Source organism: Conger conger, chromosome 13, assembly GCF_963514075.1.
Source record: "Conger conger chromosome 13, fConCon1.1, whole genome shotgun sequence".
Classification (NCBI taxonomy): Eukaryota; Metazoa; Chordata; class Actinopteri; order Anguilliformes; family Congridae; genus Conger; species Conger conger.
In genome coordinates this window covers 17,919,058-17,978,269 of record NC_083772.1, presented here as the reverse complement: position 1 = coordinate 17,978,269, position 59,212 = coordinate 17,919,058, and the positions used below count along the sequence as shown (strand labels likewise).

Below are 59,212 nucleotides of genomic sequence, written 5' to 3'. Positions count from 1 at the left end.
ATTACGAGGGAGAACAGGGATTTTAGAAAAGGAGGCACATAGGAAAGGAGATTTGAAGAGAGCGGATCAGAGCCCCGGTGTGGGTAAGGGCTGGCACAGATTTTCTATTCCCTGTGTGATGAAAGTTGTAGGCGCAGTGCTTTGATTTAATTTGCACTGCACTAGGGATATGTGACCAGCTTATCAAGGAGCCTGTCATTCCACTGACTGAGGGGCTCAATGTCATTCCATGTCGGGCGGTGTTACAGCAGAAAAGCCAGCCAGCACTGCTTCCCACACACATACACACGCACCCCCGTGCCTCCACGGTTCTTTTTAGAAAAGTGCTTTCCTTCAATAATTTACCACAGCAGGCAGCCAGTTCCTCTCTTGGCAGGTCCCTCTCTCCGGTTGCTGAGGCCTCCCCCTGTATGGTCTTCCGCAGTCTCCCGGTCTCTCCCGAACCGTTCCGAAATCACAAGCCTCGAGGAAGAACTATTAATGCAGCCATCTTACGTCCATCACAAGCACCAGTGGACCACAGAGCCAATGACAGGATCTCACAGGGATGACTGGAGACTGACCACACTGTTTACTCAGACTGTGTATTTCAAGCCACCATCTGTCCGTCTCCTGATTAAAAATTATGCTGGCTAATATCTAAAAGTGAAATGTATATGTATTTATTAGTAGCTTTATTTATAGTCGTTAGGGGATTTATTACAGTTATTTATAAAATAAACATTTTGGTTGGAAAATGTCTGCCTGTATTTTGTTGGATTGTTTTTATGAAGAAAAGCACCCACTTGAGTCACATGAACAAGGTTTAAATTTGGACTCCATCCAACTGTGTGGGAGTGGTGAAACTTAACAAGAGGCATCCATCTTCCCTGCTCTTCCCCTCAGCACTGCCAGGACTGAAAATCAATAAGCGTGCTATATTTGAAACGGGGGGTCTGTTTGTGCGTCTTAGACCGTGGGTGGTGTGTGACGGGGATGCTGTTGTAAGATGCCCGCCTCCGAACGATCTGCGTCAGTCAACTTCCAGCGTTCATCCCCGTCAGGTTGTTTCTCTCGTTCTGTCGCCCGGTTCTCCCTCCCACGCCGCTTTGTCCTCTGTCTTCCCCTGTTCTTTTTCCCAAAACCTTTACATGTAGCTAATATGTTATTTAGCTCTCGCTTTTATCCAAAGTGACTTACAGTTGATTAGACTAAGCAGGGAACAATTCCCCTTGGTTCAGGGCCTTGCGTAACAGCATTGAAGTTTGTCTCCGAATAAACATTATCCCGTTCTTACATCCGTCTTCTCCTCTTTCTCACTCTCGTTCTCTCTCCTACCCCATCTCACTGCACCATCTCCCCAGCAAATTTATGGAGATTTGGGGGCGACCATGCTTGACAAGTGAAATCCTTTCTGACATTTTCCACCTTCTATAATGTGTTCCAGGCTGGTTTTCCTCCAGCATTGTAAATACTGCCCCCCCCCCCCACCCGCTCAATAACACAGGGGGTTATTTTGGCATCGAGAGCACAGTTCATTTCCAGTGTTCAGAAACCAGGCCTGCTGTCTTTCCACTCCACACCTGGCTTCAATTGTGACCTGCTTTCGATGTTCACCTTGGGGCTTTGCAGGCGTGTGTCTGTATATGCCATACTAACTGTCAGTATACCGGTGTCTGGAATGCACCAGAAGGAATATGACTCCACTCTTTCAGATTCTGTGCCTGGCCTCCTTCAAGAATATCCCGTAACATTGGTTCTGATCTGGTGGCTGACATGACCAGGAATACGGGCGCTGCTAGTGTCATTATCCTCAGACTACTCATTCTCTGTCGACAGTGGCAGTGCGATCTTGAAAGGCACCAGTCTGCAGTAAAGAAAGGGTTTAACGTGGGGTGAAGATGATGAACACTCACTGTGAAGTAGCGACTTGCTATCGCAGGATGAGTGTACACGCAGCATTAGAGAAAGCACCGGAACCTTGCACTGCTCAAAACATTGTTGGTTCTGCTGTGGAAGGTGGGCGAAATCACGTCCGTGGATGGCCAATACAGGGCGTGTCTTTGAAGATGCATCATTTCCGGTGAAACTTTCATCTGGGCGCCTGGCGGCGCACTTGGGCACGTTGAATCACTTCAGTGAAGACAGAGAGGGCAGGCTTCTGTAGCGGCGCTCTGCAACCTCCGGCACGCACGCACTGTTTTCAGCTGCGCTCTATTGATAGCTCCGGGAGCCAACAGCGCAAACAAACGGTTTCTGTAAGCTCGTTAGCTGGTTGCACGAAATCGAGAGGCTCGTCTCGGACCATTGTCCAGTTACTTCACCTTGTGGACCACTACTTTCCAAATACCTCGGGGGGTAATTTTGACTAAGCTTACGAGCAAATAACGGGGAGGTTTTCCTGAAAAAGATGGGTTCCGTCCCGGCGATATCTGTCCTCATTCTGGGGATTGCAGTCCCAGCTCTTGCTGGCTATATTGAGGTAAGAATGCTGATGCACTGATTTATTTTAAGACGGTTTTGTGTGACTTGCTCCCTGGCTAATAACGCATGCCTTTTCGCATTATAAATGAGTTACATTACATTTCGTAGTGTTTGTATTAATTGTACGAACATTGCGGTTCTTGGGCATGCCTAACCACGACTTGAATTCCAACCTAACGAGGCACTGTTGTGCTTCATCTTTGCGAAATGTAATTGTGTTGTTTTCCTCAGTTTTCAGACTCTGCTGCATGGTAGACTTTGCGAATAATTATGTATACGCTATCCCACAGCAAGCACCATGATACATATTTATCAAGGGCTCCAGGAACACAATGATACTTTATTGGCTTATTATAAATAGCTAACGTAGTCTACATTGCAATCCACCATGTTTCTTACCAACAGCGTATCTTGGACAGTTAAATGAGTGCTTGTTTCTCGCCAAAGTTTCTCCTCTTTCCTACTTTCCAGATTTTTTACATAAAGCAACATATTATAACTCTTAAATAATTGCTGCTTTGGTAAGCCATGAATAGAGGGAAACGTGGAGAGTGAATTCGGTTCGTTGAAAAGATCGCGCAGACTAATTGGAACCTAGGGGTGCCGGATGTGGCCATTGTGCGGGTAACTTGTGTTTTGTTCCTGTACAGTAGGATTGGGGACTATTGTGGAATGGAGAAATAGTAGGGCTGCTGCCTGTTTATTAATTTTATTTTTATATATATATATATATATATATATATATATATATATATATATATATATATTTTTTTTTTTTTAAAGGGCCACTACGGGATAATGAAATTAATCTGTTATATATTTTCAGTTGTCTATTGTCAATATTGTTTTATGTAGTCTTAGGATAGCTGCTCACAAATCACAAATGAACACGTTTTACTAACGTTAGTTTAATTGTTTAGAACACTCGGCTCCATGTTGATCAACCAGTGTCACTGACTGTGCATATTCCATCCAGTCCTTGAAATAATTTGATCGCATGAAGGTTAAATTGGCAACACGTGTAAATAGGCTACAGGATATTTCCCGAAGCTACGAGTTCCACGCATGGTGTCTCGTCCCCGGATTTTTCCTACTCTGTGGTAGACTAGCTAAATTCAAAAGGCCAGATCGCTATTTATTGCCTCTCGGCTCATTGCCTTCCATTAACTTCTCCCGATTATTGAAATTAAACCAAGCAGAATAATTACGAACATTTTTTTAAACTTTTAATGCAAATTCAGTCGTTTTGTTCGGCAAATGTTAAAGGGGGATGTTCATTGACATTTGTTTAATCATTCATTTAATCATGCGGTCAAATGAGATTAAAACCTGTTTGGAAAAGGCTGGTGGGGAAGATTTTCGTGCAAAATCAGACTGCGGCGAAGTGACTTGCATTTCGCCCTGCATGACTGATTTCTCGATTAGGCATTCCTTCAAGCGATAATTGGATCCTACCAGATAGGCTATTGTATAAGGCAATTGGTATGAAATCGATATGAAGATATTGGATTGGCAGTACATTTGTGTCCCGTTTTTTTTTTCATTTTTATTTTTATTTTTTTCTTCAACTACAAAGACTTGCAAGCAAGGATTCCCTTTAGATCCCGGTAAAACACAAGTAATGCGCGTGTGCCTGGCCCATTTAAGGCATAGGCTTTTTATTTCTTAAGATAATGAAAATAGATATGCACTAGAAAGTGCAGTTATGTTGTGACTGGGTATTTGATGATTATGGATTGGAGTGGTTAATTACCTCTGTTGCTGTGAAGTAGTAGGCAATAGTTACATTTTATGACGAGTCAAACGCGAAGGTCTTGGTTAATAATTACGCTTACAGTCACGTGTATCACGACAGAATCTTTTAAGTTGTGAGGTCGCAAACGTGTGATTTAAGAACAGTCTAATGCTGATGTAACAATCACTACTGGTAATTGAAAACAATGAAATTCTCGAACACTGAAAATAGCATGTATCTTAATGCCATGGTGCACTGCACATAAGCATGTGTATTTTATTTTTGTGTCAGTTGTACTGCGAAAGGTCAACATTTTTATTATCCTCTGGTGTCAAGGCAAAGTATCTTTTCCAAGTAGAGCATTGCTGCTATGAGGCTGGGTACAGTAGGGCAGTGATTTAGTCATCAACTTCTCCTGAATTCTCCTGTGGGCATGATAATGGAATGGATGTTGGAAGCCTGTCAGATTCACACTGTAAGACAGGCAGGCATCAATGATCACGGATACCCTTCAGGCACGGATGTAATGCAGTATTCTGTGTGTATGCTGTGAAGGGAAATTATTCTAAATGGATTTTCACATTTTTGGGAGTGTGGGGATACAGGCCGGTCTCAGAATAACTTTGTTATCTTTGAGTAGGGGCCCTGGTCTAGGATTGGGTTTCCACTATCCATAGCCTAACCCCATTAATCCTCAGCTCACCATGTCATTTGTTGATCAGCAGGGCTGATCTTTTGCCTATATGGACCTTGAACCAAATGCACATAACATAATATAACAACGATGAGAACAGGCCACTCAGCCCAGCAATGCTTGCCACTTCCCTACCACAAAAGTCTGTCCAATACTTAGTTTACCTAAAAACTAACTGACCTGTTGTCATCCCTCCTGTGATTGTCTTGAGAAGACCACTCTGCTTTTGTGCTCGTGGGAATTGGACTCTTGACTCTTGTTTATTCTGGATTTGTCATCATAAGGACCATTTTAATTTAATTTGGTTTATTGTCTATGTTCAAGTTTTTATATTGTCTTTTTTTCTGCTCATGAAACAATGGCACAACCCTTTTTTTCTGCGCCAATTAGATCTCCTTCTGTGGTATTGGTGATAAACGATCGTGAATAGACAGGAAATCCCTACTTGGTACCGACAGGATGCCCTACTTGGTACGTCTCCTTCCTGTCCAGTGGCTATTACTTTCTTTTTTGTTCCGTCGTGAGGCGGATTTAAGGGGTGCCTCTTTCTGAATCTGCTGGGTCAGCCTTCGCACTGCTGCGTCAGGAACACGATGTCTCGCGCACTGTTCAACGCATCGTCACACTTCACAGAAACCGCTCGACGACCTTCACAATTAATTACAAACCCTCCTTTCTTTTTCCTTTTTTTTCTTGGAAGAATGAGTTTTCGTCCTTTTGCACGGCGGGCTCGAGGCCTGTTGTCTGACTTCTTGGAGGCCAGGCGGTTGAAGGACTGGTACTTCCTGATACAGCTGGCCGTAGATTAGTGCTAAATGGGATAGCTGAGATTCTTTTACTCTCCAGTGCTTTCCACACTGTTCTCCCACAAGCTTCGGGAATACCAATGTATCCAGCACTGTACTTCGTACTTTAGGCACTAAGTGTGTATGCCACTGCTGTGGAGTTTAAACCCATTTTCATTCATTTGATGGTATTCATTTAACTCTTATCTTATTTAACTGTAATTTTTTTCTTCCATTACAGAGCACTTTAGGCTGCTCATTTCTTTTCCAGAAATGTGCTACACAAATTCTCCATTTATGATAGATTTGCTGGAATCTACAGTATGTTGTCATGTATAATTTGGTGACTTAGTAAGGACTGCAACTAACATTATTTAGCACTGCATATGTAGGTCATTCCATAACAAAACCTCACCGAAGGCTCTTTCCCTGTGGAGAAATACGAACGAAGACTGCAGCAAATGCAGTTATGTCTCTAATGCCTTTTGCATCCCTCGCTTGTGTACGCCAGGGCTCAGAATGTGCCACGCCACTGACTTTTATTTGGTCTTAGTGCAGATGTTTTCCAAATGATTGTGTTTAATTTTCCCTGCTGGACAGAGTTCTATTCTCATTCAGACCGGAGGGCAAATTATGGTAAGCGTTTGTGATTATCCACCCTGGCAGTTCTTGGCATCCCCGGAATTCCTGTTCTTTTTGTTCAGTAAACAAACATGGCTCGGTCGGCATATCGTTGGATGCATGCCACGGGAGCACTGGGGCTGGTCTTGACCTTGCACAGTTGATGCGAACCGTGTCCAAGCTGATACAGCCATCTCCAAACCTCCCTGGTATTCAAAAAAAGCTTGTCTATTTGCTAGTCCTCAAAACTTTTCTGTGTTTTCAGAGCACTCTGGCTTTCAATATCTCTGCTTAGTTTGGTAACCTTAGCAGGAATCGGCTAGAATTGGTAGCACAGCTGGGAAAATAGTAGGCAGACAGTTGACCTGTAAAACTCGGTAGTACACAGGAAGATTCTGTAAACTATAGTAAATGACACCAGTCACCGCCTCCAAAGCAAGTTTGAGTTGCTTCCCTCTGGCCAATGTTCCATAGAACTCATAGCCAAGGAGAGACGTGTATAAATAATCCTTTGTCCCAGCTGCAGTCAGTAAATTGGGAAACAAAAACAGACAAAGAGCTATTATAGTGATGAGTTATTATATGTGATTGTACTGTATGTTCTTTCATGTATTTATTTTTTTCATTTCTGGATTGAGACCAAAGAGAAATTTCCGGCCTTTGCTGCACAATAAAGTTGTGTTCTGGTCTATTGTTTGGCCTGTGTCTGTTCTGGCAGGTCAGACTCCTTATCACTTTTCAGCTCATGGGGCTCTTGTGTAATAGGGGTGGATCTGCTGTGGGATTTGAGTTTCAGCCACGCCACACAATGTGAGATATGACTAACCCACTGGGTTAAGGACTAGTGGTCACCGGTGCCCAGCAAAGGCAACTAACCACACTGTTATTGCTTCACAACCGGGGTGACATCGCACTCCGCAACGGATGTTCACGCGCTTAATGCAGCTGCAGATACCGCTCCCTTTGAATGAAGCTTTGTTGGGCCCCAGCGGTGTCCACTGAATTTGAATGGCGGTCCGTTGTTTTGAGACGGATCAGTGGCCATAGGTGAGTTCAGCGGCTGGAGGAATGTGCGCATGTCAATGGGACGCCTGTTGTGTGAGGCTGATGAGCAGTGAGAAGCCGGGGCTCCATTGGGACGTTTGTGAAATGGCTGGAGGCGAAGACTGTTTGTAGACCGATGTGAACTACCCCGCTGTTCACACCTGCAGATTCGCTATCGAATGGTGCCCGGCTGCATGTAAAATGGCGTCGGTGTGAATGCGTCCCCCCCCCCCCGATTAATCTGTGATTCTTCAGACCCATGAATGTCTCTGGGGCTGGTGAACCATCTCTTCTGCTGTCAGGGAGCAATGCGAGTGCCCTTATGACCAAACCAAGTCCCTGTGCCTCAAGTTGAGACAAGTAAGATCTAGACAAGAGTATTTCCTGATTAATATGGAAGAATCTGGTGTCACATCTGTGAAAAGAGGCCTTTCGTCAGTCCCTTTTCAATTTTATTTACGTTCTGTCACAGGGCAACCTAGCAACAGTCGGTGCTGGAAAGAACTCCCCCCTTAGAGAAGGGCAAAAAGGAAAACTTTCAATGCTAAGGCCTTGGAAGTGGAGAGGACAGCCACACACAAGCAAGTCATAAGTTGACAACTGACTTAACTTGTATTTTCCTCCTTATTCGAGTGCCACTTTTCGGGTCACTGGTGGTTTTGAACGTCTCCCTTGGGTCCTCATTGTCCTCTAAGATTGATGAGAGCCTCTTTGGCCCCTTCGTGGTACAGTGAGAGAGGGACCTCTTCACTGGCCTCTCGGCTGGAATGATGGGTATTTTCTCGAGTCCGAGTGAATGGGAAAGTGGCTAAAGATGAGGTCAAATGCACTGTCACTCACTGTAGGCAACTGACAGAAAAGCACAGTGTGAACCACGCAATATGGTTTTAGCCTCGGCCTCTGCTGGTAAATTGCACTCATCGAATGACTCTCAGGGCCGTCTTACGGCCTGTTTTGTGACGGGGCCAAGCTTAGCCAAACTGAACTGGAACCTCGCCAGGTCCAGCTCACAGTGCGGTCCTTGTTCTTCATGTCACGTGACTTTGAATAGTTTGCGATGGATTCACCATCGTTGACATCTAAGGAATAGAGTAAAAACATAGTTAATGGGTTTCAAGCGTTCATTAAATAAAATATGTAGTTAGACTCTTGGCTTGCTTCCGAAAAGACTGAAGAAAATTGATGCTTTTGGCTCGAATTTATGTTACAGATTTTATTTAAAGAGGTAAATTGGACACGGACACCATTTCTTTTTTTCAATGCTGGGAAAAATTTGCATTGCTGTCAAGTTGAGGTATATCACTTTCTCTCACCTGTACTCCCATCAAAGAACAAGCATGCGGCGGCAAAATTTGTAATTCCATTTTGTGCAATATCGATCAAAGCCTCTTGCCCTGTCTCCTTTCAGCAGCTAGCTAGCACAGTTTCAGTATGATGTTCACAGACCCAGCTTTGTCATCTTGCCACCAGATAAATTGTGGGCTGTGGGTTTGGAGCTTTACTCTGTGATATATGGCATTGTGAAACTGGACAGAGCCAAAATGGAGTTCGGTTCGGAGCTTTACTCCGTGATATACGGCATTGTGAAACTGTACAGAGCCAAAATGGAGTCTGGAGGCCGAGCTCTGAAACTGCAGAGCACAGAGACTCCTAAAGAATAGTCCCCACTGAACATTCGTGTGTGTGTGTGTGTGTGTGTGTGTGTGTGTGTGTGTGTGTGTGTGTGTGTGTGTGTGGCTTTTAGGTGAAGTGCTGAGGTACTCAACCTCCAGTAATCCAACCACCACAAATGTATAAACCATTGATGATTATTTAATTTAATAGTTAAACCACCAATCCAGTCCAACAGATACACCCAAAAACAACCTTTGGTTGCTTCACAACCTGAAGCCTTTGTCATGACACATCCGTGTATATCTAAGGAAAATTCCTTTCCGATCCTGCTCTGAAAGGGCTATGGAGTGACCCCAGTTTCCCGTGCCCATCCCTCTCCATCCCCTGCTGCAGAGATGCACTTCAAAGCAGGGTTTGAAGCTCGCTCGGCCGCCGTGGCAGTTTGGGAAACGGGCAAGCAGATAACGGCGCACTCTGCGCTTTCATGTTTACTTTAATACTGGCTTAAACGCTAATGCTGATTTTAATCAGACTTTTCCCACGTTCCAAGTTTAGTCTGCCTTCCTGGTGTCATGGAGCAGGGGGACCTCCCTCTCTCTCCACCCTCTTTCCTCTCCTCAATCTCTTTTCTCCTCCCTCCCTTTCCTCTCTTCAGTCTATCCTCTCTCACCCCCCCTCTCCCCTCTCACCCCCCCTCTCCCCTCTCACCCCCTCTCTCTTCCCTCTCACCCCCTCTCTCTTCCCTCTCACCCCCCTCTCTTCCCTCTCACTCCTCTTCCTCTCTCTCTCTCCCCTCTCTCCATCTCTCTCCTCGCTCTCCTCTCCTCTCCCCCTCTCTCCTCTCTCTCTCTCCCTCTCTCCCCCCCTCTGCTTTCTTCCCCAGCCTTTGCGTGTTTGCTGCTGGAGGCGCTCCATCTTAAGCAGCGCTCCGTGTGCCTCCCGCTGGTTTAAATATAGATGTGCTCCCGTCAGGCGGACACCATTTGCATGGCGAGAGAGCCCTGGTCCTGCCGGCGGTGAGATCGCTGTGATTACCTCCCGTCTCCGTTCTCCATCAGCCGGCTCCGCCCGCCCCCCCACGTCCTTAAGTTTTCATTTTATTTTTTTAAGGAGTGAATTTTGGGTGGTGTGTTTTCAAAGAAGCTTATATGTGGCAGAGACGTTAGGACTCTGGGCCCAGTCTCGGCCTACTTTATTAAAAGCTTTACTTTTCCTTTTCTGGGCTTCTCAAGCCTAAGATCTCAACCCCTGTCTGTCATGTTCACCTAGAGGTCTGTTCACTCCATCTCGCCTCGAGATGAAGGTTGACATTAATCTGTGCGCTCAGTCTCGCTGATAAGAAAGCAGGCCAGTTTAGCATATTCTAATTACCTTTTGATGAGCAAAGATTTAAGCAAATTTCGCCCTACTTTCTTTTGTATCTTCCGGTTCTGTACTCTGGTGACCACCAGAATGTGGGCCAAAGCATTGAAAAACGGTGTCAATTAAAGTCTTAAAAGGGTCTAAAAGGCTCAAGCACTGTTGTGGAACTGTGCTGCACTTATATTGCTTTGCTTCAACACCTAAAAGTGAGGAAACAAGAAACCTAATGTTTAACCCTTTAGGTGTAAGATGGCTTATGTTATTTTGAATGTTCTTAGCTGAAAATTGTAATGCTGATGTAATCCATTCTGCTAATTAGAAGCAATGGAGTTCTAGAAAACTGACTTGGAATTTTGGAGAATTATTTTTTTTATTTTTAAGAACCTACTCTTCAAAGGGTTAAGGTGGAAAGGGTGGGTTGTAATTAGGGGACATTTGGCAACCATATTATCTTGCCGTCCCACACCTCATTGTGCCTTTGACTTCAGTGAGAGAAGAGTCTGCCTGTTATTCCTGGGTCAGAAAATGACAGACCTACTGACACTTAATCCACTCAAGTATTTGATTGGATCGAACACATTCATGAATGATTTTCCCATACGATTATCTGGTAGATCAAAAATTATTTTGATGAATGAGAAGTACCATTGGTAATCCTATCTTGGTACATATATTTAAAATCTGGTCTGCTGACGTTGTTTTCAGATGGATGTGCTGGATGTGGTTTGGGGAGGTAGTGTGATTTTGGTCAGAGCGATAGCTGAGGTTTGTTCTATGTGACTGAGCAGAGCTGTGCATCACCCCCCTCAGAAATTGCCCCCCTCACCCATCCCATCACTCACAGCTACAGTTTTACACTGTACATTTCAGCCAGCCTGTCCCTGTGTGTCAGATGTGGCCTTGGAGTGGACATTATGGTCTCTCCAGGTCTCGCTAATTTAGTGAGCCCTGGAATCCTGCATTCCTGTTCCAGTACCCCCCCCAGCCCCCGCCTGTGCACCTCTGCGTAAGTCGATCCCTGTTCAGGCTTGGTGGAGTGACTCATCCCACGAGTGTGCTTCTGTACCTGAATAAAAGAAAATATTGTTTTCTTTCCAGGAGGGGAAACTTTGGACGGTTGTGTGTGTGCATGCATGCATGCCTGTGCATGCGTGTGTGTGTGTATGTGACTTTGTGCGTGTAACTGGTGGCAATGGTGAGTGTATATGCCTGTGCATGTCTGTGTATGTCTTAGCCCCAATGAGTCATCCCCATTCTCTAGAAATCTTGACTCATGGGTTCCTTTTTTCTTCTTGACGATAGCAGTGCAAATAAAAATCAAAGGCTATGTTTAACAATGAGCCAGGCATCATTTGGCACACACCGCGGCTCCTGCCTCACAAACGGAGAAATGAGTTGTTCTTTCTCAGTTCATTTCACCGCCCCCCTCTCCCTCATCCTGTCCCCATCGCAGTCCTGTGGTGGTACATCTCGTTTTCTGTGAGCCACTCATTTCACAAACCGTTTTCCCTGCTGTAATTATAATTCCCTTTTCCTTTCATAATGATGTCAGTTTCTTCTCGTCCCTGGTAGAATAATCTTCCATCCACTTTAGTGGCTTGTAGTTATTGTTTCTCGTGTTCCTCGTATTGTTGCTTAATTATTTGAAGAGTAACTTATTTGGCAATGTTTTTTTTTCTTCAGAATTCCAAATCAGTATTCTGGAACGCCATTGCTTTCAATTACCAGTAGTGATTTTTACATCAGCATTAGAATGCTAAAAGTTCAGAACATTCCCATGGCATTGTGATCTCACATCATACAGGGTTAATGTTCTGGGTCTCTCTCTCTCTCTCTCTCTCTCCACATTAGCAGTGCGCACATGTTACATGCACGTTTGCGTGACTGAGCCTGAGTATATGTGCGTGTATGAGAGTGTTCCGGGTGAGTGAGTGGGTGCGTGCACATGTTTTGAGTCTTTTACACGCAATACCGTGCTTTCAATCATTTGCCCCAGTGGCAAACACAAAACCGCTCTTGCGATGACTACGGCCTGCCCAGATAAGCTGTGTGTGGTTCTGGGAGGTTTAGTTGGCAGAAGTGGGATTTTGTTTACAGCATTCCCTGCGTTGCTGGAATGTTCCGTATCGCTGAGCAGACCTGTGCCCGGGCAGCTACTCCATCAGGAGAAGAGCCGTCCGCCCCTTCCTGCAGCATCACGAATCACACACCCCCCCGAATAGGAACACATGCCCAGACTCAGTGTCCTGCTGCTTTTTAATCCCTTCAGTTCTTCATCTCTCTCTCTCTCTTTGTGGTTGTGGAGCTGGAGAGATGATGCTGAGAAGCGTACGTGGCAGACGCAGCGTAGCGGTAAGAGCGCGGCCCCCTGGGGAGCCGGCTGCTGTGGCGGTACGATAGCGGCTGCTGTCGTCATGGGCGCGGGCAGCTGGAGGGAGGGGCGCTGAGGGGGTCCTGTCCACCTGAGATCCTGTGGAGGCTTTGTCGGAACGTGGAGGTCAGAGGTCACTCATGAGTTTGATGGACGGATGATGACTATCAGTCGCTTACCCCCCTCCTCATTCTGAATCAAGTCACAATTCCCTGTGTTCATTGTTCTCTTCTGTTTAGCTTCTCTGTGTGTGTGTGTGTGTGTGTGAAGCTTTGTGCTGGGGAGTCTGTATAGGACATTTTGCTATTGTTCTCATTCGTTTTCAGGCTTACTTGAAGGTGAACTGTGGCGTGGAAGGTTTTCCATTGTTTATGGCCAACCGATCAACCCTGCTCTGATTGATTAGTATGGTAGTATATGTGTCCTGTTGAGGGGACTCCAGCCAGTAGAAAAAGCCAGTCTTGGAGACTAACTTACTAAAAGCCATCATGATCATGAACAGTTAATTCTAGAAGATTTCCGTTGTAAAAACACAGCGTTTCTGGAACATTCTCAGAAATCACACTGTTGAGGCTTTTGGGAAAGGGGCGTTGTCACACTCTCAGTCTCAGCCGCGGGGGAACCGGAAAGCCCAGGAGCAAGCTTTCTCCCCCAGCTCCCGAACACCATTCCTGGGACACCGCGGCGGCTCCACGCAGCGGGCCGAGCTGGAGGGAGGACAAAATTTACACCCACTGTCACGGAGAACAGCCAGAAAAATATCAGCACACGCCATTAAGCCCAGCGGCCTTCCACAAGAGAACCCCCCCCCCCCCCAAACCCCCACACCCCCACACCCCACACCCCACATCCGCATCCAGTCCACTCCCGTTCAGTTCCCCCCCCCACTCCCCCGAGCAACAGAGATAAATACCCTTAATGGCACATTAAGTGTCACATGTGACACAGCGTGTCTAAATGAATTAATTATTCTCTGCCCGGCTAAGATGGCTGTCATCAATGGTCCTCCAGCCGCGATGTCACGGCATGGGAGAGCCTCCTCTTCTCTCGGCTCCTCAGGAGAACCGGAGCACCCTCGCTGTGAGCCCGTTCCTCCTCCAGCCCATTTCCTGATAAAACATTTTGTGCTGAAACTGATTTTTTTTGCACAATGCAGGTTAGCCTTATTCAAATTTGATTCGATTTTCACGGATTCAATGGATTCGCTTCAGTTAAAGAGGTTTTCGGCATCTAGAACTGAAAAAGATTCAGTTGTAGGTCTGTTAAAATTATACAAAAAAATATGCTACGGTATATTAGAGAAAATTAAAGCATTAGACTGTACACTGATTTTTAGACTGATAAAAATATTCTTAAAATGAATATGGAATATCCCTTCTTTGCAACATGAATATCCATTACTGACATAATGTGGCATTAAGAGGATAATCCATAATTAGTCATAAAATGGTCTGAACGATTAGAAGCTCTTTATACTTCATGAATTGCAGTTAGTGTAAACATTAATATGCGTGAGAAGTGCTCTGGGACTACGGTTTAGAGCCACAGCTTTAAAACAGTTGGTGTAGTGGTAGAGGATGCTAAGCCATTCTTTACCCACCGCCCACAGGCCTTCTGAACGGGTGTGAGACGGGAGTGACCAAAGTATTCGTGGTTTCACTGCTGTGCTGAATGTTATAACAGGAATGGGTGTGAGTGTTTGGCTCTCTCTCTGACAGCTATTTGTGCAGTTTCATGCCAGCTAGGCAGAGCTGGAGGTGGCCGCAAAAGCTTACGCTTGAGGTAAGCTATTTCATGAAGACAGTTGATGAGTTTTATCTAGTAATCAAAGGGAAATAAGGTAGCTTTAATCTGTAAGGGAATGGCAAAAAAAAGGAAAGATGAGTCTTAAATATTTAATCTGTATTTCTGAATGCTGAATTGAGGTAAGAGTTAAAAACTTTACTTTTAAACCAACAATTGTGTCATTTGGTTATTGTGACACTAAGGAGACCTGGATTTCCTGCGTAAATGGTCTGTGTATCTGACGAAAACCACAGAAAGCTGTGATTGGGAGATGCGGTTTGCCGCTGTGTTCTGATTGGGCACTCTCCCAGTACTCTCCCCTGTACCGCTGTACTGTATTGTTCCACAGCCAATCAGAGGAATAATGCCCTGTCATGTCCTCAGTGTCAGGCTAGTGCCCCCGCCCTCCCACCCAGAGTCCCTGCTCTCCAGCTCTTTGTCTGTCTGCAGGTGTTCTGCTCTGAGACCCCTGGGCCTTCTCCACACCTGCCTGATCTAATGCACCTGGCGCTTGGCTGGTGATGCGACGGAGCCCGTTAAAGCCTTCTGTGCAGATGTGGGCAAGAGCAGGCATCTCTCTATCTCTCCATGTCTCTCCTCTCTCTCTCTCTCTCTCTCTCTCTCTCTTTCTCTCTGTGTCTCTCTGTCTTGCACTTTACTTATTTTGCTTTACCTCTCTCGCTTTACCTCTCTCGCTTTACCAGTCTCTCTCTCTATCTCTCTATCTCTCTATCTCTCTCTCTCTCTCTCTCTCTCTCTCTCTCTCTCTCTCTCTCTCTCACTCTCACTACACTTATCCTGATTCACCTCTCTCTCTCTTGCTTTACCTTTCTTGCTCTCTCTCTTGCACTCTTTTCCTTGTTGCGTTCAAAGCCCAGTGCTGCTCTTGTGCTCGTGTGACTCCCCGCACCGGTAAAGAGCGAGGGATGGTGAAATGAGCGCGGTACATTTTTTACAAATCCCCCTCTTCAGGGGAGAGATTACCCATCCCTGCTCTGAAGCAGAGGGGGGAAACTGTGCTCCCGTCTCTAATCTCTCACCCTTACTGCTAAGGCTGTCTCTAACACCGCTCCCTTTCCCAGCCTGTCCCTGCACAGAGCCCGAAATTCCCCAGCCCACCCCTGCCCTGCGGTGGAATTCCACCATCAAAATCTTCCCGTTTTTCTGTACTTCCGGAAAAACATAGTGCTGGCGGTGGTAAGAAACTAATTTATCTAGCCGTGGTTTATGTGCTAAATAAAAAAACCCCTCCTGTGTTTACAGTAGCTTGGCGAACTCCCTGCCCTACATGCAGTCTAGCCCCAGCAGGAGCTGCACAATAAGCCCTCTGACCTTGGCTCCAACATTAGCCTCTCAGAATTACCTTTGCTCAGCCCTACCCGCTTGACAAACAGCTGTGGTGCAGCCAAGAAGTTATCAGCTTTTTATCTCTCTGTGCTTCTGCTGAATGGAAGGAGAGGGAGAGGGAGAGGGAGAGGGAGAGGGAGAGGGAGAGGGAGAGGGAGAGCCCTGGGCTCAGCTTAGCTGGTGGCAGAAAAGGGAGCGCTTCAAAGGCAAGCAGGGCAGAGAAAGAGGGGGAAAGGAGGGAGGATGAGGATGGCCTGGTAGAGGTGTGTGGCCTGAGGGAGACTGGGGGGAGAGGGGGAGGATGAAAGGGTATAAAACGGGGAGGTGAGAACCCTGAGATGGAGGGATCCAGGCGACGGTGGAAGGAGAACAGAGGATGGGATGATTTACTGTGCAGGGTGCGACTTAGGGGAGGTGGTAGAATTTGGGATGAAAAAATGTTGCTTCACTGGGACCCAGAAGGTTGGTGGTCCAAGCAGTGGAGCCACAATAGGATCTGTGCAGCTGTTGGGCCCTTAAGCAAGGCCCTCAATCCGACATTGCTCCATGGGGGATTGGCCCCTGCTTGGTCAAAACTAAGTTATTTAGCTGATGCTTGTATCCAGTGCCGTGGTGTAGAATTTAGAGTTCAGGTTTAGAACTGGGGCATGGGTGGTACAGAATGCAGGATGAGGAGCTTGGGGCTAACTGGAGCGAGAAATGGAGGTGGGTGAATGGGTGATTTCGTCGCTCGGCGCAGTGCCCCGTCCCGCGGGAGGAGCGCATCTCTGTCCCCGTCTATTTTTACTGTACACATCTGGCGGGGTGATGTCAGGCACGCGAGCGACTGAGGGCCATGAGGACGCTGAGCCAGGATAGAGCTGGCCCAGAGAATCACCTGCTCACACGGCTGGGAGGGAGAGAGGGAGAGAGGGAGAGGTGCAGGGTACACAGTAATGAAGGGGAGTGGAGGGGTTGAGCCATTCAGAGCACTTTGCTGTGGGCGGTGCGTTGAAGAGGCGGCGGAGTGGCAGAATGTGAAGGGGGATAAAACAATTGAAAGGTTTGGCCGTGTACTGAGGGGTTTTTTTATTTCTTTTTTAAGCATTAGAGGTCCGGGTGGCATGAGAGACCAGCTCAGAGGGAGCTCAGGAAGAGCACACATTAGTATTTGTGAATTATGTGTCTCCCTTGGAGGAGCTCCCTGGGTCTGGTTCAAATTCTGGCTCAAAAAGACCAACAAATACGCTGCAGCCAACTGCTTCTCAGGGTAGTGCGATGCCATGAATCACAAGAGCTGAGAATTATAGGCTTCTCTACGACATTGCCAAAAATACTTTTCTTAAGATGGAGATGCTTTTTTTCTTAAAGGGAAAACCACTTTCTGCAGGTTGTAGGTAGGTAATGTACCCTCACTCCGAGCCTGGTCTGGAGCATCATGCTGGCTCCAGGACCCAGTCAGTCCATCTGTTAATGAGTGTTGGATCCAGCCACGGACCCCTGGGGGCACTTGGAGGTACTGTAGGGGGTCCGTGGCCGGAGCTAATGAGACTACTTATAGATTTGGGAAAATATTTCAAAATATAAGAACTTTGTTCAGAGCATTTTAACATTAACATGATTGGGGTCTCCTAGATGACTTAAGGCTGGACGGGAGTCTCTGGATCAGAAAAGGAGAGAGGCTTGAGGGCCCAGTCAGACCCTCGGTTAGTGAAGAACTCCTGGGCTTGAGGGCCCAGTCAGACCCTCGGTTTATGAAGAACTCCTGGTTTTGTTTTCACAATAGCATGTGCAGCTATTGTGCAATGGGATATCCTGGCAGTTCTGCCAAACATGTGATTTATTTTCAGTGGGATGATCTCCGGTTTTGTGGAAAGTGAACCCTGTGTTGTTCTCTAATGCTCTGTTAAAAGTTGTGAGCGGCAAATGTGCCTTTTTAACCATAGACTGCAGAATTTGAGCATTGGTTTAAAAATGTATAAAAATTAACCAGCCGAAGCACTGCAAAACATGTCAAGCATGTCAAGCGCTGAAAATATCACTAGTGGGCTTGGCTAGATTGTTGACTCCACAATTGATAAAAAAATTATATGATATCACCTTGTCTATTTCTGCACTGAAAAGTACCATAGTGATTGTTTTTATGTACTCTAGGGCAGATTCCCTCATGCCCTTTTCTCGGCCTGCTCCGTAAGGAACCGCAGAAGATTTTGTGAAGTCATGTCAGCTGAACGAGGTGTCGTGAGACGACTAATGCAGTTATTTCATGGGAAGCCTGCATGCCGCAGTAAAACCAGGGTGTGCAGGTACGGTCGACAGGATAACCTCCTGATGTATGACCGTTACGAGCAGCAGAGTAGCTCAGGTACATCCGCAGTGGAGGGCAGCTCTGAACGCACTGCAGTGAGCAGGATCTGCTGCAGAATGTGGGATATGTTGGATACGTTTTCTGATATTGTACTGCACTACCTCTTCGGTTTGGAAAGAAATGTGTAAATCCCCAAATCTTTTTGTGCATTCTGTGCCCTCATCTTTTCATCCCTCCATCTCTCCTCACTCTCTCCTCACTCTCTCCTCTCTCTCTCCTCTCTCTCTCCTCTCTGTCCATCTCACATTCTCATCCCTCCATCTCACCCTCTGTTTTTGTCCTCCCTATCATCTTTTCATCCTTCTATCTCACCCCCTCTCTCTCCTCACTCTCTCCTCCCTCTTTCTCTCTCCCTCTCTTTGCGCCCTCTCTCTTTGCTCCCTCTCTCTCTCTCTCCCTCCCTCTTCCTCTCTCCCTCTCCCTCTCCCTCTCTCTCTCTCTCTCCCTCTCCCTCTGTCTCTGGTCTGACCTTGGCGTCTGACCTTCACTGCCGATGAGGCCAGTTAGCCCTCGTCAGAACGTTGTGATGAAGTATTCAGGATCCTTCAGACAGCCCTGATCCCGCCCTGTCTCTACGAGTCCGACACTCAGGAAAAACACCCGCTCCGTATCGACCCCGTTATCCGCGAGGCCAAGCTCCAGAATGTAAACGCCGTGTTCTCGGGGGTCTGGGCGGTGTGCGGTGTGTGTTGTGGCAGCAGCTCTGCGCTTCCCCTCTCTCTACCCCTCTGTCTAGCTCAGTCTTCTGATCCTGACCCACGGAGGACCGGCAGTCACACCGCCTTCAGGGGGAGCAGCATCTCTCACTCTCTCTGCAGCAGGAACCAAAGGCCAGCTGTGCAGAAATGTGATCTGGATTATTCCGCATCCGCTGTCAATGTGCAGCCCAGGCCGTACACATCCTTAACCAAACCATGATGACGCTCATTCCCTGGCCACCTCCCTTCCCCTGGTCCGCCCCAGCAGTAGGGTGGATGCGATGGTGCCATTTCAGGGATAGAGGTGCATTTCTGAAAGAAGGCCTGATTCTCTAAGTGTAAAAGCCAGCTGCCATGGGTGTGCAGGCCACCTCTGAAGCCTCTGGGTGAGGGTGGTGGTGTTTTCCCCTGACTCAGGATGCTGCGTGATGGTGCTTGTTCTGTGGTTTATGGCTGCGGTCTCGCTGTAACCGGTTCTCAGTGCAGGAGGGCATCTCGGAGGGTACAGAGGCTGCTGCCTTGGTGCCGTCGGGCTCTTAAGGTGGGCATCTTGCCACCCCACTACCCCCCCCCCCACTCCTTTTTATTCTCTCTCTTTCTCTCATGTTGATTCTTTCTACTCCCCCTTATGTTTTTTTTCCCTTTTACTCTGCAGTCCCTCTCTACCTTTCCCTGTCCTCTTTTGTGTTTTTATTTTGTCCCCCCCCCCCTTTTACACTCTCTCTGTCTCTCTCCTCTCTGGTTCCCATTCTGGGTTTTTCCGTGTGAATAGCTCAGATGCTTCGGCGGAGGGTTGCCATGGCGACGAGGGGCGTACGAACAAGTTGTTATTCACATCTGCACAATCCGGGGCGCTCGCTGGAGAATGTCCAGGTTATCTCACTCCGACACAAAGGAGATGCAGTACGCGCGGTTTCACTCCTGCTATCACCCCAAAATTACAGCCTTTTCATTACAGGACCCTCCTCCACACAACGCGTGTTCCCTAGTGTGCTTTACTCGCGTTAAGCAGAAAAGCATGTTCACCTTGCGTAGCTGTTTTTTTATGATTTTAATGTCATTGCTACGAAGTGAGTATCTCGGCTTGATAACCACTGATGTCACAAGCTCTCACGCTTTCTTTTTGTTTTCCGTAAGGTTATTACATTTGACAAAAGCATATTCTTTTTGTTTGTTTTTTGTTTCTACATTCTTTTAGCCCTTTGAACTTTGACAAGTAGGTTTTTTGGAATGTCTGTGTTCTAGAAACTCCATTGTTTTCAATTGCCAGTAGTCAGTGTTACATCAGCATTAGAATGTCCAGTAGGGAACATTCTGATCCCATATTTCTGATCTGAGTCCTTAAAGAGCCAATCTCCCTGTAAGGCGGTAGAAGGCAGGCCTTTCCTGGGGGGGATTGGCCCTTGATGAATGGGCCCCTGGTCCGTAGCTGGGGACCACGCGCTGGTATGCTCGGGTTTTGGAAAGTCAGATATGTATCATTCAGATGTATTGAATTGATCCCTTTTGTGTACAGTAAATTTCATTCTGATCTTTCAATTTTTATTTTTTTTGCTGAGATTTTGGTTTCAACCACAAAAAAAGAACTGACAAAACTGAAGGTGTCCAAATATTTAGTCTTTGTTTTAGCTACTGCTGTCTCATATGACTGCTATTGACTGGCATTTTAGCTCATAACTGTGATTTTGAGACATTCATTGGCACTTCTGTTGGATCTGATTTATGGGTTTATGGGTGGGACAGAATTGACACACATTAAACTATAGACAGTCTCATGTCACTCAGTGCCGTTACATGGAAACAACAATGCGGGATATGACTGACAAAACCGTTTTGCTGTTGCGCAAACCGCTGATGTCGTGACATGAAATTTTTTTGTTGCATTTTTCTGAAATTACCCTGAGGGGTTTAGCGCAAGCCCTGGTTCCCAGAATAGGCCGTTTGGAGCGCCATGCGCGTTTCCTCTGGGGGGGTTGGGGGGGTTCGGAGCGGTGAGTCACCCGGCGGGGCGCGTGAATTGTCACAGCCGCCCTGTGAAAACAGATGGGGCCCGTTTGTGCTGAGGTCTAAATTCACGTGGGGCTGGAAAAACTCCCCCTTTGTCTCTAGGGGCCCCCGGGAACACATCCACACCCCACCCACCGGGAACACGCTCCTCGTGTGAAGGGGAGACGTTTAAAGCCTGTGTGCAAATGGCATCTCCGCCGTGTCCTTTCTGACCCACCCCCTGACGCACAATGCCTCTCCACCCCCCTCCCGTGTTTATGGCTTAGGTTGTGTGTGTGTGTGTGTGTGTGTGTGTGTGTGTGTGTGGGGGTGCGTGTATGCATTTTTTCCCCTTTTTCTTGTTCAGTGACGGCGATTCCCAAACTGCCTGAGCCTACAGTCCATTGAATGAGTGCATATTTTTCCCCTCATTAAAACGTGTGACATCTTGTTTGCATATGGAATTAAAAACTTGTGAACGTGTCTCCAAACAGCTACAGGCACACTGTACCAAGTAGAGTTCATGGAAAAGTTTTGGTGTCGAATTGAAATGGTGCGAATGTTGACGGAAAGTACGAAGTATTTATCAGTGTAGCCACAATAAAATCTGTGTAGTTATTGGGCCCTTGAGCAAGGCCCTTAACCCCACTCTGCTCCAAGGGGGATTGCCCCCCTGCTTAGTCTAACCAACTGGATAATCGCTTCAGATAAATAACATATTATTATTATTATTATTATTATTATTATTATTATTATTATTACTACTACTATCACTAGCCTTATGTTGTCATACTTTTACATTTACATCAGAGGTTCTGATGTGCCAGTGCATTAATACCCCCATGTTGGTGTGTGACCTACTCTGTCCCAGAGGGCAGTTGGCTGTCGTTGGAATGATAATGACGTGAAGCTATTTCCATGATGAGGTGTTTCGCTGCCTTGTGCCAGCAATGTATTTTCAGCTGCCGTATGTATAGTACAGACACAGTGGGGGGGATACTTCCATATTGTGGCCTTTTCATTTCCCCCAGTTTGTTTATTTCACCGTCTGCTTCCCCTTATAGGACAGCAAACAATTTGACGGAGCGTATTGTTCTGCTAATTCAGACCATGAGAAGATGAAGTTTTGTTTATGTTGTTTTGCGCTCTGCTTGCTCCCAATGAATTTCACATTGGGTCGAAGCTTATTCAGGAATGCTTTTCTGTGCGCTCCTTTAGGCTTATATATTCATGCCATCTTTTTGTACGAGTGTTTTTTATTCTAAAATTTAAATCCGGTCCTTCTGTGAAAATCAATGTACTTTTTGTGTGGGTGTCCACTGTCCCTCTGGTACAGACCCTCACTCTCCCCCTCACCCTATTGGGTGTATTTGCGTGTGTGTGTGTCTGGTTGTGGTGTGGTTTTGTGTGTGTGTGAGAGGCAGCATATGGTGTGTGTGTGTGTGCATGTGCGTGTGCGTGCGTGTGTGTGCGTGCGTGTGTGCGTGCGTGTGTGCGTGCGTGCGTGTGTGCGTGTGTGCGTGTGTGTGCGTGGTTTGCGTTTGTCTGGTTGTTGTGTGTGTGTGGCAGCATATGGTGTGTATTGAGAGAATCTGTGCGCGGTGGTTGACTGGTCTGTCTGACAGCCCAGCTCTCTTGCTTTAGCGTCTCAGTTTGACTTTGTTCACTGTGGTGTGAAGGAGAGCAGACCACTCTTCCAACATTTAAAAAAACAACAACAAAATGACCGGACAAACGTACCACCTTCACATGACCTAGAAACTTCTCTACCTCTTCCTCTCTCTCCCTGCACAGAGGAGTTTACTTAATTAAATGGCAATTTTAAACCAGATCACACTGCTCTAAAGCAATAGCAGTCTTTATAATTACCATTCTTGCACCCCTCCTCTGTCTAATGTGGAATTTTGAATTGACACATAGTTTTCCGTGAAACACAGTGCAGGAAATAAGGGGTGAATTATCAGGCCCATGCTAGTTATTACTGGGTTTCAAAGTCCCCTGCTTTTTACTCCCTCTCTTCCTTCTCTTCCTGTGTTGCACAATCCTCCATTCTCTATTCCTCTTTTTTTGGTTTCCTCCTGACCCCGTCTCCCGTCTCTGTTTTTGCCCTCTCTTCGGCGAAGTGGAGGCGTGTTTCGTAACCGGCCTGTTTTTCCCCCGCGGCGGTGAAGCGCGCGCGGGTGAATGTAGCGGGGGTACGAGGTCACCGTGTCCAGCCATGCCGGCAGGTTCCGCCGCGCCACACAAGGCCCCCATTGTTCCTGCCCGGTCCGCCGAGAGCAGCGCGACTGGAATCCGAGTCGCCGAATGGCAGAGGGGGTGGGTGGCGGGGACGTTTGGCTGGAGCCGGCCGGATTCACCCGGGCTTTGTGGTGACACGTGTCCTGCACTGGGGTCCAAAACCAGCCTGTCCGCTGGATGCAAACAGGTCTCCCTCTGTTTCCCAGTTCCAGATTTCACCAGACAGAGAGGGGAGTGTACTTTCATCCTGGAAAGTTCTGGAAAATTCATGGGAAGTGCTGAAATATCCCACTGTCCACAAGAAGGCCCGAGAAACCTTCACAGTAGGTGAAAAGAATCAGTTTTTCTCCCGAGCTGACCAGTTTAACAGCCTGTACTCTCCAGTCTTGAAATAACAGAGTACATATTATGCTGACAAATTGGACTGTGCTCTGGTTTCCATGGTACTCTGAAAAATAATTGGACACTGGAGAGTGAAGTATGAACCTTTGTAGATACAAAATATTTTGGAACTAATGGGCCTCTAAGCCTCACCATACGGCCACGCGCTCTTCATTCATCTATTTATCTAATGTGGCTGAATGGGACAGGACACAGAAATAAACATTGATGGCGAGTTGTTACATCAGTGTGCTCCGGTGGATTTTGCTACACAGCTAAGGGCCATCTGTCCGGCACTCTTGTATTTGATTCAGACAACACCAGCGTCGTCTGGCGCACATTCCTGCCGTCTCACACACAGGTTGGGTTTGGCGGTCAGTGGGGATGTCTCTAATCGTGTGGGAGTGCCCCCGCTGGTCAGTCTGTGTACTGCAGCACAATGACCAGGCAGCTCAACTGGCCCTGGCTGGCAGAATAAAGAGCGAAGAGGTTAATTTAATTGTCCTTATCTGTGCCCTCCCTAAGAGACAGACCCACAGATATGATATGAAATTGAAAATGTGTCTTTCGTTTCTCGTTATTGTTTTTGTGTTTTTGTTCCTGGGCAGGATTAGATCTCTGCAGCTGTGCTGTGTCAGTAATTGTCCTGCACCGGCCTCGTCTGTGACAAACACAGTCTGTTCCCTTTCCCCTCCCACTGTTGATGGCGTGTTTTATAGCCTTGAGAAAAGGGGAGAAATAAGTAGTTACATTCTGTCCTTTTGAAGAATGTAGCAATAAGACATCGGTTCCCTTTGTTTTTGAACTTTAATTATTAGCTTTTGCAGTAAAACGGAGGACAGTCACAAATGCCAAACGCCTAAAGTTGGACAAACGAGCAAACGTTTTGAAGTCCACACACTGACACAAACACACACTGTCAAATACAATTAGCCCATTCAGTTCCTTACTTGTAAAAACATTAACGTACTTCTAAAGTCAAATATTTGTCATTCCTTCCCTCTGGATAAGACTGCCCACCCAGTGCCTGCGTTTCCTCTCCCCCAGCACGTCCCTGTGTCAACCCTGCTCCCTGCGACGGCATGACCTCATTCACGTGAGAACGAACCTGAGAGAGGCGTCCTGGCCCTTTTCAGCTGGTCGTCACTAGAATCCCATCCTGTTAACGGCATGTGTCATGTTGATCATACCACGTCAACTCAACTCGCGGCTAATGTTCCCTTGTGATTAGTCCATTCTAGGGTGGCCTCTCTAGTGATGACCCTTTTAGCTACATGAGACTTCCTCACAGGGGCATTTTTCAGCATGTGCTACGAGCGTAGTATGTGGCTTAGCCACAACGTTTGAGAGGAGATGGGGTCTTCCTTAAGTTCTGACCGTTCTGAAGACCGTTTGCTCCCTGTCTTCTCAGGCTTTTCTGTGACTATCTGGTGCTCTGTAGAGGCCTGCATCCTGACCCAAACCTGCCATTCCCTTGGGTGAGCTCAGGCCTCAATTCTAGCCCAACACAAGACGTTTAGTGCTTGGTCGTCCCTTTTCTGTCTCTGTGTGCGGTTATCTATGGGAAAGCAACTCCCACAAAGAGTCTAATGGGCTTTGGTTCGCTGCAGAAAACCAAAAACTTGGGTTTAATCTTTAATATTTTTTAAACGTCAGCCTGCTTTCTTCCTTTTCTTCAGATCATTAGCTCCGCGGCACACAGCTGTTGTCAAACCTCAGCAGAAAGCTCGTCGCTCTTTATTTTCTCAGTTCTTGCGTTGCTTTTTCTTGCATGATGGGGAATCAATGGGGTGTCACTCTTATTTCCACCGCCTATCTACTCCCTGCAAATCAACCGCCGCCTCCAAACAGAATCAACATTCAACGCTTCACAGGATACATGTAGAGACATCCAGCAGCTCTCAAAAGTATCAGTTTGTCGTCACGGTTACGGTTCTTCTGAATTACAAATAAAAACGCTGGCACACTGCTGTGTTATTACCTGGCCCTTGCGATAACTGCCGCTGCCTCCATTGTTTTAAAGGAAATTAACATATCTGCAGCATACCTTGTGAGAATGACATGTCGAAAGCTGCTGGCTTCAAATCGTGTTGACTTCGGTTAACGATATCCCTCGAAAGGACAGGTTTCCGAATGCTGCCTTAAAATACTGCCTTGGATTGAGTGTTCCTGTCCAAGCTGCTTTGCTCAATGCTCAGTTGTGTGAATTGGCAGGGGGCTGGGGAACGATCGGGTGACGTGCCCAACATTCAGCAGGCTAGTGTCGTTGGTCTCTTAAGAATTAAACATTTATCACGAAGGCCATGAAAGATCTTTTTCCGTAGTGTGTAGAACAAAGGGCTCTATCTAGCGTGCATGATTTGAATGAGAAATGCGTGTTCGGACTAGTATTGCCTTTTTGTTTAACATTCTAGCGAGAAGGTGTGGAGGTTAAAAATGAATTTGAGCCAAACCGTGCCTCAGGAAGGAGACATTACAAAATGTCCGGTTATTTAGTCTTCAAAGAGTATAGAGAGAGAAAAAACTTTGCATTTAACAAATAACCAATGGGCTGATCTTATTTTCTTCTGCCCCATCGAGTTGCAGGAATTGGCCCTTTTCTTGATTTAGAGACCAGTGGGGAGTTTAATGAGTACCTGCAGGTTCCTGAATGTTCAGGGTGTCATTAAACGAAAAGGTATGCGTCATTGCCCTCGTGCAGATGGGGAAGAACAACTGTCAATTTCACAGAACGAAAATGGCCTTCATTTGCACAGGAATGGTATCAAAATGGAGTGGAGGAGACCCCCCCCCTCTCTTTCTTGCTCTTTCTCTCAGGATTTTTCTTTTGTGGAACACGATGGAGACAAAGTCTACAGACAAATGTGCAATTTGGGTCTTTAGGGGGATGTGACTGCTTACACATCCAGTGAATAAATCTAGTTTAAAAAGTTGAGTTGATTAAATAGTTTATTTAAATTTTGTATATGCGCCTAGGGTTTTGTCTCATGCCTGTGTGTGTGTTTTTGTGAGCATGTCTCTGCTCTCACATACTTGCTCAACTCCATTTATGCCAGCGGGGAGAACATTCTCAATTTAATTAGCTCTCATCTGAGAGAGGAGTGAGGCAGTGAGTGATAGAGGCAGAGAAAGAACAACAGATGGAGACAGGTGGAAATTAATAGTGACAGTGCGGGAGAGAGAGGAGGGAGGGAGAGGTAGAGCGTGTGAGAGGGAGAGTGTGTGACAGAGAGAGGGAGGACAGAGGGAGGGAGATGGAAGCAAAGAGATGGAGAGGAAGTGCAACTGAGATGGCGAGGGAAAGGATGAGTGAGAGAAGAGTGCACAGGACAGAGGAGAGAAGGAAGAAAGGGAAAAAAATGTCAGACACAGAAGATTGATGAAAGGAGAAAGACCTGCAAAAACCCAGCATCTTTCACAGTTTAATTAGTTTGACCTTGAATTACTGAAGGAATCTCAAACTCCAGTCCTGGTAATGTCTGCTTGTTTAACTCCATTCCTGGAGGGCCGCAGTGTCTGTAGGTTTAATTCCAGTTCTGGAGGGCCGCAGTGTCTGCAGGTTTAACTCCAGACCTGGAGGGCTGCAGTGTCTGTAGGTTTAACTCCAGACCTGGAGGGCCGCAGTGTCTAGGTTTAACTCCAGACCTGGAGGGCCGCAGTGTCTGTAGGTTTAACTCCAGTCCTGGAGGGCCGCGGTGTCTGCAGGTTTAACTCCAGACCTGGAGGGCAGCAGTGTCTGTAGGTTTAACGCCAATCCTGGAGGGTCGCACTGTCAGGTAGACTCTGACGCTTCAGTTAAACGGTGACTTTGCATTCTCATTCATATGCAAGTGCTGAAATGGCAGATCTTGCAGAATTTGGGGCTGTCCTGAACTTGAGTTACCCCTTCTGATCCCTGAATTAGGGAGAGGTTTGCGATTTACAGAGACATTGGTGGGCTTACCTCCCTTAATACGAAAAAGTGATTCTGTAGTAGTGAAGTGACAGAAACTGAATGAATGTTTCTGAATGCAGTTGTTTTAACCCTGCTCTCTCTCTTTGTCTCCACCCCCCAGGCTCTGGCAGCCAATGCGGGCACAGGATTCGCCGTTGCCGAGCCGCAGGTGGCCATGTTCTGCGGGAAGCTGAACATGCACGTGAACATCCAGACTGGCCGCTGGGAGCCCGACCCGTCCGGCTCACAGAGCTGTGTGGGAACCGAGGCTGCCGTGCTGCAGTACTGTCAGGAGGTGAGATGCTACGACACCGCCATGCCCCTGAGGGGTGGGGAGGACAGAACACGTAGCGCACAGTCTCCACGCTACAACAGATTCTGTAGACTGCAGGAGTCAAACTTCAGTCCTGGACAGGCCGCAGTGTCTGCTGGTGTTTCGGGTTGTTCTCGGTGCCTGTGGTTCATTAAAGTCATCGATTGGCTAAAGAATCCACACATTTTATTCTCGAGGCCTTAATTAACTGCTGATTGCAAGGAAACCACAAAAAACCACTGCCCCCCCTCTCCCCTGGAATTCAGTTTGACACCCCGGCTAGACTCACCGGATACTCAATGCCTTCCCTCCTGACGATTAAAGCGGAATCATTCCAATTTAACAAGCCTTAATTTAATTCAGTATTCCTGAAGCGGTGGGAACAAGTATTGTAGTGATGACTCTGCACTCTGTTCTGTACTGAAATATAGCAGCAGAAACTCCAGTTAATCAAACGCAACCATAACCTTTTGAAGTTAAGGAGAGGGAGATGGCAGCATGCCCGGTGAATGCCTGGCGAGTCCATAGAAGCTGGTCAATACTACATAACCTCAAGGCCATGTATTCATTGGTTTAGCTTACCTGTAAGTCTGTTTTACCTGAAGCAAGAATGAGGCGGTTCCATTGCAACCCCCATATATGAATGTAGGTTGGCCCAAGTGAAGTAAAGCTGTGGTTGTTTATCTTGTGTGAAGTATCATCACAAGAATATTTTCTCCAGTTTTCCCTTCTTTGCTTCATTGCACAGCCTGATTCCAACGTCGTCAACAGTGCACTCAACAACATAAATCGGCATCCTGAGCTGCATGTCAGATCTTTAGATCTACAAATCTAAAGATTGTCATGCAATGAAGCTCCAGAGTTATGATCCCTCAGAGCTGAGCTGCAGTGCTAGCACTTCCTCGCCCCCACTGCCGATTTGGAGAAATTTGTCAGCCTTGCTTCTTCATTTGTCAACAAAATGTGTTGTAGGAAGGTCCAGCCTGGGAGCTGTTCTCTGGGGCAGTTGCCGGAACAGTGGCTTTTTTGCATTATTAAACCTGGTCCCTAGAGGCAGGTTCACTTCTGACTGCTATCCCCTCTGTGCAGAGCCATCAGAAACCTTTAGAATACTCTCAAAGGCGTTTTTCTCTCCTGCACTCTTGCGGGTGTGTTTTGATTGATTATTAAACCATGCGTATCACTGTGAAGCAGGTCAGGCAGTTTGACCATCGATTTTTTAATTCACTGCATGGATGTCAAAATTCTCATTGAACCACAATTGATTTTATATTCGCTTCATAAATGTCAAAGTCATACATCCAACATACATCCAACATTTTATTTTTATTTATTTATTCATTTATTTTATGGACCCCAGTTGGAATTCAAACCAAGTCAACCTGTAATTTAATACTGACAAACTCTTTGCCGGGGCCAATCTCACAAACTGCCACTTCCCCTTCAGGGGCCGGGCCCATGCGTTGTATGACTGGATCGATGCAACTTCAGTGCCGGGGTAGAGTAGAAGTAATCTTCTGCCCTCTAATGGATGAGCTGCTGTTATCTTCAGATTACAAGGCACAGCTCAGCAGCTTTAAACTCTCCCGTTTCTCCTTCTGCGACAGATGTACCCTGAGCTCCACATCACCAACGTGGTGGAGGCCAACCAGCAAATCCGCATCGAGAACTGGTGCAGGAAGGACCAGAAGCAGTGCAAGGGCCACGCCCACACGGTGCTGCCATACAAATGCCTGGGTAAGCGCTCTCGTTGGCCATTTTCACACGCCAGTCAGGGATGAGCTGTGCATGTCAGCAGAGTCGGACCGTATTTCTCTGAAGTCCTCAAATCATCCGTTACGGTTTGCGTGGGAGCTATTAGGTCTGGGAGAAGGGCCCGGCCCTCGGTTGAAGGTGATGTAGAACGGTAATAAAGAGGGCGGGATGCGATTGGATACGGCCCAGGCCCTACGCCAGTGAGTCGGCAGATCCGGCCTAGATTGTGGCTAATGTGTTTCAGGAGCGATGGGCAGAGCCCGAAACACCATTACGGAGCTGCCACGTGTAGCGCTATAAAACACGGTCTCATTTCCCCCCTCAGACAGTGGCCATAAAACTAGCAGCTGCCTCCAAGCCTGGTGTGTGGGACTGCGGGCTCTGCATTCACGTGCCACAGGGCTGCTCACTGTAGCTGCTGTTTCAGGGGTTTTTGTGTGTTATTGATGATTTATTCTGTGGTGATACATACACTCGCACGCGCATCTCAGTGAGGGAGGGTTGGAATGAGTGAGTAAATACATGGAACTGAGTCCCATAACAAAAGAAGGAGTTAAAAAACTGAGTGGGCCTTCCTGTCCTCTTTTCTTGTGTTCCTCCGAAATACAGTATGCCGTATCTTTGTCTCTTCCTCTTTTTCCCCCATCTCTTCTTTCCTTCTCTCTCTCTCTCCGTTGCTCGCTCTTCCACTCTCACTGGCACACTCTGTTGTAGTCTCATTGTTTATCGGTGTCTGTTGTGCTATCTTCCTGTGTTTTTCACCATCTCTCGCTCTCTGTGGAAATGTAAATTCCCACCTCTCTCCTCCTTTGTCCCATATTCTCAGTCAGTTAAAAGTTTTGTGCTTGGAGAGATTTTTTGCGTTTGGTGTGCATCAGTTGAAGTTTTGTACTTTGAGAGGGCCTGTATTTGTTGGTGTACATCAGTTTTAGTTGTGCTCGGAGGGAGCCTGTGTTTGTTGGTGTAAATCAGTGAAAGTTTTGTGCCTGAAGAGAGCCTGTGTTTGTTGGTGTACATCAGTTCAAGTCTTGTGTTTTGAGAGAGTGTATTTATTCGTATGGAATCAGCTAAATTTCTGTGCTTGGAGGGAGTCTGTTTGTTGGTATAAATCCCCATGCCAGCTCTCCTCTATCCCACCAGTAGAGCTTTCCCTTTTCACCTGCCGATGAATAGGCAAATTCCTCTTTCCCCCCTCCTTCCTTCCCTCCTTTTTCACCATCCTTCATTCTCTCTCCCCCTCCCTCGCTCCATGTATCCTTGTCTCTCTGTCACTCCCAATCAGTGATTGAGTTGTGGAGCTGTATGGGCAGGAAAGCCATTAGTGGCGTCAGTGGACTGTGAAATGGGCTGACAGTCAGAGGCGCGGAGAGATTGCAGATTTTTGGGTGTCCGGCGAGGGCTGGGGGGGGGGGGGGGGGCAGAGATGAAGCGCTGGCACTGCAGTCTGTCATCTTGCCGAGGCGCAGAGTACAGGGAACATTTACCCCCCGATTCACCCGACTCACTCCCTCATTGTCTTGTGCAGATACATACGCACTTGTATTTGGGCTTTCCGAGTCCCATATTTGCATGTTACTGCTGCTGTAGCCTAGCAGGGATTTTAAGTTTGTTTTTTAATGAATAAGATGTTTTAATCATTCATCTCTTATCCTGTTCTCGCTCGCTTGCTCTCTCTCGCTCTCTCTCGCTCTCTCTCGCTCTCTCTCGCTCTCTGGCTCTCTCTCGCTCTCTCTCGCTCTCTCTCGCCCTCTCTCGCCCTCTCTCGCCCTCTCTCGCCCTCTCTCGCCCGCTCTCGCCCGCTCTCGCCCGCTCTCGCCCGCTCTCGCCCGCTCTCGCCCGCTCTCTCTCACTGCTCATACTCACTGAATCGGGACATAATCCTTTTCCGAGCGACATCATCCCTCTTCTGTTTAATGGAAAAATAATCACTTTCATACCAGATTCTGTGGTTTCACTGACTGCTCCTGCACTTGGGTGCGTGCGTGTATGTGTATGCATGTGTTTGTGTGTGCAGTGCGAGTGAGTACACATGTCCTCTTTAAATGAATGAATGGATTAGCTTTGTGTACCACTGGTTAATCTAAAGGATTTCCTCTTCCGTTGGTGCTGCTCAGTCATTTCAGACCCAGTGTTTGGCTCTTCTGTGTGCCTCTGATCATCTTCAGAAGAGGTGTGCCCTCATGAATGTTCCCACCAGACACAGTTGCTTAGAACACTTTGGTTCCCAAACTCCGGTTTGCGGGTGCGGTAGGCAATGTTCTAGAAAAAATATGTAAACCACACCATCTCCACAAGCTTCATAAGACCCACAGCCTTAAGAACATCTTGGACGGGAGAATTTCAGGCAGCGTTGGGTGATTTACACAAGCTGTTATGAGCACCCTCCCCTAGGCCCCCACCCCGGCAGTCCTTGAACCACTCGCCCGCTTCTAGAAATGATTTATAGCGACGTCTGGGGGGCGTAGATGATTGACGGTGACCTGACAATCCTACAGCTCACACCTGGAGAAAGACACTCAACACATAAGCGACAGAGGGCTGTGAAAGTTCAGCTTGGCCTCTGTTATCCTGTCCTGGAAACCTGTGGGCAGGAAGGCCTCTCCGTCACAAACCTGGACGGCCACCAGAATACCACTCCTGATAGGGCCTCCTGAGATTCGGACACCGTCTCCCATCTGAAACGGAAGTCCTCAAGTCCCAGGAGGGCCGTGGCATCTGCTTCTGCTTTTTGTTGCGATTCAGCACTTTGAGTCATTACTGCTTCCCGTTCTGCCGTTCCTCATGGCTGTGAGCCATTTTTGAGCAATGTAAAAACTCCCAAGGAGAAGATTACGAACAGAATGCTGTATTTTTCCCCTTCCTGGGACGGGAACTCCAGGCCCCCCTGAGGGACAGACCGGATTGTAAAACGGCACCATGACATCACCTAATCCACACAAACTATAAATGTCACTCATTTTTAAATCTATTTCTGTCAAACCCCATTACAGTTTGTCCTGCTCTGCACACACACACACACACACACACACACACACACACATTTTCACGGTGATTTCTAAGCTGTTGTTGGCCATAATTCTACAGGGCACAAAAGCTGCATGTAGAAAGCCTATTCTACAGTAGAGAGAAGACAATAAAATAAATTCTAGAGCAAAATTTAAGCAATTAAGACAAGTTACGCTACAGTAAACTTTGTATAGCTTTGACATTGTAAAAGCAAACAGACTGACTGTTGGAAACGGGAGCAGAAGTAGATTTAATGAGCACACAGGGCAAGAGTACTGTGTTTTTTTGGGGGGAGACAAAGCGCTCAATTGTTGAGGGGGGAGGAACAGTGGAAGATTGTAACACAAAGAGAAACCGTTTCTATTCAGTTCAGCCTCAAAGCCCCTGTTGCATCAGATTTGTCTGTTGCATGTTTCCAGATTCCACTGAAGAACATGAAACTCATTTAGAATGAAATGAGAGGAGTGATGTGACGACAGCCAGTGTGTTTTGGCACAAGGGTGAAGAGAGCGAGAGAGAGAGCGAGAGGGTTTAATGATGGTGGAATCATAACCCCCCCAGCAGCACCCTTTGATTCCTGCAATTGTCTTGAAGCTGGACTACTGACCTAGGATCAGTTCATCCACTCTTCATATTCTAGCCTTCTCCACTATGAGCTAAAATGGCCAAACTGATCCTAGATGGGTACCCCTAGGGCTCTTTTCAGTCACTTTTTCTTTTTTCTTCACCTTTTCTTTGCCTGACCCATCGAGGTCCAGCATCTTGAAGGACATTTCAACCTGTTAAACTTTCCTTTTAATGGCTCGAAGCTATAAGTTAGGAGGCTCATAACTTTTCTTGAGCAAGGAAACATGAGCGCATCCTTTGCTGAAGTATTTCTCAGAATTTGTGTAACTGATCGACCTGTGGATCCACCTCTCCCCATCGAACTGACGTTTGAAGGACCAAGGACGTTCCATTTGCCTAATTCCCGTTTTCCCTATTTCCCTGTCTTCACTTCTTTTCCTTTTGTCTTGCCTCTCCCGATGGGAAAAGAATAATGGCGTGAAAAGCGAGCGGTAGGAAAGAGACCCTGGTGGAAGGCGTGTTGCGACTAACGGATGGAGGCAGTGACGGCTTTTGGCTGATTGCAGCCTGGCTTGCTGTAATACCAGGACAGGGATTGACAGAGGGGAAAAGTATAAGCCAGTGCACAAACATCAATGACATGACAAGTGGCTGACGGCCCTGCGTTCTGAATCCCCCTGGGGTCTCCTCACAGTCTCCGGCAGACTGACGGCAGCCTGATGAAATCTCACTGCCTTTCCTCAACGCTTTATATTTGTCTGGAGTTTGCTCTGTTTAAAAAATAATAATAATAACAGCAACAGAAATGTAGTTCCCTTTTCATCTTGAAAATTGTGTTTTTCAAATGCTGGAAGAGCAGCAAAAATGTTGACGTCTAAAGAAGGATACTTAAATGAAAACGCAGCATTTTGCTCTTCAGGGGTGCTAATAGAAATCATATTGGGTTTACTCCTCGGTGACTGCTGTGTGAAACCCTGTCTTCAGAAATGCAAATAAGAACTTCAGCAAATTCCCAATTTATGTTATGTGTGCCTGTATTATAAAAAACCATTAACAAAGCATATGTCCATCTCCCATAATCATTAATGTTGCTAAATTTTTGAAAATTGGGCCAATTCCATGGTAGCTGACCAATTCCATGGTAGCTGACGTTGCAACTGCTGGATATTTGGGTGGTGAAGCCCTATACAGCTACATAATAGACAGTTCCTCCTGAGAGTTATAATTGCATATGTCAATTTCTTTATGTAGCTGTATTGGTCTTTACCGTGCAAATACCGTAATTCTGTAATGTCGGTTACCGTGGAATTGCTCAGATGAGGAAGCGTCTCTTTGAGGAAGGTGGTTCCTGGCTCGTCTTTGTCAGGCCAAAGGCCAAGCAGCAGTGAAACCAGTGAGTAATCCCACAGACGTATAGTCTTGTTACTTTTAATTGAGAAACCACACGCCGATTACCACACAGTTTCCTCGGTTTTTGTGTTCTTGTAAGACCACACTTCCAAGAACACAAGGACCGAAAATGCTGCCATATGTATTTCACGAGCAGCGTCTGTTTGTGATGTGTGGATACCACATGCTCGGTGTATGTGACTTATTTGTAAGGCTTTATTTTATCAGGTTCGGAGGTATACAGTTGTTTAATTCTAATTGTACATCAATTGTAGCCTACTTAAAACATGAAAGTGAACAAAATGTCTCGTCCACTGTTCTTGTGCTAGTTAAAGCATTTAGGTTGCTTCATTCACACTTATTCATGCTACTTATTCATGTTACTGATCTCCCGTTTGGCGAAATCCTCGTTTCACTCGGGACATTTTGTAGTTGCGTGAATTAATTTCTCTGCTGAAATGTAAAATTCATTTTTAAAACTTTGGAAAGGATTATTAAGAAAGATTTGCCTTCCTCCAACCCCAATTTTTACGTTTCATCTACCTGTCTCAATGCTCTGCCAGACTTTCATCCTTCCTTAGGCTGGCCTTCTCGTGCGGATCATTGTGCTTTTGGAACACAACTTGGGCCTTCCCGGGAACACAAGACCAGACAAGAAAAGATTTTGAGAAACACCCTTATAATAATGCATTTTATTTGTGAAGCGCTTTTCCCAAGCTATGAGAATTACTTTTTTAATTAGTCCATAGTCCCCACAATAACGTCTTTTCTGCATATCATTTGCAGTGTCCTATTTATGGCAATCTAAATGGGTCATGTGTGTTTTTTCCAATAGTGGTGGTTATGTAATGGATAAATACTGAAGGTATTTGAGAGATGAAGGAACATGGCTGGGGAAAAAACCTTTAGTTTCCGCGGTGGAGAGATTATTTTCTGTGTTTATAATGTATTGCTGTTGGTCTGTGATGCAGATTTATTTCGGTGTTCTTCAGGGTTTAACGGCTGCCTCTCGGCCTCTCACCACCACAGGACACACCAGGTACAGCCTGGTCTGGGCTGGCTGTAATTTACTCTCACACTTTCCTTCAGGCATTTAGCGCAGAGTCCAGAGAGCTGTTACGCTTCTACATACAGTCCCTTTATACCATTGGATATTTTGACTGAGGACAATTAATGTTAAGTGCCTTGGCTCGAGAGTACGACGGCAGTGCCTTGGAATTGAACCTGCAGCCTCTGGGATAATGATCAATCTGGGTTTGGTCTGTGGTTTGGGTGGGGAAAGAACTGAGAGTAGCTGGCGTCTGCTACACCCACAGGGTCGGGCTAACCCCCAGCCCACCCCCCCAGCAGGCTGGCACAGCGCACAGGGATCCCTGGGCCCGTTGGTGATGGGCTGACCTGGGTCAAGTGCTATAATGCTTCCAATTCCTCTCTGACTCCCGAGAAACTCCTGGAGATTACTCACCAATGCTCGGAACAAAATTCTCCTTTCATACTGAACTGCAGTGTATTTTCCTTGGCGAACACGGCGTCATTGACAATTCTCTGCGCACTGCGGGGGAGGTCAAGTACTTTTAACCCCCGTTCTTTCAGACTCCCAGTAGAATTCCTGCAGGCTACAAAAACCGATTTTAAAAAAGAGACTTCAACAGAAAAAGTTTCTTTCTTTTTTTTGAGGAGCGATGTAGGCAGTCTTGGGTGTGGTATGAACCGGGTCGTGTCCTTCTGCTATTTTAAACTCCGCCACCTCTCTCTACCCTCTCATTTTCCAAAACATTGGGTTTCTCCATTTTCTTTTTCCTTTTATATGGCGGTGGAGAGGAGCCTCTGGGCTCAGCTGTGGCTAGCCGCGAAATGATCGCTTTAAAAGGCACGGCTTTGTTTGCCTTTCTACTGTCTTTTTGCAGTTTGGTTTATGAGTGTATGACGTAAATGGTGTTTATGTCACTTAATGTATCAAGTGGAACATAATACGTCTGATTTTTGTGATCCTTATCGCTGCCTTTTAAATTGTATTTCTTAAAAAAAACTCAACAAAAAGGCATTGTCTGCGTTTTAGTAATCCTATCTGTCAGTTTTGGCTAAACTGGATGAGACAGAATTATTTTCGAGAGCAGAGCAGGAACTCTAAAACGGAACCTTAAAGGACTATTTTTATTTTATTTATATCAGCAGTAACTTGACAAGGCAGTTTCCTTTAAGTTTTTTATGCATTTGTTTCCCAGCTTGTTCATATGGGGAGGGGGGGGGGTCTGAATTATTATTATTTTTTGTCCTTTTGTCCCTATTTCACAGGGCAATGATATGACCATTGACCGAATTAATACGGTCTTCCGTATGCTGTTGCTAAACCTGCAGTTCTCATAATTCTGCTGGCTTGGCAGAGGGTCTTGTGCTGAGCAGCATTTCCCGTTAAGTTGAGTGTGATTGTGAAATGGTCCCTTCCCTGATCAACCCTGAGGGCAGCAGCCATAGCCTAGTGGCTAAGGTGCTTGACTGGAAGCCGGAAGGTTTCTGAGTCCCAGTGTAGCCACAATAATGTCAGTGCAGCTGCTGGGTCATTGAGCAAGGCGTTTAACCCAACATTGCTCCAGGGATTGGCCCCTGCTTAGTCTAATCAACTGTAAGTCCCTTTGGATGAAAGTGTCAGCTAAATAACTGTAATGCATATCGTGTAACCCGTGTCACGTGACTGTCGTTCACAGTTGGCGAGTTTGTCAGCGACGTCCTGCTGGTTCCGGAGACGTGCAAGTTCTTCCACAACGAGCGCATGGACATGTGCGTCAGTCACCAGCAGTGGCAGGGCGTGGCCAAGCAGGTGAGGCCCTGATGCAGGGGGAATTCTGGGAAATGAAGTCAATCTGTGGACTTAATTATGATCAGTGCTGTATCAGATCATTGTTTGATCTGATCTTTAGGCACCCGTTTTTTTGGGGGGTTTTCTGTTTTTACATTTTATGTATTGCTTTTTATTATTTTGTATGAATTTTTTTATTTAGTGCTGTCTTGTAAAGCTTTTTGATTTGTAATCCATGTATAAAATGCATTTAATAAGTGAAGATTATTGTAATTCATCCTGATACCAGTAAAATTCCTGCAGATTTCAGAGCATTTTCAGTTATTGTGAATAGGAAAAGTTATGATTCTACAGTCACAAAGCAAAGGAAATGCTAAATCAACACAGCTGATATTCTATCATACATTTTCACCAGCTGGCTGACATGGATGCGAGATGAGAACTGCAGCGCCTATTTATTGTCTTTATAGAAATATGGCATTGATATTTACTTCAGTTACTGCAGTTGAATTTTATACTTTGAACCGAAGAATAAACAGGCTAATGTGGAAAGAATGGATTGCTGTTGCCGCTGTGCGAATATTATGTGGTGGTGGTAATGTCAAGTGCATTCAGCTAGCAGGTGTTGAGTTATAGAAGCGAGAGCAGCATAGGCCAGGATAATAACACTCTTCGTCTAGAGACAGTGTGCCGACAGTCAACTGAAACTCATCTTGAACGCGTGCAATAACATTAACGGTTGAAGCTGTACTGTAACGCCCGGTTAATGAAACGGGGATTGGTAAAGTGTGGACACTGCCCCAGCCCTGCCCAGGTCCCTCCATGTATCCAGCCGTAGCTGGTCCTGTGGAGGAGGTCTGCCTACACTGAGAGCTCTGATCTCTCCGGTTTTTCCGCTAATCAGATTAGCGAGGCGGCCACGAATACAGCTAATCCCCCCCGTCCCCCCCGTCCTCACACACACACACCGCTGTGACATCAGCACCACCCCTTCAAACTCATCATTTCATCACACTCTGATCAGTAATGGGGAAGCTTTGAACTAGAGCAAAAAAAAAAAAAAAATTCAATAAGGATGTGGTTGTAATGAAATGAAAAGATTAGGCCTATGCCTACGCCTGCCTCGTTTGCACTGGTATTTTTGTCACGGGTCCTGCGAGCAATGAACAGGCATGAGGCATACGCTTATTTGGAATATTTTAACCCTTTAGACACTACTAAATTTCCAGAATACTACTGAGACATGTAAAGGGAATCCTCTATTTTCTCCAATGCTCTTTCATATTGACTGATTGTACAGGTAGGTTAGTTGGCAATGAGTTATTGGGTCAAATACTGAGAAATATGAAATATGAGAAATACTTAAAATTCTTACAGACATGTTGGGAATTAAACAATTCCAAATTTAGAATATTAATTATTATTTTGTATGATTATACATTGATTTCAATTATCTGGTACATGCTAACTGGTTACTTAAGCTAATGGACTCCCCCTCCCCCAGGGTTGCTCTGAGAATGGTATGACCCTGCACAGCTACGGAATGCTGCTGCCGTGTTCCATCGATAAGTTCCACGGAACAGAGTACGTGTGCTGCCCCCCCTTCCACCCTGAGAAGGATGAGGAAGATGAGGAAGAGGCGACTGAGATAGACGAGGAGGAGGAGGAGGAGGAGGAGGAGGCGGAGGAGGAAGAGCCAGTGGAGGAGAGGTGTGTAACAGCGCCGTATACATGTTACAAGTGTCTGAATGAGCGTTTGCCGGCCGACCCGATTACATCGCTCTCTCCTTCCCACTCAGCGAGCCTGCCACGCCCACTCAGACCGCAGTGGAAGAAGATGAAGATGACGTTGATGAGGAAGACTATGACTATGCGTATAAGGATGAGGAGGCGGAGGCGGACATAGAGGAACAGGATGAGAAGGAAGTGGACAGCCCAGCGGACAAGACCGCACAGGAGGTCAAAGGTCAGTATGCTGGACTCATCCTTGGGCACATGGTGCCTCTTCTGCTCTCCATCTTGACACTTTCCATTTGATACTCCAGGGAAGCTCCATCTTTCCAAGCTGTCAACATAAATATGATAATATCAAAAATGCTTTTTCACGTTTCATGGCTTCTATCCAGTCTATTTTAGTTTATAATAAATGTAATGCAACTTAAAATGAATGATAATGTACAAGATTATCTTCATGCTCATATGGTTATAGAATTAGTGTTCTATATTGTACTGTAAAAATATAGATTTCAAATATAAATCACTTTCACATTAAAATTTAAATGTTTTGAGGTATTTATTTTTTCAGCTGTCGTCAATGCATTCATTTTTAGCTATAACCATATTTTCAGTACTCTGATTGACAATCCTTACAGTTGCCTGTTTACCTTGGTGGTGTTTATAGGCAGTTTGCTGTTCTGTTGGACATCAGAATTGGTCAACTGACCAGTCAATGGTGGTCAGTCAGAACACACAGTGCTCAATATTGCCCCACTGTGGTGGCCTGATGTAATTACTCTCCCCTGTTAACGGTGTGCGCTAGCACAGCTCCGTGCTGCCCCACTGTGGTGACCTGCTATAATTACTCTTCTCTGTTAGTGGTGTGCGCTAGCATAGAGCTCAGTGCTGCCCCACTGTTGCAGTCTGCTGTAATTACATTCCCCTGTTAGCGGTGTGTGCTAGCATAGATCTCAGTGCTGCCCCACTGTAGCAGTCTGCTGTAATGACTCTCCCCTGTTAGCAGGGTGTGCTAGATCAGTGCTGCCCACTGTGGCGGCCTGCTAGAATGACTCTCCCCTGTTAGCGGTGTGCGCTAGCTCAGTGCTGCCCCACTGTGGCGGCCTGCTGTAATTACTCTCCCCTGTTAGCGGTGTGCGCCCTGCCGGCGGAAACTGGCCCCTGCCGTGCCTCCATGCCCCGCTGGCACTTCGACATGAGCCTGAAGAGGTGTGTGCGCTTCACTTACGGGGGCTGCGCCGGCAACCGCAACAATTTCGACTCGGAGGAGTACTGCACGGCGGTGTGCCGCAGTCTGAGTAAGTCCCCCGCGCGGCGTGCTAACCGTCCAGCTCTGTTCCTCTCTGACGCTCTCGCGCCTCCTCAGAACTCCTGATGCCGCAGTTACCGTGCTCACGCTTGGCGCTTCTCTAGTACTAACAACTGCTGCTCTTCGCTTGTGCTCTTTCTTCATGTCTGTGAGATCTCGGGGTCGGGGGACGGGGGGGGCAATTCTGCTGCAATTAATTTGGTGAAATCCACATTATGGCCTGGAGTTTTTAGCTAATTAATTGATTTTCAGATTCAAAACATCCATAGCTGACTGAATACCTCCCAACCAAAAACATCTGACAGACATCAACTGTGCTTTTGGATTACAGCTGTTCCTTATACACACAACACACGTACACACACACACACACACACACACACACACACACACACACACACACGTGCGCTTTTCTCACGGCAGCAGTTCTGATGAAACGTACTCAGTCTGGGAAACAGTTTCAGCTTTCTCTCTGTTCCTCTCTGCTTCTTCTGCCCATAACGTCTGTGCGATTGTGCATCTTTCACGCTGTGCAAGCTGTACTTGTCAGGTAGTGTGGAGAGGAGTCCCAACTGCACTCTAGATGGTACACTCTCAGATTACACCCCAAGCGGGACTCCTCAATCCTTAAAGATCTTTTATTTTCACTCCTGTTATGGATCGTCCTCAAACATGGACAGCACTCTGGACATTTATTGCATAAATCTCTGGAATGCAAACCCTTTGGCAGTCACATTCAACGCACTAGACCGTACACATACAACAAAGAGGTACCGGCAACATAAAGAACTTAAATATGCATTCCCTGTGGCCCTTGAAGTTACAGAAAAACTGCCCATATTAAAAAATGGAAATCTTTTCAGCAAGATAAGCACATCCATCTCTCTTAACTAATTGGCTTCACTATCAACAGTTGCAATATCAGTGTGCCAAACACTGCAACGTAGTTGGACAGCATACTGGTGTGAATATTCATTCCACTACCAAATCAATTAAGTCATTGGAGAATGAGTCTATCTTTGTGGATACAAAATATTTTGAAAGTAATTTGCGTCAAAACCTAGTGAGCTCCACGTCTTTATAGCCCGAAACATAATACTAAATGGAGGAAAATGGACTTTAACAATGGTATTGAAGGTCTGTTTTGAGTGGGACCCCCCTCTGTGCCACTGGGCTCTCTGAAGAAGCTCCATAAAACCTGGCAGACTGATCAGTTCTGATCGATTTTTATTGTTCCAGGTGGGACTGTTCCTGTTTAGGGGTCTGGCGTCAGTGTTTCAGGTCAAAAGCCCAGTTCATCGCACTGCAGTGTTTGCTTTACTAGTACAGTTGCTATACTTACTATACTGCAGTATATTGTAAATATTTGTCCTTTTCAGGAAGTGTAAATATAATGGAATGTAGGTTTGTCTAAAAATATTACCTGGATTCAGATGTGCTCAACTTCATCTAAAGTTATGTAATCTGTGTTAAAGATTGTGAGTGCTGTCCTTCTCACTGCAATGTATTGCGAAATCTGAAGGTGGTGCTAACTAGCGTATCCGCCCGTATATTTTCCGCAACGGTTCTTTAAACGGAGATTTAAAATATTTTTATTTCAATATATTACAGCAAGTTACACTGCAATGAGGGCTGCTGCAGAGGAAGGGCCTGTATGTTTACTGCAGTAAAGGCGAGAATCGCAAGAATCATCTCCTCTCTGACCTGGGAGGCCTCTCCATCTTACTCCCAGATCCCTGTCTCTGCGAAAATCACATGCCAGTAGCTTTAACGAAGCACTGCCCTGTCAGAACGCAGGGCTCTGAGACTGACAGAAATCCAACATGAAGGATGGCTGAATTATCTCCAAGTTGACAGGATCAGGCAAAAAAAGGAAAAATAAATCAACAAAATTGGAGAATGCGGGGTAAAGGCCCATCTGAGGAAAAGCCTGGTTAGTGAATTTCCTCAGGGACTGCTGAGCGTGCCATCTGATCTGTGTGTGTCCCAACGTTCCCTAACTTTCTTTCTGGGGCTGGGGCAATTTTCTCCTGCTTGCATGTTGGTCTAAATCCGGACCTCAAATCCAAAGCCCTGGTTTCCTTTTCTCCCCGCTAATTAGCTGAACAATAATTTGCTATTGATTGAACTGTTCACACCTGACTCCCAGCTAAAGGCAGAGTAGAAAACCGGCAGTTCTCAGACCTCGAGGACCCCTTATTTGATGATCTCTGGTCTAAACCAAACAGTTGATGTTTTTTTCTCTCCTCTGTCTGGCCCGCAGTCCCGCCCACCCCACAGCCCACGGACGACGTGGACGTGTACTTTGAGACGCCAGCTGACGACAAGGAGCACAACCGCTTCCAGAGGGCCAAGGAGCAGCTGGAGATCAGGCACCGCAACCGCATGGAGAGGGTGAGGATCACCATGTCACCCCAGCCACAGCATAACCCCTACCACTGATGGAGAAAGGACATGCCCTAACACTCTCTCTCTCACTCTCTCTCACTCTCTCTCTCTCTCTCCAGGTGAGGAAAGAGTGGGAGGAGGCTGAACGCCAGGCTAAGAACCTGCCCAAGGCCGAGAGACAGACCCTCATCCAGGTTGGTGTTGCTTCTGCTTAATGTTTCTGCCCCACTGTCTGCCTGAGCACAGCACCACGGTCTCCTCCTCTTCCTGTCTGTACGCCCCCACCACTGTCTATCCACCTGTAAGAATGTTGTTTAAAGCCACGCCCTTCTCTGTCCACCTGTAAGATTGAGGCTTTAAGCCACACCCCTGTCTATGTCCACCTGAAGGAGAGTCAGTAGAGACTCTGTAAGCAGTGGGTCATTGACCCTGAGTAATCGGCGGTTGTTGACGGTTATGGACAGTAAGTAATAGACAGTTATTTACCCTGAGTAATGGATGGTTATTGACGGTAAATAATGGACTGTTATGGACAGTTATTGACGCTTATGGATGGTTATGGACGATTATTGATGGTATGTAACGGATGGTTATTGATGGTTATTGACGGTTATTGACGCTAAGCCCCGGCCCCTCACAGCACTTCCAGGCCATGGTGGAGTCTCTGGAGGAGGAGGCCGCCAGCGAGAAGCAGCAGCTGGTGGAGACGCACCTGGCCCGCGTGGAGGCCATGCTGAACGACCGCCGCCGCCTCTCCCTGGAGAACTACCTGGCAGCGCTGCAGGCTGACCCCCCCAGGGTGAGGAGCAGGCCTGACACCCCCTTTACATGCACACAGCACTATGTTACATTAGTTATTTACCAGACACCCCCTTTACACGCACACAGCACTATGTTACATTAGTTATTTACCAGACACCCCCTTTACACGCACACAGCACTATGTTACATTAGTTATTTACCAGACACCCCCTTTACATGCACACAGCACTATGTTACATTAGTTATTTACCAGACACCCCCTTTACACGCACACAGCACTGTTACATTAGTTATTTACCAGACACCCCCTTTACACGCACACAGCACTATGTTACATTAGTTATTTACCAGACACCCCCTTTACACGCACACAGCACTGTTACATTAGTTATTTACCTGACACCCCCTTTACACGCACACAGCACTATGTTACATTAGTTATTTACCAGACACCCCCTTTACACGCACACAGCACTGTTACATTAGTTATTTACCTGACACCCCCTTTACACGCACACAGCACTATTACATTAGTTATTTACCTGACACCCCCTTTACACGCACACAGCACTATGTTACATTAGTTATTTACCAGACACCCCCTTTACACGCACACAGCACTATGTTACATTAGTTATTTACCAGACACCCCCTTTACACGCACACAGCACTATTACATTAGTTATTTACCTGACACTTTGTACAGTTAAGTAGATTAAGCAGGGGCAAGGAGCTCTTTGTCACAAACATTCCATCATTTTGAACGCTGTCGCTCATGAAAACTGTAAACGCAGAAACGATAAGAAAACTGGGGCCAAAGTGGAGTCATTTGCTCAAGACATGGAAGCTAGTTGACAACACTTCACTAAAGCTAATTAGCTGCCGGAGATGAGAATGATAATGTTGTCATGACAACCTATAATTTAAAGGTAAATGTCAATAAGATGACCATGTCAATCACGGACCCCTATGATGAGGGTAAAATGAACGCTGTGACACTTGCGGCTTGTGTGAGCTCATATTAGAACACTGTGATGGATTAATGTGTGCAAAACCCTTTATGGTCTTAGGTGCTCTGCATATGTACATATTAAACCAGGTGTTTTTTTCCATGTGTAATTGTATAATCCGTTTTGCCTTTTTTCTTCCAATTAATCTGATTTAGTCTGTTTATCCCCTGTGCAAGCACATAGTCAGACATTTACCATAGCGTCTGACTGTTTCTTTAACTCTCTTTCAAATGCAAATTCAAATCCGCTTTATTGGTATAGTGGGAATGAATGAGGCATCATACTCCTCCAATACAACAACAGCCAGCATTCACACACAGGCGGTAACAGAAATCGCATGAAATAACAGGTTGTGAGTGGGTATTACTTAATATATAAATACATACATATATATATATATATATATATATATATATATATATATATATATATATAAAATATATACATAAATCACAGTAAATGAACTGAATCTTAAGCATAATCATTTTCTGAATTGTGGGATATTTCGAAAATACTCTTAGTTTTTATTTGTTTTTATAATATTTAAAATTGTTATTTTATATTGTTTATAGTGTTTTATGTTATATTCGTATTGTTTCATAATTTAATTAAAATTTAGTACAGACAGTAATCAAATTTTAGTCTAAATATCTCAGAATATTCTTTAAATACCTATTTTAGTATTTTTTCTGATATTTTTCTTTTGAATGTTTCTTTGAAATATGATGTTTATGGTATGAGCGCTGCTGTTGATGTGCAGTGTGTTGATGTGCAGTGTTGATGTGCAGTGTGTAGATGTGGTGTAGTGACTGGTGTCCGTCCCCAGCCTCACCGCATCCTGCTGGCCCTGCGACGCTACGTGCGCACGGAGAACAAGGACCGCCAGCACACCGTCCGCCATTACCAGCACGTCCTGGCCGTGGACCCGGAGAAGGCCGCGCAGATGAAGTCCCAGGTGTGTGTGTGTGTGTGTGTGTGTGTGTGAGAATGTGTGTGTGTTCGCCTGTTTCTCTACCTGCACATCTATGCATCTGTCTATCTGTCTGTTTCTGTCTGTGTGTGTGTGTGTGTGTGTGTGTGTGTGTGTTCGTGTGTCTGCCCCTCTATATCTTTGTCCCTTTCAGTTAGTGTTTGTCTGTTTGCCTGTATGCAGGTCTATGCGCGTCTCTCTCTGTTAGTGTCTGTCTTTCTGTCTGTCCGTTTCTAAATCTGCTAGCCTGTCTGGGGCCATTACTTGCAATCGATTCAGTTCAGAGCACCCACGCTTGTGTCGGCTCTGTGCAGGGTTGTCACACTGTGAGTGCAATGGGGCTGGTGTGAGCCGGCAGCCTGCTGCAGTGTGATTGCGAGGAGAGTGCAGCCGCTGTAAAATACAGTGCTGCTAAAGAAAAAAAACAGTGACAAATGCTGAGGTTGAATGTGCTGGGATCTTTGCCTCGACACGCCTGGGAGCTACTCGCAGGACGGGTCTGGGGTGCCACTCCCGGTGGCGGGAAGGCAGCCCGCTCGTAAATCTTCAGCTCCCAGAAACCGCCGGCGACACGGGGGGGGGGGGGGGGGGTCGAAGAGAGACCTGCAGGAGCGATTGAGAGAGAGGGAAGGGGAAAGGGGGCAAGATGAATGGAGGGAAAGGAGAGAAAGACAGGGGGAGTGATGGAGTGCATGAGGGAGAGATGGAGAGGGGAGGGTTTGAGGGAGAGTGGGGGAAAAAGGAGGCAAAGGGAGAGTTAGGGAGGGAAGGATAGATGGAGGGTGAGAGAGGGGGAAGGTGAGAGGGAGGGAGTTGGGTAGAGGGGGAGGGTGTGAGGAAGGGATGGAAGGAGGGTGAGGGAGATGGAAAGGAGTGAAATGGAGAATGGAAGGAGAGAGAGGGAGGTGTAGAGGGAGGAGAAGGAGAGGGACTGGGTGATACTTATTTCATGGCACCGGTAGTGGATGTTTTTGTACTGCTGCTCCCTCTGCAGTCAGGCTCTCTGCAGGACTCAGAGCCGCTCTGCCTCCTCGCCTGACATTGGCTGTGTACCGCAGCGCTCCCACCGCCCATGATGTCGCTCATAGATGCACTGATGATGTCGCTCAGAGAGGTGCTGATGATGTCGCTCAGAGAGACGCTGATGATGTTGCTCAGAGAGACGCTGATGATGTTGCTCAGAGAGGCGCTGATGATGTCGCTCAGAGATGCTCTGATGATGTCGCTCAGAGATGCTCTGATGATGTCGCTCAGAGATGCTCTGATGTCACTCAGAAATGCGCTGATGATGTCGCTCAGATGCTGATGATGTCGCTCAGAGATGCGCTGATGATGTCGCATGTAGTGCCATTGTTATAACATGGACAAAACATTCCATTTGTGAATGTGTCCTTGTGTGCAGTAATGTAACAATAATGTTGAAGATGGCACTCAGTCCCAACAACGATGCCACTTAAAGACCGATGATGATGCTGCTCAGACCTGTGCATTTTACTCAGTCGGACCTACTTTAGCTCCCCTCCCCTCCAATTTTCTTTTTGATGTGCAAGCTGAAGCTTTGTAAATATTTGCTTTTGTAGAGATACCAGACTTTCCACCAAACCCTGAAATCAGTTAGCTCACTGGGAGAGAGGGAACAAAGAGTGAGAGGAAGCGAGAAAAAGAAGGAACTTGTCCTCTCATCTGTGTCATAGCGAATTTTGTTATGATGAGCTTGAGATTCCACTGAGGAGGAGGGTGTAGTTTTTTGTGAAGGCTCTTTGTCACCCTCTGGTGTTTGCTGGCAGTTCTGGCAGTGGCTCATCTGCCTTTACCACTGGCTTTGAGTTCTCTTTCACTGAATTAGTATATATCCCCCCCCCCCCCCCCCCCTTTCCATTCCCCTAGTGTGGGAATGAGTCTGAATTAGGGTGCCCAAACATATCTGGGAACGGCAATTTTTATTTTAGCCTAGCACTAGGACACCTTATTGAACCTGATTCAACGAAATCATCACAACCTAATCATGGCCTTCAAAAGCTAATCATGGTCTTCAGTGAAGACCTTGATAAGTAGAATGGGGCTTATTGGTGTTGGGCCGAAACAAAAACTTAGCACCCATGTCGGCCCTCTTTTTGGATTAAGACTAAACGCTCTTGCTCTAGCTTCTCATTCTGCTTAATTTAGGATGTCTTGCCTTTCTCCAGGTGATGACCCACCTGCGCGTTATCGAGGAACGGATGAACCAGAGCCTGTCTCTGCTCTACAAGGTCCCCTACGTGGCCGAGGAGATCCAGGACGAGATCGGTGAGTTTCGGAAAACACCAACCCCTCATCCCACTCCCCCGCCCCCCCTTCCATCCCCCCGGAGACTTGTCTCTCAGGCTCTCCACTGCGCAATTAAGTAAAATCACTGGTGTTTGGGCTTTGTAATTCTTTCGTGAAACGGGAGACCTCAGGGAGTTGGGGGAGATGAGAGGGCCCTGACAGTATTTCTCATCTTCTTTGGCTGTTAATAAAAGCGAGTGTATGGCGGTGCGCTGTGATGATTAAAGTCAGGCTGCTGCAGTGACGGAACTGGGACAGGGTTGACTCGGTTCAGCTTTCGTTCAAGGGATCAGAGTCGAGAAAGAGGGGGGGTGAGCACTCGATACAGCAAAGATTGATTGAAGTGTTCTTTCGTTTTGTTTCAAAGATGGAAAAGGTTTTTCTGACAGACTCTGTCATCGACTGCTATGAATTTGTTGAGTGCTGTGAAATCGAGTTAGGATGTGGGTCTCATTACTGCCCCCCCCACCCCACCCCCCTGCCTGTCCGCTTTTCCACCTGTCCCAGACGAGCTCCTGCAGGAGCAGAAGGCCGACATGGACCAGTTCCTCTCCTCCATCTCCGAGTCCCAGCCTGACGTGACCGTGTCGTCTGAGGAGAACGTTGAGCTGCCCGTCCGTGAGGGCAAACCCTACCGCCCTTTCCGGGTGACCTCGCTGGGGTCCCAACCAGAGCCGGAAGGTGGGTCCCTCCCCCCCGTCCCAGAACATGGGTGTAACATTACATTACAGCAAGCCCAGACACTTTACACTACACTATGTTCACCACCAACACAAAATGTTCTCGCAGCGCTACTGGAATGTTCTGTCAATTATGTGACATTGCCACTACATGACAGCAACGTTGTGAGAAGGTTTTTTGTATTAGCAGGGATACAGTTTGCCGGGACACATTTACATCAGGGTGCCAAGACACGTTACATTTGTATCCCAGGGTATTACACATACAGAAGAAACTAAAAGGACATGGGCGTACTATGTAATCGATTCAGGTGCTGAGTTAAGTTCTGATGACGATGAAATCCAGCCACATGGACAAAGATGAGGGTCCCCAAACCTAGACTTGGGGGGCCACAGGGTCTCCCGGGTTTTTACTTTTACCTAAAATTTGAAGACTAAATTTGGAGATTAATCGGTTTGTGCCGAGTAGCAGTAAATACAAGCAGACAGTGTGGTTCTCCAGGACCAGGGGTTGGGTGCACACATTTATTATGTATGAATGGCCAAGAAAAGAACATAAATCTGTTTGTTTTTTCGTGTCAGTTTAAACAGCGAAGCGTTTCGGTGTGTGCATTACGCTCAGAAACAAGCTGCCGCTGCGAGTGCAATCGGGGCAGAGGACTGATAAGACTGTTATCCCGCGAGCGTGTCGGCATTGCTGAGTAAATTCGCACACGGAAAGGCATTTTAAACGGATTAAGAGAGAGTCGTCTCTCAGCCCAGCTCCTGTCAGTCTCCCTGACGCTCGTTGATTTTCAGCCGTCTGCTGTGGCGAGATAGAGGAGCTGAGTGGAGATAGGGGGGTTCACACCGCTTCTCCTGCTTGTCAATCTGCAGTTTTTGCTGAATTTGTGTGGAGATCAGAGAATGATTATCGCCAGCGATAGGGCTTACAGGATTTACAGTTAATAGATAGACAGAGGGAGTGACAGTGAGTGAGGATGGCCAGTTCTGAGTCCCAGCCTTGGAGCGTGGAGATCTTCCTCTCAGCCTCTGGGCTCCTGTACTGGCGCTTCTCTCAGGCCTGCCTGTTGGGCGGTGGCCCTTATAAAGGTTATTTCCCTTTTTTACAGTTGATTAGACTAAGCAGGGGACCGTCTCCTCTGGAGCAATTTAGGGTTAAGGAACTTGCTCAGCTGCAAGAATATGGTCTTCAACCACCAACCTTCCAGGTCGGTGTCCAGAACCTTAAACACAGGGCTGGGCCACCCCGTAAGCTCCACACAAAAAACAGGGGTGCTTACTTCAGGCTTAAACATCTGTGTACACCAGTGCCGGTTCACTCCTGTATGGGACTACAGTAGAACATTGCACTGGTAGCTCACAGCTATCAAAAACTTCCAAATGATTAAACGGACTCTTTTGCGCCCCTGAGATAAACAATCCTGAAAATAAAAATAAAAACTCCAAAACCAAGCAGCAGTCACTTTAGTGGTTTTTCACTATTGTGCTTTCTTCTCCTGGATTGTATGGTTGTCCTGCACACATTTCTACTTTGGAATAAAGGGGGGATCTCTTTGTGACCATGAGTTTACTATTATTATTATTATTTTTATTTTATTTTTTTTAACTAAAATGCACGTGTTGTATTTTCTATGGTCCTACCTTTCTGCCCAAGGTTCCTTTGGTCCCCCCCCCCCCCCCCGGCTTTCTTCAACTGGTCACACAGTTTAACACTTCTGTCGTCTCTGCTCACTTGGGTTCTGTTCCTTCCTTCTTTTTTTTTCCCCCCCTCCCTCGTTTCTTTACTGCCAGGCGCTCTACCCGACTCCCCTCTCCCAGTGAAGAAAGGTTGGTCTCTGCTTCCTCCTTCTTTCGTTCTCACTCCATCCCTCCATCTCCTGTGGGCTCCCACCTCATTTATTCCTGTCTTTTCTTTAGATGTCTCATCCTTGTGCACCTGAGCTCCTCCCTTTTATCCTTTGCTTCCCCCCTCCCCCGCTTCCTATAGACAACCTTGCCTTCCATAGGTGTATTCTGCCCTTCTCTGCTTCTTGCCTTAGCTGTCTCTGCCATGTTACACCCCTTGCATATACACATTCACTCAGCCCATTGGGTCAATATCAATTTCCCATTTGTACTGAAGCCACATGGAACCACCAAAGGGACTGAATATACACGGGGGGGTTGGGGGTCCGTTCCCTTTCAAAAACCTGAACGAAAATCCAATTAATATATTGGAGGGAAAGAATTACTTAAACATTATGCCCATTGTTTTCAGATGCAGTAGCATGGTGACTGTGGGCTTTCTGGCTGACTCTCTCTCTCCTCTGCATGTTTCTAATGGCCTTGGGCCTCCTGATTATGCTGTTTTTGTAGTGCTATCCCAGAATGCCCTGGTGTGATTTAGCTAGGCTGTCAGCGGGGCATTTTTCCAGCAGACCTGCAGCCAAGTTTAAATTGGTCCCATTTCTCTCGCCAGGGTGTCACTCACGCAGTCAGCCCTGTTGTCTGATCACAGACGCAAACCTTGCGGTCCGGCCCTGTACAAATGGAGCTGTGTTCATTTGTCTTTCCCGTTTTACGATCCTGTCGGACGAAGGCCTCCTCCCCATTCAGCCTCCTTTTCATGCGTTTCTTCAGATGCTTTTGGGGGCGTTTGCATACGTGTGTTTGTGCGTGTACTTCGTCGCTTGGATCTACATTCACTTGGCAACACTGTTGCCGAGTGGGTGAAGTTGCGATTTTTTGGTCCCCTCTGGAACTCTGCATAGCTGTGTAGTGAAACTGCTCATAGTGACACAACCGTCAGCTGATCAAGAATAGCCAATTAAATAACATCTGACAACGTGTGATGTCGGCTCGGTCACAGCCAAATCGGGGGAAGTGAAGGCCATTGTTCTGTTCCAACCCCCTCTCGGCAACACACCCCCACATCATCCTCATCTCATTTCTGTATGAGGAACTCTCCTGGAACTTTCCAGAGCTTATTCAGTCCAGAGGGAGCCATTTTGTGCCAGAGTTAAATTGTGTATCACTAGAAGTACTAGGAAAAATAGAATAAAATGTTTTTGTCTTAATTGTATGTTCAAAACAAACTGTACAGTATTAATAACACAGGCACTCCTGATATTATGAAAATATATATGTATATATTTTTGCAGTTTAGTTTAGAATTAAACTTGTGAACTGCAGTATGCCTGTCAGCACCCGTCCTTGGTTGGAACCACTTCATATTGGGCTTGGAACCGTAAGGGTTACATTATTTCCATCCTGATCTGCGCCTTACTCACCACCCCCCGCTGAGTTATAATGGTGACCGAATCCAAGTTAGGCTATCCTCTGCTTTTGTCTGTGTATGGGCCCTGAAGCTGGTCTGGTCTAGTGCCCCCTGGCTGTGTGGCTGTCCTGTGGCTGACGCTCTGTGGGGTTTTGCAGGGTCTGGGCTGGACAGGCTGATCGGCGCAGAGGAGAGGATCATCAACATGAAGGGAAAGCTCAACAGCAACGTGGTAAGAGCCGCACACCCACACACTGATGTGGAAAAAGCTCCTGATCCCTCTCTCCGCTTGGGATAACAGGGGTGCACAATGAGGGCTGATGCATATTAGGATTTTGCGCCAACTTCTGCTCTTAATGATTTAATTAATGATCTTAATGATCGTATCTTGATCTGACATTTGTATAAGCACATCTGTAGACTGAAAGACTGTTTTGCTGATTTTACCAGTGCAGGAATGAGCCAGCATAGCTTATAGAGTTATCAGAACGGTAAAACTCAGGTTACTGTTTAGAATCAGAAATCAGTACACAGACTTGTGCAGCCCTGTGTCATCCCATCCCGCTCCTTCTGTCTCAGTCTCTGTCCTGCATCACTCTGAGGAACGAGACACAGCCCATCTTTCCTCTCCTCCTTTTATATATCCTTCTTTCTCTGACTCCGGTAAGAGGTTTTGAGAGAGTGAATAGATCTGTTCTCTCTCTCTCTAGCTCTCAGCTCAGTCTCATCACCCCTCTCCCAGTAACCCACACCTGCAATCCCATAGATATGGAATTACAAGATTGATTTTAAATTGGGTTTCCTATCCTGTATCTGGTGTCTCAGCATTCACAAACACATACCCTCTCTCTGTCTCTCTCTCGCTCTCTCTCTCTCTCTCTCAACATATCACGTTTTGCTTAAATTGGCTGTTAAGAAGTGGAGCAATTCGAGTCACTGTATTTCTGTGGTAACTGCAGTGTGGTTCTAGGGATATTTACATTGTAGGAAAATGCTTTGCCCTTTTCTAGAACCTGCCATTTGCAGATTCCTGCATGATTTGAATGGAATACTTCCACATCACCCTTGAGTATGAACTGTGGTTTTCTCCAGTTCAGACCTGTATGTGAAATGTTTTGATTCTTTAGATGCCGTTACAACTTTTAAAACACTGCTACTGAGCTCTGAGAATTTTCATAATTAAAAAATAATTCTGTTCTAAATACTGATAAAAAATGTGTTTCTTTTCAAATTCAGTAATCTTCAGTAGTTTTACTGGTGTCTAAAGGGTTGAAGGCATTTCTGGCTTGTGCATGATTCCCAAGACCATGCACAAGAAAGTGTGTGCCTTTGTGCTTGTGTGTGTGTGCGTTTCTCACCAAGGACGGAGCTCCATTCAAAAGCTATTGTTTAAAAGCTTCTTGCAATTTTTTAATCTGTACACTGCAGCAGTCAGAGAGGCAATGTTATATTCAGAATCGTATGCCAGGCCAGTGATCTCAGTGCTCTGATACTCCATGTCCTCTGGGGGGCGCTGTGCCAGCATTCTCAGCCCTAAGTCCCCCTTCTCCACCAGTCGACTGCAACCAATCAGACCTGCTTTTATGTGCTACTGTTCAATCTCCCTTCTTCCTCATCTCCACACAAACAGAAACTGACACACACTCACTCTCACAGACACTCCGCCTCCCTTTCTTTCTCTCTCTCTCTCTCTCTCTCTCTCTCTCTCACGTACTGTGTCTGTCTCTCTTAGACACATTCTCTCTCTCTCTCTCTCTCTCTCTCTCTCTCTCTCTCTCTCTCTCTCTCTCTCTCTCTCTCTCTCTCTCTCTCTCTCTCACACACACACACACAAAACGAGTACTTTCTCAATAGCATAACAATCTCAGCGAAACGTGTTTGACTGGTTCCCAAAGCCTGGCTGATAGCATTAGCCTGCTATCCTTTCTGCGTTAAACTCCTCATCTGTCATGGCACTAGACCAACTCATTGTCATATTAACTAGATGTTAATTACTTCTAGCTCATAGCTACCTAATTATTTGTTAAAAGCATGTCGACTGGGTGCCTAGTTTGACTAATACTTTACCTGTTCTGCATAGTTTCAGTGTACTTTCACTGTGTACTAACTAAATAACTAACAATCGTGAGTTTCTTAGCTGGCTGTATGCACATAGTGAGTGTAACCTCAGCCTCCCTGTCTGTGTCGACAGGTGATTGATGAGTCCCTGGATGTTAAAGAGGTGATATACAGTGCCGAGAGAGTCGGCCTTATGCATGATGATGAGCTGGTGAGTACAGCGCCCCTAGTGGCCGACAGCGATAACTGAAGCTTAAAACAGAGGGTGGGGTTGAAAGGGTGATGGGGGTAAAGCTTGTCTGAGAACAACCCCCACCACCTCTTCTTAAAGTGGCACTTTCCAATCGCTTATTTTTAGCACCTTGCTTCGTTTCCTTGCATTCCTGTCCTCGCTCCTAGCTCTACCCGTCAGAGAATGCAAGGAAAGGATGCGAGGATGGAGGAATCAAGGAAACGTGCAATTAAGCAAATAGAATCTGTCCTCTTCCAAGCCTTGGTTTAAAAGACATTGTAGAGGAGGAGAGGTGGAGCCACAGATCGAGCATCCGTATGCCACAACACGCATTCTGAAAAAATACTTCCACAAAGGAGGCACTCATGTTTCCTTGCTGAAGAATCCTTCGGGGGGATCCTTCCTAGCTCCTCGATCCAAGCTCTGTTAAGGACCATTTTAACGGGTTGGAATGTCCTTAAAGATGGAAGACCTTGATCGATTTCCAGGTCTGGGGAGGGCCGAGGAGATGAGGACCGATTAAAATAAGTGATTGGAATGAGCCCTTGTACTGGTTTTGGATGTAGACCACTTCCCTGTCTTTTTTTTTTTTTTTTTTTTCATTTGGAGTTCATTTGTATGTTTTATATTGTCAGTGCATGTGTGTATGTCTCAAATTGAATGGCGGTATGTACACAACACATTTGTTTGTCTGCATAAATGTATGTATGCATGTACTCACACAAGGCATTTGTGATTGAGTGAACACACAACCTCCTTTGGCTGCATATGCTATGATAAGCACCTCCTGCCTGGTACTGGCAAAAGGGAAACTATGGAATGAAAATTCAAACAAAATATTTTTGATGATAAAGAGTAGTAATAATAATAATAATATTGTAAGCAAACCGATGTATCATTACATTACATTACGTGGCCTTTCAGTGCTTGTGCAAACACAACCCAGTTCATGGTACAGAAAGCATAGGCTACGCTATGAGATGGCTGCATTGCTCTCTACGCTAGCACCATTTGATGCATGAGAAATTTTGCACCTACATGAGGGAACATTTGCACAAATATACACTCACTGAGCTTTAGGTAGACCTAATTTACATGTGGCAGTAACTATGCATTCAGGCATGCATATGTGGTCAAGAGGTTCAGCTGTTTTTCAGACCAAATGTGAGAGTGGGGATGAAATTTGATCCAAGTGTGACTGACCATGGAATGATTGTTGGTGCCAGGATGGTTTGAGTATCTCGCTCAACAGTCTATAGTTTGCAGAGAATGATGTGAAAAACAAAAAAACATCCAGTGAGCAGTTGTGCAGGCAGAAACACCTTGTCAGAAGAGAAGAGTCCAGACTAGTAGAAGGTGACGGTAACTCAGATAACCACACATTACAACAATGGTATACAGGAGAGCATCTCTGAACAGACAACACGTCAAACCTATAAGTGGATAGGCGAAAGCAGCAGAAGACTTAAGTCTAAAAAATTTGTCTAATAAATACCTAATAAAGTGCTCACTGAGTATATAAGAAATTAAAAAATATATATATATATATATATATTTTAAAGGATTACTTCTCAGCTCTACTCCCTCTATCTCTCTCTCTCTCTCTCTCTCTCTCTCTCTCTCCCTCCCTCTCTCCCCCCCCCCCCCCCATCTTCTGGAATGTGGAAAACCAGCATTCCTTTCTGTCCAGTCTTTACCTGTCCTGACGTTGCCTAGGGACACAGTGCGATCTCAGTGCTTACCTGTGCTGGCAGTGACATTAATAACCAGGCCCTTTTGTGAGTGAAAAGCACTGGTGTGGCTGCGTGCAGGTTGTTTTTCAGTGCCTCTGACTCCGCCCCCCCTTCCACCCTCCTCCTCTCACCAGGAAACCTACCGGCCCATTGGAGAGGAGTTCAGCTTCGGGAGCAGCGCTCTGATTGGCCTCCTGGTGATTGCGGTGGCCATAGCAACAGTGATTGTCATCAGCTTGGTGCTGTTGAGGAAAAGGCAGTATGGCACCATCAGCCATGGTATTGTGGAGGTGAGTTGTGGTCGTGGTCGTGTGGTCATCCTCCACCAATGAAGCCATTTTTATTAACCATTCTTGGCTTCAAAGAGCAGGGCTCTCCTAGCCTTACGGGCGTATGAGTCTGACCAGGATGACATTCAATCTTATGCGATTTTACAGCTGCCCAAATTCCCATGGGAGTAGGCTTTGGTAATAAACCAGTGGTCAATGGGCTTCCAATTGGAAGTGGTGATTCAAATCAGTTTGGCCATTTAACTATATAACCTAATGCCAATCAGATTGCAGTGATCTAATTTCAAAAGCGGCAATTTATTTTATCTGGGCCCCCTGGAGAGTGAGAAGGGAGCCGATATGCCCTTGCCCTTTTCATCTTTGCAGATAAAATAAAATAATTTGTGGAGGTCAACCAAGAGATGAACGGTCAGATATGTGCACATCTGGGGAGAGAATGTGCAGGACTCCCGTGGGCATACCGTGTTTTGGGAAAGAAATGACACTAGATTTATGTGCTGAAGTTCCGGGAGGTACACTGTTAAAACCTCAGTGTTCCCTGGAGATGCAGTGAATCCCCTGTACTCACATATCCAATCAGCTCCAAGGAACCGCCCTCCGGTATTTTTACCGTGCGGTTAAAAAAGCAAAAACGATTCCTGTCAAAATGATGGATTTATAGAGTTATTAGCTGGTGAGCCCCTCCCACGCTGTGGCAGAAGTCTTTGGCTACACTACATTGACATTACATTACAGGCATGTGGCAGAAGCTCTTCACCAAAGCTGCATACAACAAAGTGCGCACCCATATCCAGCGCTGAAAACCCCACGGGGAAGTACAGTTCCAAGTACTAGGAGAACAAACCAACCAAAAAGCAACAATATGCAATGCTAGCAATAATAAAACAAGTGCGATGATGAGGATGAATTATAGGGAGGTCGAGCAGGGAGGGGAGAGGTTGCGCCTGAAGAGGCGAGTGCGTGAACTGACCGCCTTTTCGTCTCCGACAGGTGGACCCCATGCTGTCCCCTGAGGAACGCCACCTGAACAAGATGCAGAACCACGGCTACGAGAACCCCACCTACAAATACCTGGAGCAGATGCAGATCTAGCCTGGAGAGGATGTGGTTGGCCCGGGCTGGGGAAGGGGTGGGGAGGGGGGTGGTCTTTCATCAAAGGAAGGGGCGGGAACATACTACTGACCAACAACAATACTGCTCATGTCAAAAATTACAAATAAAAATAATTTCATCTTCCTACATCTGGAATGCACATTCTGGTCCGTTCATTCAAAGCAGTCTAAGTAATGCTACTACTACTACTGCTAGTACTAAAATTGTACAGTAGAACTTTTTTTTTCTTTTTTAAAGGCAATGTAACTATGTTTTTAAAAATATCTGGAAATGCAGTTTGACAACTTATTCAAAACAGTGATTGTCTTCAGATTGATATATTTTAAATGTTTTTGTTTTTAAAAACACATGACGAACAAACTTAAATAATCAGAATGATTATATGTAATGAAATAACCACTGTCAAACGACATACTGCAAGATTGCAGCTGTTATGTACCATCTTAGAAGTATTCACAAAATAATGAGTTACATAAATCTTTTTTTCCCCCCCTCTTCAAAAGATTGCTTGTATATGAAGGTTATTTGTACTGATTTAATGTATAGCGAAGAAATGGGGAGAAGAATAAATCAAACTCATTTATTTTCTGCTCTTTGTTATCGCAAGCAAAAAAAACAAATATATATATATATACAATATATATATATAAATAAAGTAGGTGTATTTGTAGATTTATTTTCCCCCAAAACTAAAGTGATGACGAAGGCGCTGGGTGTTTTGCTTGGTTTCTCTGGGTTGTGAGTCACAACTTGACATGTGACTCTTGTGCGTTTTGGGGGAGGACAGGAAGATGACCCTGGGGGTGAATCGGTTGAAAGGCTAAATGTGTGCAGGCCTCCAGTCCCACAGGTTCCCAGGTATAAAGCGTAGACAACCAAAAGCTTTTTAAAAATACTTTAGCACGCACAGTGAATACAGAACCCCCCACGACCTCAACCCTAACTGTGTTACTTTTAAATTTATTCAGTCAGATTTCAGGTGATTTATTATTGATGGGGATGGTTTTCCTCAGGCAGTCTCTAGGACGCCTCTGTTTTCTGGTGGTCCCCTATTCCGGTGTGTGGGGTGTGATGTGCTAAATAGGAAAGGGAGTGGTATTTTTTTTTAGAAGGCAAAGAAAGGGTGAAATTATTAGTTGGGGCGTTTTAGGGAGCTGGGGGCCTAGGGAGGTGTGGTCGTGTCCGTTTGTGGTTTCAGGGAAAGGACCATTTTTTCCATGTAAAAAATCAAATAAAAATGACAACAAAAAAAAATTAAAAGAGGAAAAGGGTTGAGTTATTTTCTCATAGTTATGTCTTTGTATGCCTGTATAGTTGATGTTACTATCATGGCTTTTATGGAAGACAACCTGTGGTGTGCATTGTTCTTATGATATATATATATTTTTTTTTTTCAGTTTTTGTTCATTTGTTTTTATTTTCTATTTTTATTTTCTTTCTTTTTGTGACAGTATCTCTGTATGTGACTGTCTCACTATGCACCGATATGGCTTCAAATATTGTAACGGCCTGCTTGATTGCAGGCGGTTTACGAATGAGTATAAATATGTATTTGTAATTATGGAATAAAGGAACACGTTGATTATTAGAATGATGAGAACACATCAATAAACTCACTACTACTTCCATAGAATGTGTGTCTTGAATTGTTTTTTGGTTCGATGTCTGTGCGCATGCGGTAGTCCAGAGGGGAATATACTTACAGGGCAGTCACGAACCGATCCAAAAGCCGATAATATGAGCTGCAAATATGGAAACCCCCCTGACTCGAAACCCCGGGGAACATGTTTGCGTCACGCTGCAGACTGCACAGAAACTGCGAATCTGTTGTTTCACAATGAATTACTCATCACTTTTGGAATAGAAATCTATAAATACACCTTTCAAATGACAGCGGGATACAGCGGCTTGCGACTTGGAAAGTTTATTCGCAAATTGGTGCGAATAAAATGCATTCGATGCACAACTTTAAGAAATTACAAGGTTTAAATGTTAATCCAGTTTGAATACTTTCCCACCATAATATAAAACCGTCCGGAATAAGACGAATTAATTCAAATTAAAGGGTCCCTTGATCTTAAGCGTAATTATTCTTGACGTAACCTTGACATACCTATACCATACGACACTCA

The 59,212-nt window shown here is 46.0% G+C and overlaps 1 protein-coding gene across 5 annotated transcripts; it reads left to right on the top strand.

The window, feature by feature from the left end:
* Window positions 1–2,083: 2,083 nt before the first annotated feature.
* Window positions 2,084–58,713, top strand: aplp2 (amyloid beta (A4) precursor-like protein 2). 5 transcript variants are annotated; one of them, XM_061216635.1, is made up of 18 exons: window positions 2,085–2,461; window positions 27,530–27,703; window positions 29,329–29,458; window positions 37,144–37,256; window positions 38,740–38,945; window positions 39,035–39,201; window positions 40,100–40,267; window positions 42,542–42,672; window positions 42,786–42,860; window positions 43,307–43,465; window positions 45,265–45,393; window positions 47,595–47,694; window positions 48,223–48,396; window positions 50,190–50,225; window positions 51,813–51,886; window positions 53,846–53,923; window positions 55,812–55,967; window positions 56,958–58,713. In XM_061216635.1, the coding sequence occupies exons 1-18, from the start codon at window positions 2,390–2,392 to the stop codon at window positions 57,057–57,059; spliced, it is 2,244 nt and encodes a 747-aa protein (XP_061072619.1). In that variant the 5' UTR covers window positions 2,085–2,389; the 3' UTR covers window positions 57,060–58,713. The 5 variants fall into 5 exon arrangements, with proteins under 5 accessions (XP_061072621.1, XP_061072619.1, XP_061072623.1 ...); XM_061216637.1 differs by lacking the exon at window positions 53,846–53,923 and having other exon boundaries at window positions 2,084–2,461; XM_061216639.1 differs by lacking the exon at window positions 40,100–40,267.
* Window positions 58,714–59,212: the final 499 nt, after the last annotated feature.

Coding starts and splice junctions, on each gene's coding strand:
- aplp2 (XM_061216635.1), top strand. CDS start 2,390: ATGGGTTCCGTCCCGGCGATATCTGTCCTCATTCTGGGGATTGCAGTC. Junction 47,695..48,222: donor GGAGATCCAGGACGAGATCG/GTGAGTTTCGGA, acceptor CACCTGTCCCAG/ACGAGCTCCTGCAGGAGCAG. Junction 51,887..53,845: donor GAAAGCTCAACAGCAACGTG/GTAAGAGCCGCA, acceptor CTGTGTCGACAG/GTGATTGATGAGTCCCTGGA.